The sequence below is a fragment of the Lycorma delicatula genome, chromosome 12, assembly GCF_047948215.1.
Source record: "Lycorma delicatula isolate Av1 chromosome 12, ASM4794821v1, whole genome shotgun sequence".
In the NCBI taxonomy this organism is placed as follows: domain Eukaryota; kingdom Metazoa; phylum Arthropoda; class Insecta; order Hemiptera; family Fulgoridae; genus Lycorma; species Lycorma delicatula.
This window is the reverse complement of record NC_134466.1, coordinates 38,562,584-38,627,401: the sequence shown is the minus strand read 5'-3', so window position 1 is coordinate 38,627,401 and position 64,818 is coordinate 38,562,584. Positions and strand designations below refer to the sequence as shown.

General features: G+C 30.3%; 1 protein-coding gene across 1 annotated transcript; it reads right to left on the bottom strand.

Moving 5' to 3' along the window:
- Positions 1-8,525: 8,525 nt before the first annotated feature.
- On the bottom strand, positions 8,526-58,977 carry LOC142332999 (uncharacterized). Its single transcript, XM_075379764.1, has 7 exons — positions 58,848-58,977; positions 37,270-37,369; positions 34,688-34,789; positions 29,601-29,756; positions 13,453-13,554; positions 10,614-10,769; positions 8,526-8,947 (listed from the first exon to the last, which is right to left on the bottom strand). Exons 1-7 carry the CDS (start codon positions 58,853-58,855, stop codon positions 8,891-8,893), a joined length of 681 nt encoding a protein of 226 aa, XP_075235879.1. The 5' UTR covers positions 58,856-58,977; the 3' UTR covers positions 8,526-8,890.
- Between the last annotated feature and the right edge of the window lie 5,841 nt (positions 58,978-64,818).

The window sequence follows — 64,818 nt, the reverse complement described above, 5'->3', positions numbered from 1 at the left end:
TTTTGATATTGGTGCAGTTAAATTAAGTTAGTTTTAATTTTTTTCATTAAAAGTGTGATTTATGACAAAAGCATTATGACTGAAAAGATCACCTCACCATATCTTTCTATGTACGGAAGGTTTGAAATAATTAATATTTAAATGTATTTTACGCAATTAACAAATGAATCATCGTATGGCTCAATTAAAAACATATTAAAAGCCATTGTTATCAGTTTATCAATCTATATTACTAACACAAATTATCATAGAGAAATCCAATTTTATCACCTTTTAATTAATTTACATAATATTATTATTATTACACATTTATTAATGTATGTCATAATCTGATATGCTCACATCTCATGAGTGCCTTTCATGCGATTAGTGACATGAACCCCAGTCACCTTCTTACCAGTGAGATTCAGTATATTTTTCAAATTACTCAACGAAACACAACTGTGAGGTTGTGCAGGATCTCCAGCCATATTGGAATTTCAGGAGATGAGCGCGCTGATAATGAGGCTAAAGAGGTTTTTTCAAGCCAACTTTCACTAACTTGTTTTCTGATGATGTAGTCTGTTTTTTGAAGAGGGTGGTTCATGACGTGCGGTAAAGTGTTCGGAATGCTACCATCAGCAATCAAATTTGTCCTGTTAAGAACAATGATCACAATGAAGCTCTTCGTGTCGTAATAACCATCCAGATTAGATTATTATGTACCGTTTGCGAATCGACCATACTAAGCTCACTCACGCATGTCTCATGACTCAGACCGATGCACCCGTTTGTGTTCTTTGCGACTGTCAATTAATTATACACAGAATAGTTACGGATTGTGTCTACTACGCGGCAGAAATTTAAACTAGAGGCTAACTTCCGAAATATCTTAGGGAAAAATGAAACTATGTTATCGAATATTCGACGATTTCTTAGGCCCTTCGTTTATATTCAAATATTGGATTTTTAGTACAGTGCGTTTCAGTATTTTTGACATTTGGTGTCATAAAGCACATGGTAATTTTATTGTATTAATTTAGATTATTAATGTAATATTTCAATGCGGTATTATTTCGCTTTTAACATACGACATAGGCGTTTTCTATTTAAAATATACTTTTGTATTATTGGGGTTTACTTTTAACTTAATTTTTAATCGTTAATTCTTAATATTTATTAATTTACTATATAAATATCGTGTCAGCATTTTGATGACCACACTTCGTTGTGCGCCAAGGAAAAACATTTTTCAAGAATGATCAGGACCCGCGACAAGCTTGATAATTAAAGGTTAGTAGTGAACTGGTTTTGCATCGCCTTCTTTATTCAGTTTAATATATTTTTAAATATTATCGTAATAAGCGTTCAGAAATGTAGTTGTTATTCTTAACGTATAATTATTACAATTGTCTGTAAAATAAACGTCATTAATTTCATAAAAATTAGCTTCGATTGGCATCGCTTATTTGCATCTACAGCTTCAAGAAGAACTAATTTTTAGGTCAATACAATTTGTAATTGAACTCATTTGTAGGTTATTAGACAAAAGTAGAAAAGAATAGCAAATATATTACCACTTTATACCTTATACGCAACCTGTTTGTAATCCACTACTCTTTTTTATTTATTTTGGATATTTATAAAAAGTCTTTTTATCACCTTATTCATAAAAATCTTTTGCGTCAATTTCATCTACCGGCACTATTATTTTCACTCGTAACTGTCATTGAACTTCTGACCGTTTTTTACGTAAAGGAAGATGTAAAAGTAGGTAAAAGTAGTAATCGTACTTTTGTACGATGATGTCAACCTGTTCAAGCACAGTAATCATTTTGCCTGAACAATAATCAATATTTAATCAAAAGGGCAAAATTGCATAGAATGTGTTTTCGACCCCAACAACATTACTACTTCTTTTCACTAAAACAGCTAAAAGTAAATGCTACCGACAGATCGATTAGAGCGGTTACAGTGCAGAACTTGAGGGCCTATGTTAACACGCGCACTTGTAACCGCCTGGCAAACGTACTGCAAAACTTACAAAGAGACCTTCAAAGAATTAAATTCTTCAAGATATTATTTTTTTTTTACCATCAATTAAACAAAGATATGATAAATCGAATCTACACCAAAAAAGCTGTTATTGTTTGAAACAGCAATATTTGAACTTTTATAATATTTTCCCAAAACTTACGAGCAATACATTAGCGTCTCGGTCTTCCATCCGGAGGTCCCGGATTTGAATCCCAGCCGGCCAAGTTATATTTTATACGGTAAAAAAAATTCTTTTCCATATTCCCACGTATATGGTTCTGTATAACCTTCTGTTAATTCATCAAGAAAAACATATAAAACAGTCAAATTTAACCCTTAATTTATGTTCCAATGGCTCAATTTAAGCTTCGAGATAAAATAAGGAAAAAATTTCTGAACCCATTTTTTTATTAAATTATTCTATATTTCTATTTTGAAACATGTTTTGATATCATTGGGTTATCATATCTATGGGAAAATTAAAAAAATGCAAAATATGACTTTCCCGGCTATTAATAATAAATATTAAAACTGTTAGATAAAAAAAAAATGGATATATTTTTTAGGGACGGGGAATTTTTAGGAAGTTTTTTTTTAAATATTCAAATATAGGTTAACTTACCAACTTTTCTTAAGTAAAGTTTTCTGTAAATCTAATACAACTTCTTCTATAGAAACTAAAATAAGAAAAAGGAAATCTTGAAAAACCTTTTCTCTATTTTAGATCTGAAGTGCATAAATTAAAAAAAAATTAATTAATAAAATAAATACATTTTTTAATAGCTATATTTATGAAATACAACATATCAAAAAATGTTTTAAAAATATTTAAACCGTAGACAGAAAGAAAATAACATATTTCAATTTTATTAGGTGGGGGTTGATTTTTTGAAACATATTTTGGATTATACATATAGATTAAGAGAGAAAACAAATTTGCTCAAATGCTGGTTTTTTTAGAAATTCTTTAACGAAAATCCAAAATGAATTTTTCGCAATTTACCCCATCCCCTTAAGAAATTTTGGAAATAAAATAAACTCCCCGATTGTAGAAATATTTGAGTCAAATTCGAAGAAAATCCTAACTGAAAAGACCGAAAGCGTAATATAGTTATTCTAGCTTTATTTGCCGAGAAAGTAAAATATATGTTATACAGTACACTAAATCTTTACAGAGTTCAGTAGTAGGTAATTCACGCCAGGAAGCAAAGATACTGATTTGCATACAATGTTCCAAATTCCATTTCAATTATAAAATAAAATTAGTAAATAGATACTAGTAACAACTAAGTACTTACTTTAAAAAATTAAAAATGTTTGTTTTTTTAATAGTAAAAATATTTATGGAAACCAAATTGATTACGTGTAATACATATATATATATAAACATTGTTTCAGAAACAACCTTAAGGATAACTGATCCAAAACAGGATGGTTAATTACGTTTATGAGAGGATTCACTGTTAACATCTTGTCATGATAACGTCTTGTTGCAGTAACAATCTAGATTTGATCCAAGCAGTAAATTACTACCTCTTCATATTATGATTCCGTAAAATGTTTCTATTTTTTTGCTATTAATTACGCCGACAGTTAGGTTAGTTTTAAAAATTACTAAACTGATTTTTGTTAAACGCTTTTGATTTTGAGATTCTGGCTATAGACAATAGAGCTGTAACGGAAAAGTACTTTCATCGGTAAAAAAAAAATTGGTATTTTCATTTGTGCCGTAAAGTGACATTAAAAAAATTTAACAAAAAAAAATTAATTAAAATAATTTAAAAATATTCTGCGAAAAACACTTTATACCCTTGTTCCAAAGTAAAAAAAAAGAATTTTTTTATGAAATGGACATTTTTACTACGTATGTGTATTTAAGTTTGTCAATATTTGGTCTTCTATCTCTGGACCATTAACCGATTTTCTTCAAACTTGGTAGACAGGTACTACCTTTGGGGAGGGATAAAATGTACTAAATTTTTTCAAAAAATTAGAATAATGATCGTGGGAGTTTTTTTCCGAAATAAGATTTCAAATTTTTATTGGGCGCTTTAGAAAAAATGTTTTTAAAAAGTTGAAGTTTAATTTATCGAGATAACAAATATATATATAATACCAAAAATTTGTATGTAGTATTCACACACCCTCCGAAAAAGATTACTTTATATATATTTTTTCTTTTTTTATCTGTATCCTGCTTCACAAAAGGAGTTAATGGAAGGTTTTCATCTATATTTTCTATGTTAATAGGTCGGTATTTAAACCAGTATAATAATTTTTTGGCCATCCGAATCCATAGTTTGTAATTATAAAAATTTTTTTTTTTTAATTTTTAAAACGTTTCTTTAAATTTATTTTATATTTTAACTAATCTGTCAAGTTACTGCATATATTTAAATGCTTCCTACTGAGTGCAGGAGTCTAAAAAATAAAATAGAAACGTCACGCTTTCAAATTTTTAATTTCAAAACGTATTTTGTTAAACAGTAAAGTTTCTGAAATATTTAATACCCTTACCTTGATAAGGAGCATCCAAATTAAAACAAAAAAAAAATTTAATTCGATTTTAATTTATTTACAATCAATTCAATAGAATTGATTATAATTATGTTTGAAAGAGAAGAACACAAAGCAGTAGTCCTATCGTTCAGCATTCATTACCTCGTCTACAAATATAGAAATAATCAGTTTTATTTGTATTTACTTGCAACCATGAATCATAAAATACTCTCCTGATATTATGCTGTTAGAACGAAAGTATGGTAATCAGTCAAATCATGAGATATGGATTTTCTCATTTCTCGACGTTACATAACACAGGTACCCCAAAAAAACATAAATATGGGAGGTTAATATTTGTACGAAAAGTGTACAAAAGTAAGTAAAGTTTTAGGAAGTTGAACACGCAACGCGAGTGAGGGAGGTTGTGACTATATAGGTTACGTTAACTTATTCATAAATTTTGTTATTTACAATTTCTTTTGATCAGTGATCATTACGGTTGTGTTCTAGGGTCTTTTATATGAATATTAATAGGTTTAGTCATGCAGTTAGCCAAACTGGCTATCTAGGCTAACTTAATGGCGGCTTAATTTATTTGCACCGCTTTCAACGGGATGGACTACTATCTCTTTATTAATCTTGTTGTTAGTTAAATTATTCTGTTGCTTAGTCTCAGACACTTATTATTTTTATTTTTTATTATATTCTGTATTTATTTTAGTTCATGTTGCCATCTGCAACCATCTGGTTTATATTAAAAGGCTTCGTGTTGGCTTATTCCTTACTTTGGCCAGTCAGCGGTTGTTGCTAGTGGTTGATACTATTTACTATTTGCAGTATTTGATACTATTTGTTTGTAAACAAACTAATAATTTATTTTTCTTTACGTTAGTTAAGTTTTTCGGTTTCCTTCAAGTAAAAAATAAAGTCAGACACCGAAGGGAAAAGGTTTGACAGGTCCAGGCTGGGTAAAACTCCGAAGGAAGAAATGAAGGACGAGTCATCCTTAAACAAAAGAGGTCAAGCCTGAAAATTCGTAATATAAAAGAGACAAAAAAAGGGATCAGTCGTCATTGCTGATGACAAAGAGACCGTGCGGGTGATCCCAGACTCACACAAGGTCGGTAGTCGCGACATAAAATTCGAACTTAAACGTAAGAGGCGCTCATGGATTATTGTGTATTACTTAGACCGACGATTGTTTGAGATGGATTTAATGGCTCTTATCCGAGAGAAAAACACTAAGATGGCTGAGAATACCTTCAAGTCTAAATGTCGACTATCGGGGAGGTGCGAGGTTGAGCGCAACCACAGAATGTTCGATATCAGTCGGACTCTTTTTCACAGCTTCGTCGACAAGAGCAGATTTTATGTAGAATTTTGTTCGTGTAGATTTTAGATGTCCAGCGGTGCTCCAAGTGCAGAAAGTACGGTTACAGGGCCAAATTCTGTTATCATTCCGCAGTCTGTGCTCATTGTTGTGACGAAGGTCACAAGCGTGATGAGGGTCCGAGATAGTGTCCGATCAGTGAAAAAATGAGTGTCAAAGCGTGAACAGCCAAAGAACTTCATCGGCAAGCTCGTCGCAATTTTTGAGTTGCGCCCAATGCCGTAGCTGATGGAAAATGAATAAACTCATCTTTATAAAGATAAATACGGACTCGTCTAACGCAGTGATACTTATTTCTCACCACATAAATTAACGTAGAAGGATGTTTACACGGCTGTAAGGTATTGAATGGGAAATAATTTTCAATTTGAATTTGTGAAGTTATTTTTAACGAATATTATTAGTTTTTTATTTATCTTTTCATCTATATTCGTCAATAAAGTTTTCAGAAAAATAAAATTATACCTCAATTTACAGTGTGTTTTTTATTAACCTTCATATTTTTCTATATGTTATTTTTAATGCGTAAATATAATCTTATTTAAATAATAGTTAACTTCCTATAACCAAATTAGCCGAAACTATGTACCTGAAAGCATCGAATCCTGGATATTTACCTCTAGGAATGGTAATGGTAATTGACAGAGGAGACTAGTTTTAAATACAATAATATTAAAAAAATTCAAGAATTTTTTATTATAATAGCCAAATTAAATTTAAATAATATAACGAAAAAATATACGTAATTTAAATGAATAATATATATTTTTCTATTTTCTAATTATTTATCCATTGTTTTTTAGATTAAATTATTATTTAACAGTATTTTAATCATTTAGGTAAATTATTTTTTTTAACCTTCTCTAAATTATTAAGACACCTACTTATTTATTTTTATTATTTCGTTAATAAAAGGCAATTTTTTATCATCTAATTATATATACATTGTATTTAACATTAAATAGATCGCTTAGCAGTAAATATATATGAATTTACAGCAGAATTCTTAATTTTATCGCATGCAACTTAAGATGTTTACAGAGCAGGTGAATTACTGATGAGAAGTGAGAAAAATATTTTTCCTTTTCTCAACAGTAAAGCATTTTAAGAGAGAAAACTTTCTGTCTCTAAACCTCTCATGACATTAACGTACCTTTTTCAGAGAGATTTAAAGCTCTAAAGATTTAAAGCTGAAATATTTTTTTTCTTTATTAGTCTAAAAGTTTGACGACGGCGTCGATTGTTATGTGACCTTAAAGTTGTTTCAATATATTCAGCAATTTCCTGTATATTCGGATCAATGTTGTACTCGACATAAAATGTAGCAAATATTTCATTAGCTTTTAGTTCCGTTTCAGAAAGTGTGATGTAATTAGTTAAGACTTTTATTTAAAATTGATTTTTTCTATATTTAATTCCAACTAAAGCATATTTTATTTTTCATACACATGCACACAAATAATATATCTATGTTTTTTTTTTTTAAATTATTTATTGCCTTGTGTATAATTAATACAATCTTTTCAATATAAAATTATTTAATTTTACTTAATGATAAGCTGTTCTGTTGCGTTCCAAATCTCTTACCGTATATATCTACGCTGCTCCATTGACGTACGCATGCGCACATTCACGTAAACATCACCTCCTGATGCAGGAGGACCTCCTAGTGCAACGACCACGAATACCAGGATCATCCTCGAGATATGTATATATTTTATTAACACACGCACTTAAATAAATTTATATATTTAATATACTTTTTTTAATTTAATTTAATAATTGTAATTACTTTTCATGTAAAAAAAGCACTTAATGAATTCTCCCGCCGATCTGTTCAAAATATCGGCGCTAATTCAAAATACACGCATGTAGTTCTTTCATTGACTGCCAGACTCTTTCAAAATTCAAAATGCCAAGTTTCTGACAAATTTTCTAAATCCCATTTATAATTCTTGTACGCATTTCTTTTATGGTATCCACGGGGGTATCATACAAAAATATATTTAAATCATCTCATAAAGTACGGCAACAGGATTAAAACCGGGCCATGGTATTGAGTCTTCTCACTCAACTGGTCAATCTATTTGAATTTGTTTCATTTAGATAATCTCGAAATTTTAATTTGTAATAAGTCGGAACCCCATTCAGAACGACCCACATTTTGTTGATTGTGTTTACTTTTAATCTTTGAGTAAAAGTAGAAGATCAACATTTTTTCAAGGAATATGAAATCTCACCGTTGAGCGTTTCTGGTAAAATAATACAAACAAGTGTTCACTCAGAATACTAGTCCATACGTTGACAAAAAACTAATATTGGTGACGATTATACAAATGGCATAAGGATTTTCAATCGACCAGAGACGCGTGTTGTTGGTGTTTCTAATAATGTCTGATCTTGTAAATTTGGCTTCATCGGTAAAGAAAATATCATCACATTGTCTTGTTAATTACAACATTGTTTTAATGTAAATTATTTTCCAAGACTAATATTATTTCTTATAATAATATTTTCATGATTTCAATAATATTTTATTTTTTTGTAATATTATTATTTCTTTTATAATTTATTACACGATAACATTAATAAAATTATACCAGTTGAGACTGTGTTATTTAATTTTATTCGGGAGAAAATGAAAACTAATTTGTTAATCTAGTCTCTTTAGTCTCTTTCCTCCTTCAAGAATTTTTACGATAAATTTGTTGTTAATGTATGATGTTCTTTGCGGTTGCAAAGATAATTAAAATTAAAATGTTTGCATGCTCGCCATTTTGAAGTGTCTGAGAGATCGAGTTCTTATTGATTAAGTCTAACCCAGACAGTTGGTTTTCTATATATTTGTCGTTTGGTAATGAGGTCGGTAAATATTTTGTACCACAGATATTTACTTCGATTTTGAATCGGTCCTGACTAAAACACATCTTTCATTGTGCTTCTTGATTACATTATTTATTTAATAAATATACAATTCTTTTTTTATTTATTTTCAAATTTGTTTATTAAATTGTAAAATGAATATATACCATTCATTGACTGAAACAACCAAAAAAAAGAAAAAACATTTAATTTAAATAACTGTTTATAACGAATAAATATAGTTATATATCAATGTGTTAAATAAAATCTTTGAACGATCGTTTTGTTTTTCTTTCTTTAAATAGAAAGTAGATTGTGATCTATCACTTTTAAGGGAAAACTTTTAACTATCATATGCTGAAAACTGATATGACAACACTAACCAAAATGGCGGTAGTTTAATTTTTTATATATAACTAATTTCTAAATTGGCTTTTAATACACCAAGAAATATTTGTCTTATACAAAAATTGGTTCATGTCACTGTTAAATCCACCAGGTTTGTCTAGTGGTGAAGTCCTCATCGGAAATCAGCTGATTTCGAAGTCGAGAGTTCTAAGGTTCAAATCCTAGTGAAGGCTTTTTACTTTATACGGATGTATAAAGTAAATACTTGTACTTCATACTTTTATACGGATTTGAATACTAGTTCATGAATACCGTTTCTTTGTTGGTTGCCCTTTAATTAATCGCACATCTCAGGAATAGTCGATCTAAGACTGAATAAGACTACACTTCATTTACACCCACACATATCATCCTCTTTCTTATTCTGAAGTAATACCTGTCGGCGATTCCAGGAGGCTAAAAAGGAAAAACGGAAAAAAAATGTTGATCGAGCGAGAAAATACGTAAAACACACATTTGTGCATTTTTGTTCGCTTAGATCTACTGTGGCTATTAATCCGCGAATTTATTTTTGAATTGATGATAATCAGCGCCTTCAATTTAGAAAAAATGAGAATTCATAAATGTAAATGTAGAAGGAAACTACTCATGACTATAAGAAAATTGATTCCCTTCGTGTTGTAACATATTCAATAACATTTTTCGAGAACGAAACCCTAAATTGATTTATATTCCTGAATGTACAATTTTGCCAACTAAATAGTCACTTTTTAAATTATAATTTTCGATGTTACTAAACCATGTATAAACAGGTTACTTGACCTTTTATAATCGAACCGTTTACAAAAGTTTTTACATCGATTTACTCGTATTTAAATTCAATTATCAATTTTTCTTTATGGAAACAATATTACTATGTCGTAGAAGATTTAAACAATACCGATAGAAATATATATTGCCGATCTCCGGGGCAGAGTGGTAGCGTCTTGGCCTTTTATCCGGAGATCCCGAATTTGATTCCCGGTCAGGCATATCAATTGTAATTCGCTAAAAAAATTCCATTTCCATATCCAACGGACAAAAAAAAGTTCATTTACGCCTTTTAAGTTGTGAGATTGTTTTTTAGTTAAATTTTATATTTTAAATAATTAATTGTTTATTTTCAATGTTTTGAACGCAGCATCGCGTTTTTCATACAAATTTTTCATACGCTACACAGACTCCATTTTTACATCTCAAAGCCAAAAAAAAAAGTACATTGATGTTTTTTTAAATTTTAGGATTAAATTATAGTCATATTTTATATTTTAAATAAATAATTGTTTATCTTGTAATGCTGTGACCATGGTTTTCTACAATGACTTTCATTGATCTATCCATGCAAATAAAGGCTTTTTATCCATGAAATAGTATGTTTACCAATTTCTGATCAGATATATTAGTTTCCTTATGTACACATTTGAATAATAACTTATTTAATAAATAAAAATCTTACCACAGCAAAATTTCTTAAACTTAGAACCGTTAAACCAAAAGGTTTTACTTCAATCGGTTTGTTATTGCGTGTCGTTATAATTAGTAGCACTTTTTTAAACCAATCAGGTTTACTTATCCAATTGCATCCGTACAAATCATTTCTTAAATTCTCCCACTGTAAAAAATATTAAAATAAACTTAAAAAAAGAAGTTGTATCAGTTAAATACAATTGTTGTTATCATATAAATAATTTTTTTTTTCTTTGGAAGAGGTGAAAACTTTCTAAAGGCACCTTGAATGGTAGTATCACCTGATCATGCGAGATTCCTACTTATGAAAATTTTTCATTCCACATTTTCCTCGGCCGGGACCGCTTTCCAGTTATCCAATTATGGGTTCTCACTGTCTATTGCTTTATATAGACCAGAACTGGTTTTTCCGCGACTCGACGTCATATATATATATATATATATATATATATATATATATATATATATATAATACAATCGATTTATCGCTCAAACCAAAATGTATACAATATGTAATATGAAGGTTGTAAAAATGTAACAGCAATTCACAAAACAAAAATAAAGAATTCATATAAAGTGTATATATACGTCAATATACTTTGTAACATGATTTTAAGGAATCAACCTGTATAAGTCAAAACTTGTTCGCTTGTTGAAGCAGCAGCCATGTATAATTTAAAAAAGAGAAATACAAAGATCAAAATAACCCTTTTAAAATTCTAGAATCCTTCAACAATACAAAAATGAAAATAAATAAAGATTCATACGTAAAACACATATAAAGTATATTTAATTTTAAAACAGATCTTGCGCAGTTCTGCGTAAGAAAACCGAGTTTTCGTTTTTCAGGATACATCGCCCTACGTACCTTCGATTAACGAGTACATCCGATATACAAGTATAAAGTTTAAACTCACTCACCACTGTAATTCACTGCATAAACGCTATGAAAAATAAACAAATACGAAATTAATACAACCTTTAATTGAGTTTATCTGTTGTCGAAATTAAATTGAACGTAACTCAAAAACGACTCAACCAATCTTCATCAAATTTTCGCAAGCATAATGTCAAATAGATTACAACAGAACAACTAAATTCAATGAAACTGATCAAGTAGTTTTGGGGACTTTCGAGAGAAAAAATTTTATAAATAGGTTTTATATATTTATATACATAAAAGGAAGCCAGAATTTAAGTGAAAAATATTTTCAACTTCTAATACCTCAAAATGTAAAGAAAATTCCTTTGAATTCCATAATCTCACCAAGGGATCAAAAGTAACACCGTACTTATCTTTGAAAAGTGGGTAAAATCTATTACTAATAAATATCTTTTTACGTCTCTGAATACTTTAGTGCTATACTGATTGTTGATTATACCATCAATATGACTATATCTGTTTATATATATATATGGAGTGTGTTAATATAAATATGATAAACATATTCCTGATCGTTTTATTAAGGATCAGGAATTCCAGAATGTATTTTAAATCGCATTTATATAATCAATACAAATAACTTTCCCTATTGATTACTTGAAGAATATCAGATGCATGCGTATATTCTGCTCGTTTATATTTCTCGGGCATAACAATATCCACCGAGAAATCGCAGTCTGCTTCCAATACCGCCAAGGGCCATATTTTTTAACTACTCGGTTTCGAAAAGAAATAACCATAAACATTTTTTTTAACATAAAATAAAATTTGAAATGTTTTTTTTATACGACTTAACTAATTATCTTTATACTTACGATTATATAAAACGATTATTATAAAACGATTTTTATTTTATCTTACATTTGTTTTTTCTTCAATGTGGTGTTTTCATTTTCATTCGTAGTTGCAGTTTGTTCTCTTTTCATATTTACATCGATTAACAATTTCAGCTATATCTCCATATAATTCAATCACTTACAAAAAAAGTCAGCAAGTACAAAATTCGTTGTAAATTTTTAAAAAAAAATCGTATTTATTCTTATTTATACGGGGCCGTAGGAAAATTTAAGGTAAGCAATGTGTTCCATGATGCAATTTCGGATGGTCAGGCCTGGTTAGAGATTCCAATTCATACAATCTTTCTGGGGATCTAGGGATCCGATATGGGTCTCTCCATCTTCCGTGTCAGGACCCATTCAAAATAAATTGATAAAGTTCCAAACTATCCTTACCCACAAAATTGCCTGGATAATGTTGTCAGCAGGATTTCCCACCGACTCCAAAATATTATTAATATTTTTATTTTTATTATTATTATTATTACTTATTACAAAAGACATATATCTATCATTTTTCCAGACACAGGATATAATTTATTAAATTAATTTAAGAATGTTTCTTTGAATTTGAGTAAGTTACACTCGTAAAGTTTGAATTCTATCATACGTTCAAAAAATAATCCTCCCACGAAAATGAAATTCCAAGGTGGGACAAATCATTCGATTGTCTTTTTTAACATTATTATTTTAATTTTGTTTAAGTGTAGGTAAATTTTTTCATAAAATTTATTTCCTCTTGAGTAGCTAAACTATTTTCTGATGGTGTTTTGTCTTATTCAAATCCCACAAAGAAGGCAACAAATTTTTAAGTTTTTACATTAATTAGATAATTGTATTACATTAGTTTGTCACTTTGTTTATGAATTTGGTCAAGACTTCGTTCAAAAAAAGCCAAATCTCAGTTATTTGTCTATCATCCTTTTATTGGTTAATCGTTTTGGTTGCATTATTCTATTTTTATGAAGGCTTGTAATACGATTTTTCCGGCAAAGTTTGATTTAAACTTAATTTATACATATAAAACTATTAATTTTAATTTTTCATACCTCAGTAATTATCCGTTCACCTCTAACATCATATACGAATAATATATAAAAAGCAAAAGCACAAAAGAAAGCTTCTCCAAATTTTGGTGCCATACCTTTTTTCTGAAAAAAAAAATATATATATATATATAACGTTACATCAAAAGGCTAGTAATTAATTTTTTATCGTATAAAAAAATAATATAATTCGTTAGAATATGAACTCAAATCCTTCAAATAGAAATCAATTGACTTCTTATCACTTCACCATTAAGGCTGATTATTTTTCTAATAATAACAAATTAAAGAAAAAAAGTAAAAATTATTAAAATTAAGTTTTAATAATTTAATATATCTTAACAATATACATTAAAAAAATAATAAATAACTCTGGCTATCTGACTTAAGCTATTCGCATTTTTTCTCTAATTTTCCTTCTAATTTCTTCATTTTAATTATCAACTCGTAAAATTTTCAAAATTAAAAAAAGATATTCCACTTTTACTTATATAAGCTGAGATAACAAAGTTTTTAATTTTTCCTAGCATTGGTTATTTATTTTTATAGTGTGGTAAAATAATGATACGTTAAAATAATATATGGAAAATTTCTGAAGGATATATGTCCTCGTATGTCTTGGCTTTTGAATAATAATAATAATAATAAAAATTCAATTTTTTTCTCAAAAACTAAGATAATAGGAAATAATTTTTTTTATCTAATAATCATAATCAAATTTTGTTTCAACGATAATTCTAAACGCTTATATTTGTAAAATAAATGTATTACAGCTTAGTCAGAGTATTATGTCGCAACAAATTGCGACAAAAAAACTAAATTCCATGATAAAACTCGAAGTTATCCCCCAAATATACAAAATTAAATATCGTATATATACGAGTACATAGAAAAACAGAATTTTTACTTTACTGGCATCACAGCTCTAGCTAGAATTATGCTGCAAGAAGGAAAGCATGGTAGGTAATCAGTGAAAAAATTGGGTATGCGTTTTTTCATTTCTTGACATTTAATGGCCCAGGATCTCTCCTCTCTTAGTAGCACGCGACAGGACTGTCATCCTATGCGGAATCTTCCTCCGACCATCAAATGGTTAGCTGCTCTCCTAGGTAGGGTAAAGTTGCATTTTGCTACTGTCCGAAGGCCTATCTGAGGGAGGTAACCTTAACTTCTGCCTATTCTTCCTGTGGGAGGGCCTCCCTGACTGCTCTCAGCATTTAATCTTTACCGGGTTCCTAATCAAAATTTTTATATGCACTGCAGCTTACCTACCTTACTACAGGAGGTTATTTTTGTTCCCTGGAGGGCCTCCTGAATGTGATAATGTGATCAGATAAGGCCTTAATCTCACCAGCCTCATCTTTTATTCTCAGTTCGAGGCCCTCTCCTCTGACTCGTCTCGCTGAGATGATGGCTTCTGAGATTGTCTTTCCAGCTACGGTTTTGAATTCTCTTAAGACTTGAGCATAATATAATCCTTCTTTGTTATAATTACCTTTCTTATAGCCACTTCAACATGATCTGGTATCCGTGCGACTTTCTCCTCTTTGGCTATACGGAGCGATCTTCTCCTTCCATCTCACCTGGCCAAGTACCTTAATAACCGCGTAACCTTGTTCCCATCACTATGCACTTCAATTGCAATTTTAAAACATTAAAGAGTTATTAAAGATAAATAATTTTTTTTTCAGTTTAGAGCTTGCGCATTTACACATACCCGCGCGCGCGCATTATATAAATATATTTTAACATAAATATTCTCATATAATTTAAAAAATATATATTTATATACTTTTTAAATATTTTTATTTATAATCGCATCATTAATTATAGATATTAGCGATTAATAAATATCTATTTGAATGTACCGGTAAACATGTAATCTTGAACAGACTCAGGCCGACTGTTCCTGTGACATGTGGTTAATTGAACCCCAACTACCAATGAACACCGGAATCCACGATCTAGTATTTAAATCCCACTAAAAGCAACTAATTTTCTTTATTAGAATATAAATCTTAGAACTCTCGACTCCGAAAACAACTGATTAACGACAAGTTTTATCGCTAGGCCAACCAGTGAGTTAAATAAATTTAATTACATAATTTTTACAAACCTCAACAATGTAATACATAGAAAAACATGCAAATACGTAAACTTCACATTTTACTAGTAACGCAATGCCTTGGATTCCTTTGCTGATTAAGTTTATTTTCCTGTAAACATAATTTATTTATTTAATAATTAAAAAATATTATGTAATATATAAAATGATAATTTAATTTGCTATTTTTTGCAATTTCAATCTTAAAACTATTTAGACATTCGTGCTTTGGACTGTGAATTTTATCGTAGGTGGCGTTATAAATGAAAATCCTCTATCCGTACCGAAACGATCAACGTTTAAATTTATAGTTTCAGCATGTGGAAAGAAGCGGTCACAAGTTTCATCGGATATCGGTATTTCCTTACATGCTGACTCGAGAAAAATCTAACCCGCTACACCAAAACCGATATATCTACATCCATCGTTAGGATTGCATCTTAAATTCTCTTGCCGAGGTGGACAGAGCCGACTGTTAATATATTTGGCAATTTTTATTGACACAGAGGCAGCATTTCCATCCTTGAGTTGGTGTTCTGTTTTCTATGAGTTGGACCGACGCTATGTTCCGTAGCCCTTCAGGCCGTGGTACGTGACGATTTATCTAACCATACCGCTCTCTTTAAGGACGCACACCCAGTTGTGGACAAATCAGTCACCAGGGGAAGCCCGCAGGTTTCCATTCTCGGCCTCTTGCTGTGGAACATCGTATTCGACGGATTTCTGGGACTGTCATTCTCAGTAGGGGTCACGACCCAGGCTTTCGGCGATGACCGTCTCCTTTTAGTTCGTGGTAATTCACGACCACAACTAGAAAACCGGGCGCAGGCGGTTTGTCAACCGCAGAGGGCAAGATGCACATACAATTAGATTTTCGTGCCCAAGACTAAGTGTAGTATGCTTCTCAAGGATGCAGACAGATTACCGTACAGCCGTATCCCCCATATTAAGTATAAAGGCTGTGATATCAGCCGAGTTCAAGTTCATAAGTACCTAGGTGTTATATATTTTTTTTTTTTTTGATGAGAAGTAGCTGTTTAACAAACACATTAGGCAAGAAGCGACGGACGCCGTTTCTGCGATGCACAAGCTTAGAAGTATTGCTCGGAAGGATTACGAACTCTCGGGTCTTCATTTGTACATGGTATATCGAAGTGTCTTCAAGTATGACCTCTTATGTTTCTCCCGTTTGGGCGAATAGGTTGGAAAGAAATCGAGCATTTATTCTAAATTTAATGGGTGCCCAGCGCAGAGCCTTAATTGTATGCACTGGTGCGTTTAAAACAAACTCCTACTAGGCTACCACCGTATTGAAAAAGGCTCTCCAAATCATCCCCGTTCTTGGGGGGGGGGGCGGGTCCAGAACTCAGGCCACCCTGGAACTTAGAGGTCAAGGGGAAAATTGGCCACTCATAAGCGGCCAATTTTTCCCTTGCAGCGATTTCCTTAATGCCGTTGCTTTGTTCGACCGTCACGATTAGTTTAAGGGATACAAGATTCCTACCGCTTGCAGTAGGAATCTAGAAATGACTGGCCATGGGTCACACATAGCTCCAAGCGCTATATGGTGGACAGGTACTTGCTGGCTTTCAGCGACCTAGGCGTGACAGCAAATTGCTGTCCTTGACGGAATAAATTTTAATTAATTGACAAGTTATATATTTTGGTATATAGACGGTGTGCGCCTACCCATTTCAGTAATATATGACAAGTGAGCGGTGGGACACGCAAGCGAGTGGTGTAAGGCACCTCGCTTATTCCGCTCACGCAGTTAGCTAAGCTCTAGGAGCTAATTAAAATATTAGTCGCTAAACCGTTTGAGGTACAGTAACCGTTTGTGGCACGGACATTCGGTCTTGTGCTTTAGGGCGACAGAATGTAGAGGGCGACATCGAAAATAGTGAAGGTTCTACATAAGCGATTAAAGTTAAAAATAAGCGATAAAACATCAGAAAATAAAAAATTCACTCGGTACGTGCAATCGAAGTTAACCACGCTGTTAAAATTTTGCTGTAGACATTTTTGATTAAGTGAACGAAGTTATTTCGTTTTTAGAAAAAGTAATCTTCTTTGTCAAAGCCATCCATCATGTTAACCGTCATCGTGTCCAATTTACGGGAGCTAGAACCCTGATTCCGTTCGAAAAACACAACGTCATAGCCCGAAAATGAACTTTTAATGTGGTAGTTTCTAACAATACTTTTAAATAATAGGATCTTGAAAAGATCTTGTTAAATAATCGATCGATACATGTTTCCTATACAACTATACTTAGACAGCAATAGAAATTGATATAACCGGGGAGTAAAATTAAATAATTAGGTGTATTAAAATATATGTATCTTACTTATATATTAATTGATGAGTTGTTACTATATATCTCATGTAAGTTTTCATTAACCTCAATTTATCTTCGGAAAAATAACAATTTTCAATATTTTTATTAAAATCATTCATTTTTGAATCGTATACATTAGAATATCGATTATTTTTTTCAATTAATTTTACGGTATCGTCCATTTCATTTATCGATAATCGAAGTAATTTAATATCGTTAGCGACAGTTTCCATCGATACCATAGATACCGAATATGTTATGTACGAATAACCGCCGGCTAATGTTATATAAATACATTGTACCGTATACCATATAAAAAACATGTATATTTTTTTATTATCTGAAGAAATGTAAACAGGAAAGAATAAATGTAAATCGTCAACATTTATGGTACTTAAATCTTTTGCATTTAATATTATATAAATTGCATTCGATAAAGGGATAATATTACTTACTGCAATATTTATATATACAAAGCAATGCAGTATTTTGTTGTTATAGATTATTACTTTTTTTGTTCTTTCCATCAATTTAATACGATGATTTGTTACTATAAATGGAAATTTATCGCCGTTGTTTTTACCGATAGTTATCAAAATAGTCGTTAAAATTTCATCCCAACAAATAATATATACGAGAAAGAAATAAAAATATGTAATATAAAATGAAATTGTTTTGAATCCGTTAAGTCTTCTATCTATAGATTTCCAATTATACAATACATATAAAAGACAACCAAAAAATAGCTTTAATTGTAATAAATTATAAATTAATATTCTTTTATTAATTTTCGGTCTACTGTGATCTTTTATATTAAAACCTAAAAATGCCATCGAATTTTTTATTTTATTAAAAATATTCATCGTTTATGTATTTATTTATTATTTTTTGGAACTTTTATTTTTTAAGGATCTCCTGAAAAAAAAAAATTAAATTACATTACTATAAATTATTCTTGTATTATATATGATGTGTCACAAAGATTATGGTCTACAAAAGAAAATAAAGACAAAATATGTAGTTACGTGTAATGAATTGCTTAGTTTTCCTGTTATTATATTTAACGAAAATATTTTCATCCTCCTTTTAATCAATGGTTAATAACAAGTTATAATAACTTAATTAAGGAAAAAATTTAAATACTTTTTGATATAATAAAGAAAAATTGAATATATCATATCCACAACTGCATTCACAAGTAATTTTTGAAAAACATGTTATACACATAAAATTTGGATTTCAAAACAGATTTTTTTTTTAGTTTGACGTACAACAAAATTGTTACTTTATTAGTAAACAAATTTTATTTAAAAAAAAAAAAATTATAGAAAATTTAAACCTAAGAAACTTTACTACATAATTAACATCGACTGAATATAGGTCATATTGGTTAAGTATTGAAAAATATACACACAATTTAACCTAACCAGACAAAAAAATGTATAGTTAATACTTAAAAATCAATTTTATAAAAAAAGTAACAAATAAAAATTAAATAAGTCAATAGTTTTAACAGTATTACTCATATTTCAGTTATGCAGTTAATAATATTCATTATCTACTATCTGCCTAGAGGCTGGTCCCTTACGCCACCTCTGTGTCCATCCATTTTTGTTCCAACCCTCACCTGCGTCCAGTCAACACTTCATCTATTTAGTTTATATTTCTTCTTCCTTTCTTCTACTGATCTTTCTAATGTAATCGTAAAATTTCCATGTCTTAACTTGTTTCTTTTTTTGTGCACTTCCCGCATAAGTTCTCTTTCTTCGTTAATCATGTTCTTTACTTCCTCATTCCTTACTTTATCCATTCAAATTACTTCCTATATCCATCTTCTTATTAGCTTTACAAAAGTCTCGATCCCGTTCCTGTTCCTATTCCTCATCGTCCATGCTTCACTTCCATAACACAACATACACCACAAACACAATATATTTTGTAAACAGTGAAAGACTAAATTTGGAGATATGTTATAATTATTTTTAATAATTTTAAATTTACAAAAAAAAAAAATAGTAAGTCCATTAATTTTACATATTTTGATGTCACAACGATATATAGTCATGTCTAGCAAAGAAATTGGAGATTTTTGAAGGAAGGCTCGTCCAATCGATTGAGCCATTTTTATAAACTGAAAGCCAAAATTTCCTCTAAAATCTTCGGTACCACCTAAATATTGGTGTACGATGAGGACAAAATTATCCAAGCACAGTTATCATTTCTTCTAAACACTTTTCAATAATTAACCTGTGTGCAAAATTACCCGGGATTCAGATTTCAACGAAGACGACAAAAGAAAAGAAGTAGTGATTTCTTTTCACAAACACAGTTAAAAGCAAATGACACTAAGACAGTGATCAAATGACAGCGGCTACAGTGCAAGTTGGGCCGTTCTAAACACGCGTTTACTTGTACCGCCTGTGATGATTCGTTCCATAGCGCAGCAAAACTTTCCAAGTGCCATTTGAAAAATTGAATTCTTCACAAACGATATTTGTTTACCGTCAATATAACAACGATATTTTTGTATACTGAATCTACACAATAGCCATTTTGTTTGAACCAGCAATATTCCATCTTTTATAATATATATTTTTTTCGAAACTTACTAGCTATAAAGTTGTGAGAGACCTGTTTTATTATATGTTTCAGTTCAAAATCCGATTTCCGTGGCGGAATGGTAGCATCTTGGCTTTTATCCAGACGTCCTGGGTTTGATTCCCGGTCAGGCATGGCATTTTTTATACGCCACAAAAATTACATTTCCATATTCCCATGAAAAAGTTTTTCTTTAAACTCTGTGTCGATTTAATTTATCAAAGTAAAAAACTACTTTAAACCATAAAATTAACTTAAATTTAAATTAAGTTCCAACGGCTTCATTTTAAGCTTCGAGAAAAAAGAGAGGAAAACTTGTAGACCCATTTTTATAAAAAAAAATCATTATTTCCGTTTTAAAACGTGTTCTGCTGTTATTGGTTTACCATATCTATGGAGAAAACAGAAAAGTAGCTGACAAAATATGACTTTCCCGGTTAATAATAATAAAAATTACGGCAGGGCCAAAAAAAATGGGTATATATTTATATTTCTTTCTATATATATTTATATAGACATTTCTTTATAGGTCTACTTATGATATATAACCTTTCAAAAAATCTTTGAAAAAATTATATTTTAATTTTAAGAGTGACGGATGGTTTTTGAAAAACTTTTTAGATATTTATCTATTCGTTAAGGTAATAAATAAATTTGCTTTAATCAATTTTTCTTTAAAATGACTTTAAAGAAAATTTAATCTGATTTATTCAGAATATTCCGCATTCCCTTAACGAATTTTGAAAAAAAAATACTATTAATTCCTTATATATAGACATATTTGAGCCAAATTCAAAGGAAATACTAAGTTATCAGGGCAAAAGCATAATATAGATATTCTAGCTATATTTACCGAAAAATTAATATACTTAATACTTTTTATACAGTATAACTGATTGTGACAGAGGTCTGTGAAAGGTAATTCCTGGCAGGAAACCGAGATATTGAATTGGCTACAATGTACCAAATACCATTTTAATTATAAAATAAAACTAATAAATACATGTAATAAATAAGTACTTACTAAGAAGATATATTACATTTTTTTAATAATATTGAAAATATATACAGAAACAAAATTATTTACTTGTAATATATAAATATATTGTTTCAGAAACAACTTTAAACATAATTGGTCAAAAACGAGATGGTTAATCACGTTTAGATATTCATACACGTGGTGTGTACGACCTACAAGTGATGTTAACGCAACGAACAGTGTTCTTATGGTGACATCGTGTTTTTATAAGTATTATAATCCTTTTTTCTTCTGTAACACTGGACACTACAAATAGAAGTTTTACAAACAAAGTAGTCATAAAAATTTACTGTTTTTCAAGCGATATGGATTTAACCCGCGACTTAAAAAATTTAAGCGAGCGTTTGTATATTCACTTTAAAACATATGTAACATATTGCATCAGAATATTATTTTCAGTTGAAAATCGATATCTAAAAACGGAGTGAAATAAATTTCTAACGAAGCCTTTTGTTAGCGGATACAACAAACGGCGGTTATATAAAATTCTACTTTCAATACACAACATTTTTCTCTCTCTCTCTCTCTTTTGTTTAACTGTCAGCTTAGATGCTTTGAATTAAACTTACCGTGTACCATTCACTCGCAGCATATTGTCATGATAACATCTTGTTTCTTTAACAGTCTACTTTTAGTCAATGAACGAAGAAATAAATAATACTTTTACTCCTCGTATTTTGATACCGTAAAATGTTCTTCCAATTAACTACACTGACAGTTAGGTTAGTTTTAAACGTTACTGAATTATTTTGTTAAACGCTTTTAATTTTGATATTCTGGCTATAGAAACTAGTGCTGTAACGGAAAAGTACTTTGATCGGTAAAAAAATCTAAAAAAATTTCTATTTTGAATTTTTATGCCTGCTTGTTTTTTTAGAGGTGGAAAAATCCATCTTACAATCGCCGAAGCAGTGACGGAGTCGCTAACAGGTCCCGCTAGCTTTTAAGAAGAGCGTATGTAGACCTTCGCACTACCGACTAAACCTACACCCCTGGCTATCCACCATCCGGGCGTAGCTAATAAGCATTCCTTTAGATAGGGGGAGATCGCCCCACCATATTCATGCATTGTATTCAGCAATAATATCAATGCACTTTTTCTATCACCTTGCGTGCTACTTTATGCTTTGAGAAAAAATGATTTTTGGCTGAGTGAGCCACATATGTACTGCGCTGTTCAATTCCTCATCTCGAAAACTTCTTGTCTATTTTTAAGGAGATAAAATAAAAGGAAGTCTGACAGATAAAGATCAGAACAAATTAGAGTAACAGCTGATAACTAAAACTTCGTTTTCTGGACCACTTCAGCAACATCGATATCGTAGAATTTGGGCACATAATAATATTAAAAAAATTTAACCGTAGTCCTCGGCGTTTAATTAAAATTACAGGCTTTAAATTTCTGATAAGTAGCGTTTATTATCAAGCCCTCTCCTGGTAATTCTCCAGTATTGCTCATCGTGAATCTCATAAAAAAATATAAAACTATATAAATAAATTAATTATAATTTAAATTATTATAATTTTTTTCTTGCCGAGTAGCTGTGATTTAAAATTTTTGATTTTCTGAAATTACTACGTAAATTTCTAATCCATACTTGCCGTTTACGTCTCTATCTCATGACATTGGACAAATTTTTTATATCCAGCCATGTCACTATCCAACATTACTGTAGAAATCCCTACTTTTTTGCAATTTATAAATCCAAACGAAAATAAATAAATAATTTATATCGATCGGTTCATAATTATATGATATTCAGGTCGAGTCAAGAGTAACTAACTATACTATTTCACAGGTACAATTAAACGAACCGTTCAAGAATTTTCCTGGATGGGTCAATGGAAACGCAGAGTAAAATTTTTATTAGAACAGCAACGTTAAATTAATAATGAATTACTAAATATATAAAATAATCCACAGTTGGTTAGGCATTATTGAAAAATATTTGAGAACACAAAATTCATCGACAGTAATATATGGAAATGAAAACGGTTTAATTCTATTTTTAATAAATTTTAGGATTATTTTTAACGGTTCGTTAATTTATTAAATCACAATATAAATTTCTTCTAAGCCAAAGCATTCTATTAAATTACAAGGCTTATGATCATATCGAAAAGAACCACAATAATCAGCAAACGTTTGAATGAAAGGAAATTGTATGCATTTTCAATGAACTCACCATTACTTCCACTGGTTCTATCATTCCGGCGTGAAATAACCCGTAATGTCTTTCACAATTGATTTGTTGGAGTTATGTTTTAAAAGAGTCTTTTTTAAAACAAAAAATGTGATTCATGATCGTGTATTACCGTCTACCGATCATCAGAATTCCACGATTAGTAATTTCTGGCACAAGCCAAACGGGATTTTTTTTATTGCGGTATTATTAATTTTTAATTAATTTTTTATTTGATTTTTAAGCCTTTCGTAGAACATAAACAAGCTCGTAAACTAGTACTGTATTGTTAATGAATCAATCTCGACACCATTAGCGAATAAATCTCTTAGAAGAAAATTACTTGACTTCTACTTTGGTTAACTTTTAAAACTTGTACACGAATTCAACATTGTGCTGCAGTAGAAAAAAATGAAAGTAAAACAAGTACAGTTTGATCGAGCAGATACAATGTTTTTATTAGATCTTTACTTTTATTTATTTCTGTTGGTTAAAATGCAGTTCTATCGAACTTCATCGCCTTTTTTTTATTAATTTTTTTTTAATTTAAATATACTGATCTATTAACAATTACCAACCTCTGATTATAAAAAAATTGTACGATAGATAATAGTTCAATTAGTAACAATAAAAAAGTTTGGACTTATACCTTAGTTAGGAGTATCGTACGCATTAGTGAAATTTGTTCCAGAACCGCCAGACGGTTTTTTGGCTTTGATTTGTTACCGCACTGTCATCATGTACAGTTGTAAACGTAAGTTGCACTTGTCCTAGAAAATATTACGACAATGAAATTTCAGCCATATTTTATTATTGAATTCCGATGTCCGTGACGGAATGGTAGCGCATCAGCCTTTCATCTTTGTGTCGCGGGTTAGAATCCCGGACTGGTACGGTATATTTCATACACTACATAATTTAATTTCCGTACTTAGTACAAGATTTTCTGTAGGCTTGTAGATGAATTAATTCATCAAGCAAAAAAAATATTCAATTAAGTAATTTATTTTTACTTTTCAAAAACAGGGATCAAATTAAAGTTTCAGGATACCATTAGGGTAAAAGTAAAAGCTTTAGCAAATTACAATAAATAAATTCACGTTAAAATTACGTGTAGAAATCTTATAAAGGGTATTTATTTATTTTTTATTCTATTTTTGTAATGGGTTGCAAAACATGTTTGATTTATGCTCCAAGAGTTGAAGCACTGAGAACTTAAATGTAATAATATTTTATTTAAAAAATCTATCCCAGCAATTCCTAAAATTGTATCTGCAGTAAATTTTGAGAAACTTTCTGTAAAATCAGAAACACATCCTTTTTTCAACACTTTTTTTTTTTGATATGACAAAAAATATATTGTTAAATTGGCAGCAAACACAATATTTAATAACACAGGAGAATTTATTTGTAAGAAAATCTACTACGGAAGTAACATCTACTGAACATGAGGAGTACATTTGAATTTTACTCGTATATATTTAAATAAAACTTTCTTTTCTCTGAAGTATACTTGCAATCTGTTAAACTAATGAGCAATAAATAAGTAACCTTGCCGCGGTTCAATGTTAAATGAGCTTTCATATTGTTCAAACTCAGACCGACCGTTCCTGAGGCGTGTGGTTAATTGAACACCGAACTTCAAAGTACACCGCTATTCACTTTCTTGTATTCACTTGTATCAAAGCGCTTTTACTAGGATTCAAACCTCAGAACATTTGATTTCGAAAATCAGCTTTTTTGCAACAACTGATTTGCGTCGACGAGTTAACCGCTATACTAGCACGGTGGACAAATAAAAGTTGGTAGAAAAATACTATTTTAATATTTTTAATTGGTTAAATAAATATAAAAAATTAAACAAACTGATAGTTTAATAAAATAACGACGAAAAGTTTACGTTGACCATCTTATCTCACGTAAATTATGGCTTTCATGAATCTTTCACCGCCAGACTTTTATGGGGGTCACCTTAAAAAGGTACTTTTCAAAAGAATAACTGGCCCACTTCAAACGATGTATTGAAAGATAAAATATCGAAGAGAAAATCGGTGAAGCAATTCTAAGGAAATTTGTAGGAAAAATGAATAAACCTGTTGATTAAACTGGATATCCTGAACATTTACTCTGACATGTAATGTCATGTACTTTAACATGAAATTAACTTAAAAATATGGTCTGTTTAGTTTGCTATTACATAAATTGAATTACTATTACTATTATATTAGGTTTTTTTTTTCACTGGATTGCATGACTTTTATTAACATTCTGTAAATTATAAAAATAATAGATTTAATGTGTAAACGACGCAAAATTACTTAGATTTGGAACCATTAAACCAAATAGTTTTATTTTAATCGGTTTATTATTTCTTGTCATTATAATTAGTAGAGATTTTTTTAAACCAATCCGGTTTACTGATCCAACCGAATTCGTACAAAACATTTCTTAAGTTCTCCCAATGGAAAATAAAATAAAAAACAATAAAAATTTGATATATAACAAACATATATATATATACTACAGATATATATATATTATTATTGATAGCGTCTTTTATCCGAAGGTTCCGGGATCGAAACCCGGTCAGTCATGACATTTATCACTTCATACAAAATTAATTTATCATTCATCTAGTAACTGTAAGAGAAAGTAAGCCGTTGTTACTATTTAATAAAGAAATAAATTATTATTATTATTATTATTATTATTGGTTAAAAAGTTACAAATTGTATTTCACTTTAAAGTTTAAAAAGAGTAAGCGTAGATGAGTTGAATTATGCCAAGTGCTGGAACTGCTAGTAGACCAATGGCGAGGAGGTAGTGTACCGCACCCAGCAAGTTAACTCGGTACTTTAAAGAGTAATACGATCTTATACTGGAGCTTTAATTTAATTTAGAATCGTATGCTTGAAACAATTTTATTATTAATATTATTTCGAGAAAAAAAAATATGTATTAAAAATTTTTTTTAAATTAAATCGTCTTCAATGTGTTTTGCCGTTGGGTAGGCCGTTTGATTTTTTAAAACATCACGACTCTTACGGGTTTTATATGTTTTAGTAGACGTTTATTTTCCTTTGTTTAGGTCGTGATTCTGAATCTCTTTACCACCACGTTATACCACCGTTATTAGCTTTGTATTTGAATCGATCCCTACTAAAAAAAATCTTTCACTGTCCTTCTTGATTAAATTATTTATTTAATAGAAATACATTTTTTTTTATTTATTTTCAAATCTGTTTATTAAATTGTAATATGTGTAAATACAATTCACTGACTGAAAGAAAAAAAGACAAAATTTTAATTTAAGTATCTATTTATAACGAACACATATATTAAATATATTAAACATTGAACTCTTAAATATCAATTCAACCCATTAAAAAAAAAATGGAATTTAATAAATGCTACTAACTAGGAACGATCGTTTTTGTTTCGGTATGAATTCACTAGATCCCAGGTACACTATGAGGGACAAAAGAATTATAAAAAAAATTGAAAGATTGATTGATATATATCACTATTAATTATCAACTGTTGAGATATGACAATCCTAACCAAAATGGCGGTCGTTTAATTCTTTTCATTAATTTCTAAAGTAGCCTTTAATACCATATAGTTACCATAATATTATCCAAAAATTGCAGCACTTCTCTGCCACGCATGTTAGTTAATAGGTACAACAAGCCATTTTTGAAAATTAGCTAAGAACTGTCGTAACTCAAAGTTTTTTCTGGTAAAAACGGAAATATCATAACCTCACCGTTTAAAATTTATTTTGCATATATTTTAATTATCCTCTCTCTTTACGGTTGCTTAAGAGTGTGATGGCCTCATAGGGGGAAAAATTAAATCGTTTCTTCATAGAAGCATTTATTACATTACATTTCTCCAATTTAATTTAAAAAGTGTTTTAAGTGTCACCATATTTTATTAAAATCCTATATAATTTACATCTTACTAAAATGTTAATTAATTTCCAATGAATTGAGAATTAACTATCAAGATGTTGGTTTTCAAAACTTGTACTGTTTAAATCTGTCGATTTAATATTTTTTTTAATGTATTACTCTTTAAAGTTTAAAAAGCTTAGTTGATGCGCAGGATGGAAATTGATTTAAAGAACAGGCTTTGATTTGTACACTTACGAGTATCCATTTTACTTTACTATTAATACTTGCATTCATTAATATATCCATTTCCGCGCATCCATTTCCGTAGGTCTTTTTTATTTGCGAGAGTAATACAATCTACTGTTGTATCGTACTGTGATTGAGAAATTCACTGTACTGTTACATTGAGCGTGTTTCGAAGGCTCAGAAATATTTTATTTGAAAACAATTAAAATATTTCTTTTTGAAACTTCTTCCTTAGTGTGACGAAAATGCTACAAAAATAAAATGTATTGCAAAATAAATAAACTGCAATATTTTACTTTTATTTTAATGAAAACATATCATTATTTTTGTAACTTTAATCAATCCTTATTACAAAGGTTTTCATAATGGTTATTTTTTATTATAATTATAAGCAGATTAGAGTTGATTCGTTTTTAATTTCATATTATACTTGGATCGTCATTACCTTTCAAAATAGAAACTCTCTGGATTGAAGTTTAAAAAGCTATTTTTTTTGTGATGATTAATTCACAACATAAATTCGAAATTAATTGCGTGAGAATATGGAAACGGAGAAATTGTAGCGTATGAAAAATCAATGGCTGACCTGGCTTCGATATCGGGGCCTCCGGAAGAAAAGCCGAGATGCTACCGTGGAGATGGGAGATCAATATTAATACATTTACCTGTAATTTTAAGAGAATAGAATAAAACCTTATGTACGTGATGTTCAATAAACCGTTAAAAAGTAAATTAAATTGCAAAAAAAAAAATATTTTTTTATTTTAATTAAAAGTAGTTTCAATGTTTTTAGAAAATTTAAGTGGTTTAATGGAATAATTTAATAAAAGAACGGGAAAATACGAAAAACACATATTTTCGCAATGTCGTTGGATTAGATTAACTGTGGCTGTTAGTCCGTGAATTTATTTCTGAAATGCTGATTATCAGCGTCTTCAATTTAGAAAAAAAGGGGTGTCCACAAATGTAAATGTAGAAGAAATTATGACTTTAAGAAGATGGATTCCCTTCATTTTGTAACACATTCAATAACAGTTTTCCACCGGTGACTTAATCATCATTTGTACGAGAACGAAACCGTACATAGATCTATATTTCTGACTGCACAATTTTGCCAAAAAATTAGTCACTTTTTTTAAATATACTAATTTCCGACTTTACAAAGCACGTGTAAACAGAATACTTGATATTTTATGAACGATCGATTTAAAAAAGTGTTTCCACCGATTTATTTAAATTCAATTAAACGATTTTTCTTTATGAAAAATATATTACTCTTGTTGTAGGACATTTAAATAATACCAATTGAAAGAAATACTTAATTTTTTGCATCCTATTAAACATGAACTTATTTATATGTTTAATAATTGCCGATCTTCATGGTGGAGTGATAGCGTGTTGGCCTTTCAATCTCAGGTCGCAGGTTCCAATCCCGGTCAGGTATGGCGTTTTTCATACGCTACACAGATTCCATTTTTACACCTCACAGAGAAAAAAAAAAATGTTCATTGACGCTTTTTAAATTGTGGGATTTTATTTTAGTCATACTTTATATTTTAAATAAATAATTGTTTGTCTTGCAATGCTGTAATCGAGGATTTCTACGATGATTTTTCTTGATCTATCCATGCCAGTAAGGGTTTTTTATCCTTAGAATAGTATGTTTCCCCATTCCTAAGTTGATTTATAAAATGTTTCCTTATATACGTATCGGAATAATAAGTTATTTAATAAATTAAAATCTTACCGCAGCGAAATTTCTTAAATTTAGAACCATTAAACCGAAAGGTTTTATTTCAATCGGTTTGTTATTGCGTGTCATTATAATTAGTAGCGTTTTTTTAAACCAATCAGGTTTACTTATCCAACTGCATTCGTACAAAGTATTTCTTAAGTTCTCCCACTGTAAACAAAATTAAATTAAAATTAAAAAAAAAATTTTTTTGGTTTAAATATAATTTGTTATTATAAAAAAAGTTTTTTATTATTATTTTTCTTTTGAAAAGACAGAAAGAATATACAAAGATACCATGAATAGTAGTAACCCCTTGTCATACGGTATTCTTAGTTACGAAAATCCTTTCAGTAACCCATATTTACTCCATCTGGGACCACTTTCGGGTTACTGAATTATGGGCCCGCTGTCTGTCGCCTTATATAGAGCAGTACTGGTCAACCCGTGCCTCGTCTTCATAAATGTAAAAAAATCGATTTATTTCCTTAAGCAAAATTTATACGATAAGTAATATGAAGGATGCAAAAATATAACAACAATTCATAAAACTAAAATAAAGAATTTATAAAGTGCTTATATTTGTGAACATAATTTGCATCATGATTTCTAGGCATGGTGCAGAATAAGTCAAAACTTGTTGGCTGGTTTAAGCAGAAGCCGTGTATAATTAAAAAATAAATACAAACATCAAAACAAACCGTTTAAAACTCTATAATTCATCAAAAATACAAAAATGAAGATAAATATAAATTCATGCGTAAAACAGATATTATGTATATACAATATTTAATTTGAAAACAAATCTTGCGCAGTTCTGCATAAGAAAACCGCACTACGTACCTTCGATTAATGAGTAGATACTGTTTCCAAGAATCAAGTTTAAACTCGCTCACCACTGTGATTCGTTGCATAATCGCTATGCAAAATAAACAAATACAAAGTTAAAATAACCTCAAATTGAGTTTATTTTATCTGTTGTCGACATTACATTGAGTGTAATTCAGCAAGGACTCAAGTAAAGGCCTTGTATATAAAAGAAAACATGAATTTAAGAGAAAGATATTTTCATACTCCTAATACTTAAAACGTAAATAAAATTCCTTTCATTCCCCCAATCAAACCTAGTAATCGAAAGGAACACCGCACTTTTCTTTGAAAAGTGGCTAAAAAGTTATTACTAATCAATATTTTTTACGTCTCTGAATACTTTAGCGCTATACTGATTGTTGATTATATAAAAAATATGACGATATCTGTTTATTACATATATTATTTTATATAAATATGTCGAACAATCTTTTATTAAGAATCAGGTATTTCAGAATGTACTCCAAATGGCTTTTATATAATTAGAAGAAATAACGTTCCCTGTAATTACTTGAAGAATATCTGATGCATACGTACATTCAGTTCGTTAAATTTTTCCAACATAAAAATGTCCGTTGACATCTCGCAGTCGGCATGCAACGCCGCCACGGGTCATTTTTGTAACTACTCAGTTTTGACTGGTTATAAGATCTGTCTTCATTATTTCCCGACTCGTATCGACGGTAATAATCTACAGTAGTATTAGTGATGAGGGGAAGGTAACAGATTCTAATCCTTTTGATAATCAATACGGATATACTTGTTTTAGTGAAATATTACGCACAATAACAAAAATGACCTAAACTAAAAGTTAATCAGATTGAAGCAGGTTTACGATAAAGTAATTTTTATGCTCTTTCCCATAGTTTGTTAGATAAACAGCCAGGAAAATAAATATTCCAGGAGTATTGTATGACCTTCCAAACGTGTAACTCGTACAATATACCTCTCATAGTTAGTCGTATTAGCTTCAAAAGAGCTTAAATTTATATGTGTGACTTTATATTACTTACAATGTAAATTTTTTTCTTTTTTTATTGGTCGGGTCAAAGGTAGTTCATTCCGTTTGCAAAAATTATGTTACCCTTGAAAAATAAAAAAAAATCAATCCAAAGACTTTCCCCTCCAATGCGAGTAACTTTTGTCTAGATAATTTTTTTTTATTGTGCGTAGTTTACGAAAAAATCGCCTGGGGCTATTAAAATGTAAAACCCTATATATTTATTATATTTTTAGTAAACGGAAAATTGGTTGAAGGAAATGAGAAATTGAGTGACCGTAGGAAAACCGGTTATTTCTTCATAAAGCTCAACTCCATATTACTATGTTTAATTTTTAGAGATACACGTACTAATATAATATAGTTCTGTGTTTTTAAGAATTCAATCTTAAAAAAAATTCAGCAATCGTGAAACTAAACAGAGTAACGATTTGGAATTTAATGGAAGTGAGAAAATATAATCTTGCCGGTATATATTTCAATTAAAATAACGATTAGATGTCGTAAAAGTAAGTTATTATGTCGCATTATTAAATTTATAAAAAAAAATTGAAGCCATTTTCCGTCGGGGATTTTGTAAAAGATTGTGTTCAAGGCATTATAAAGAATTTTTCCTGATAAAAATAACTTATTTCAAATCAAAACGTTGTTGCACCAAACAATATCTCTTTACATTAATCGTATTTCAGAAGAAATATTAATAAATTTGCGAAACCATATCAAAGATGTTAAAGCGTACTTTTAGCTTTTGATGAAATGAAAAATATTTTGGATACTTCATCGTCTTCGGAAATTTTTTGAGGTGTTAATGAATCATACATTAATTGTAAATTACGTTAGCTTGAAAAATACTACAAAAGCTGAAGATGTACTCATAGCTACAAAAATAATGACTTATTTATACTTTCCAAATTAAGAACAGAAGGAGCACCGGATATAACGAAGGGCTGTAAATTTGATTATCAAAGAGCAGTTAAATTTGTGAATTTGTTTCTTGATTTTCAACTAAATCAAGAGAACTTTCAGTGAATTGGATTGCCATTATTGCGATCAACACTTCTGTTTGAAACAAAAGTGGCATGAAGAGCCAAGAATTGGTTAATTTGATATTTCAGGGTTGTAAGGTACCGTAGGTGATTGTAGCTGGAAGAAGCCGTACGAAGGTGACAGTAAGTTCGTTAAATACTGTGATGGTAATGTCAGCCGAGGCATTGGCATCGGTGGCATCCTGACAGAGGTCAAACTGATGCCGGTGATATATTATCAGGTTTAGAATGTCTAAAATACGACCTCTGTAAAGCCCATCAGGTCCAGGAATGAATGGGGTGGTATGAAGATCTGGATAGTCAATGGCAGAGGTTTTTCCTACGCGGTTCAGGATGACAACGATCAAAACTTAACAAAATCAGAGATTATTTATATAATAGTTTCCACTTACTAATAATCTTTAATAGTATTTTTCGGGCGCTCTCAGATTATTAATTCATCCTCAGGGACAATGATGTGTTATACATTATAATTACTTACTTCATATATCATTAATTATACTAAATTGAATTTTTATAAAAATTTAAATATAACAATAGCGATATGTGAAGTAAATAATTTTATAATGTACAACACATCGTTGTTCTTGAGGATGGATTAATAATCCAAAAGCTCTCGAATATTACTATTATGGATTGTATGTAAGTAGAAACTATTATATAAGTAATTTATATATTTATACCAACAGGACGTGCTTCATAAAATTAAAAAATCAGATATATACTAGAAGCATTAAACAAATGTATGCGCTCACGTATTATCTTTGAGCCCAATTGTGCAAGTTGAAAAACCATGAACTATATTAATTCGCACGCTCTTCAGTAAGACATACCTTATTTACATCGTTTATTTTGCCTATGTTAGATGGTCGAATCGTGGAAACTGTTAAAGAGGTTTTTTTTTTAGTTACGAGAAGAAATTGAATTTTTTGTGGCCGAGTAGATTGTGCCTGTTACTTAATTAAGAAATGAAAAGTGGTTGAAGTTATGTCTCTAAAAATTAACCAAAAATTTAATCGGGTAATTATGGAGTAGTAGGTTTAAATTAATTTAATTATTGATGCTTGTAATTTGATTAAAGCGTTCCAAACGAATTAAGAGCCAACTTAGAAATAATATTGCACAAAATTTACAAGGGCAAGACAGAAAAGTGAAAAATGAAGAAAAACTCTCCAAGTTGTTAATACGTTAGGAAGTTGCAGTACCAGCTCATGCTGCTATGTTATATTGCCATTAGGTCATGCAATGATTTAAGATCGGGCAAAGAACGAGATTCTTCTTCGATCAATTAATTTAATAATTTATGAACCTCTATATTCACTTTCAAAATGGTACCTACCTAAATTTACCGAGTTTCGGAATTTGGCTCCTTATTTAGAAAATCACTCACTAGAGGTCGTTATCATATAAAATAACAAGTTAAAACACAATCAACAACGCATAAAACCACGTACTCGATGCGTTTGTACGTGGTTTTAGGTGTTACGACTTTGTGTGTATAGGTGTGTGTTCATTTTTCATTTCATCTTGACGTGTTGCGATCTCCTGTGAATGATTGTCGGAAGATGAGCAACAGTTCGGAAACGCGTTAAAAGTAAGGAAACACTATATAAAAATTTTATGTACGGTAATTTATGAAATTAATTTAATTAAGGTTCTCTGAATTTGAGTTAGTTACACTCGTAAGGTTTAAATAGTATCATACATACGTTCAATAAAGAATTATCCCACGAAAATGAAATTCCTCGATGGGACAAACGATTGTCTTTTTAAACATTATTATTTTAATTTTTATTAAAGAGTATGTATTAATTGTTTTTCATAAAATTTAATGCCGGCTGAGTAGCTAAAATAATTTCTGATTGTGTTTTATTTTAAATTCTCCCAAAGAGTGAGGTAACAAATTTTTACTTTTTAAATATTTACTTTTAGGACCTTTCTGGCCTCAACTTTCACTTTTTATATTTACCCAATTTAATTACATCAGTCTATCACTTTGTTTATATATTTAGGCGAGATTTTGATCAAAAAGGTTAAATCTCAGTTTTTTTCTGTCATAGTTTTCTTTGATAATCGTTTTGGCTGTATTAACATATTTTTATGAAAGCTTTTAATATGATTTTACCAGAGAAATCTGATTTAAACTAAACTTATACATATAAAACGATAATTTTAATTTTCCATACCTCAGTAATTACCCGTTCACCTCTAACATCCAATACGTATAATATATAAAAAGCAAAACCACAGAAAACGGCTTCTGCAAATTTTGATGCCATACTGTTTATCTAAAAAAAAAAACAACAAAAACTACTTTTCATGAAAAGGATAATAATTCATTCTTTACCCTGTCAAGAAGCTAGCGTTCTTGGTTAGAATATGAATTCAGATCCTTTGCGTGTTAGAAAACAACGCTATCACTTCACCAGGAAGGGCGAGGTATTGATAATAATATAAAATTATAGCAGAATAGGAAAAATTAATCAAATTTATTTGCAATTATTAAATATATCGTAAATATATATAAAAAAAATTATAATAAATAACTCTAGCTATTTGCCTTTAAGGATTTTCCTTGGAACTTTTTTCTCTAATTTTTGTTCTAATTTCTTCATTTTCAGCTTTGTTGACTCATAAAATTTTTAAAATTAAAAAAAAATTACTCTTTTCACTTTTAGTTAATATAAGCTGACAAAAAAGTTTTTCATTTTTCCTGGCATTATTTATTTAATCTTATTATTGTGGAAAAATAGTGATACGTGAAAAAACACAAGGAAAATTCCTGAAGGGTGTGTGTTTGTATGTTGGCCTGTGTATTGGAAAGTACTTTTGGAGTATCTGAACATTAAAATGATTAAAACATGAAATATTATATTAATATTATAATTAATGTACGTTTTTAATTAATGGCATTAATCCATTAAATTTTTAATTTCCTGGCATCATAGCTCTAGAGTTAAAAATCATTTCACAAAATTTATATTAAAAATTTCTGTTTTCTATTTGGCTTTTGAAAAATAATAATAATAATTCTTATTATTATTATTATTATTCAAAAGTGCAATTTTTTCTCAAAAATTATCAGAAGACAAAAATTATAAGATACAATCTATTTTAACTTATTATCATAATCAAATTTTGTTTCAATGATAATACTTAATGTTTTTTTTCTGTAAAAGAAATACATTACAGCTTCCTCCGAATGTCACACCAAATCGCAACAAAAGAGAAACAAAATCCTCTGATAAAACTTCTAGTCATCCCTCAAATACGCAAAATGAATTAACACATACGTAAGAATACATGAAAAACAGAATTTTTTCTTTGATGACTTCTAAGATTTAGAACTATGCTGGAAGAAGAAAAGTTTGGTAAAACTCAAAATTTGGGTATGCGTTGTTTACTTTCTTGTACAAAGTTAAGGAAGTATTGTGATCGCGCGGATAATTTCGGTTTTCAGATTTAAATGGATATATCCCTTTTGACCATTCCTGAATCCATTTTAACTAGTTTCAGCGTGACGTCTGTACGTACGTACGATTGTATCTCGCATAACTCAAAACCGTTAGCCGGTTAGCTGTTGAATGTTGAAATTTTGGATTTAGAATTTTGGTAACATCTAGTTATGCACCTCCCTGTTTGATTGCAATCGACTGAACCAAAAGTGTCCAAAAAAGCCCAAAATCCAAACAATTTAGATTTTTGTCTTTTTGTTTCTTAACTACAGTAATAAGCCCTTATTGAGAGCTTTACAACGATGTGTAATAAGTGTTACTTATTGTCATTGGTTCCACAGTTATAGCCAAATAAAATTTTAATTAATGAAATATTTGGATCTTACAAAGGGAAGGATTCGAACCATTGTTCGAATCAGACTTCACCTCCTTCTTTTTTTGTAACTGTTTTTTAGTTTAATATATATATTAATTAATTTTTAACCTCTCATTGTAAAACAATTTTTACCATAAATAATAATTGAATAATAATAAAATGTGAAAAAATATCTGAAGTTATTAATGAAATAAAACTTTATTTAGTTTACATTTTAAAAGAAATGTTTGTATGTAATTATATATATATATATGTAAGCTTCATGACATATATCGGTCACAAAAATTATTACACTTTCATTTTAAAACTCGTAAATACGTTTTAGATTCGTAATAGGTTTTAAATGTGTGATAATACGAGGAGATATATATAACGCGACTGGATGTCAAAGTCTATTACTATTCCCACTCTTTTCTTCAACTAAGCCTTTTAAACTTTAAAAAATACAGTTGGAATCGATCATCTTCACCATGCGTATCAATTGTAATTTCTGAAAAGATAAATTTTTCAGTTTAGAGCGTGCGTGCTCACACCACACACACACGCGCGTACTTTATAAACATTTTTATATTATATTTTCATATAATTAAAAAAGTATATATATTTATATATTTTTTAATTGTTTTTATTTATCGTTGCACCATTATTTATAGATATTAGCGACTAATCAATATCTTTGTGAATGTACCGGTAAACATGTAATCTTGAACAGACTCAAGCCGACTGTTCCTGAGGCACGTGGTTAATTGAATCCCAACTACCAAGGAACACCGGCTTTCACGATCTAGTATTAAAATCCCAATAAAAGCAACTAACTGCCTTTATTAGGATTTGAATTTTAGAACTCTTAACTCCGAAATCAGCTGATCTACGATAAGTTTTACCACTAGGCTAACCAGTGTATTAAATATATTTCAATTATATAATTTTTACAAACCTTAATGATGTAATATATAGAAGAACATGCATACAAGCAAATTCCACACTTTAATGCTAACGAAATGCCTTGGATTCCTCTGCTGATTACATTTATTTTCCTGTAAACATAATTTATTATTTTAATAATTAAAAAAATATTATGTATTAATTAAATAAGTTAATTAATATTTATTTTATTTAATTTTACCATTACGAAATGAAAATATTAGCCTAAATTTTCCTTTGTAATAAAATTAAACAAAATAATTTCCTTTTATTATTATTATACCACACTTACACAGCTTTTACTTTTGCCGGTGACATTCCTTAGACTCGGAGCAATTTATATCAACGAGATTCAGCTTGCTATTGTTGACTAATTGCCTTCCGGATAACATGGTAGGTGTCAATTATCACGCTCTTTTGCATTAGCGCGTGGGTCTTCCACAGGATCCTCAGATTTTCAAGACTGTTGTGCAAAGTAGATGGTATTATTCGCTTTGCAGATATAATTATTGGGATTATATAAACTTCTTTTTGATTCACATTTCTTTAATTTCAAAAGCAAGATCTGTATATTTCTGCAGCTTCTCATTGTGTTTAGTGTTGATGGTTTTACTTGATGGGATGGCTAGGTCATATTATTATTATTATTAGTATCATTAATATTATTATTGTTATTTATTTATTTTTAAATATTTTTGTATTATAATATTACTAAATATTCATAAATTTAAAGAAATAATTATTTTTCTAATTGATACCTAATAATTGTAGAGTCATCACAGTTACAGTTGAATGCACAACATAATAATGTTTATTATGATTATCTCACAGATGATAATCACTTTTTAAATAAAAAAACACAAAACAAACGACATGTTTGTCTTTGTTTGGTTGAAGAGTATGATTACATTAACATTCTCAACAAGGAAACAGTCGGTAAAGTAATTTTCTTGAGCTAGATGGAGATGCATAATTCATTTTAAGGAATAAAATATTGTAAAATATTTGCGTACATTGAAGAAATTGATTAAAAAAATAAGTAAATATTAAAAAGAAAATTACCAAAGCTATAATTTTTCTACGTATTTGATTTGCTTTAATTACAATATTGTAAGTATTCCTTACATTCAACATATTTTAACGATATTTTCAATATTTCATATACATCTTTCGATTTTTCTTAGTTTTATACAATAATATTCAATCTTTTTTATTATATTCTTTATTCTATTGTTGCTTTTTACTTTGGAAATATGTGAAATAAAAGGCGCCGTTAAGTACTTCTACCTATCGACGCGATTTGTAAACCCAAGATTTTGACGAATAAAAGACATATTCAAGTCCCGCGGTTCATCAAATGGAAGGAAAAATGTTGTCCAACAAAATTCCATGTATTTTTTAAAGGTATTTTTTTATTGCAAATCAGATTGAACTGAAATATAATGTTTTCATGCATATTTATGAACAAAAAGATAAGGATTTTTTGCAATTTATTAACGATCGGACATGTATTCCACATTGTATACATTGTTCTCGTGATGGTCTACTGTTCAGTCACTCTGTAGTTAACTGTAATGTAGATAAAAGTAAACACAAATTCTAAATAGTTAAATAAAATTAAAAAGAAATAAACTAGGAAATACAAAAATAATACAACTAAAACTTACAATTTTCAATTAATATTAAATAATCAGATGTTTCACCAAATCTATTATATTATATAAAATTATGTAATAATGTCTATTAAATTACATATACACATTTTTAAAAGTACGTAAAATTTTATTTCAATAACTACTGATTTCTTTCATTTTTATTTTATTGTAATTGAATAATTATTTGTAGTAAAAGTTTTTTTTTTACAATCCCGGGTAAATAATTATTAATAAATCAATAAATTTAAATAAAAAAAGAAGGTTAAGAAAAACGGAGATGAAGTCTGATTCGAACCGATGTGCCTGCCCCTTATAGATCCAAATATTTCATTAGCCTATTACTCTGGAACCAATGAAAACAAGTACCAGGTATATAAATCGTTGAAAATCTTTTAAAGAGGATTTTTTTAATTATGAAAAAGTTCAAAATGCAAATTTGTTTGAATTTTGGGCTTTTTTGGACACTTTTGGTTCAGACGATTGCAGTCAATAGGAAAGGCCACAACTAGATGTTACAACAGTCCTAAATCCAAATTTCAACATCCTACCGGTAATAGTTTTCAAGTTATGAGAAATACGTACGTACAGACGTGACCCCGAAACTAGTCAAAATGGATTCAGGGATAGTCAAAATGGATATTTCCTTTGAAATCTGAAAACAGAAAATTTTCACAATACTTCCCTTACCTAGTGCAAGAAAGTTTTGTGATTACTCACCCCTCATTGGCTCAAACGCTTATCAACAGGAAACGACAGATCCGGTAGCGAATTGCACAAATTAAAACAGTTTAACAATCATCTTATAAATTATTTATTTAAAAATATTATAAATAATATGTTACAATTTCCACACCACCCGTGAGGTATGTAACGACGCGCCTTGAGATTTTCTTTTTAAAGAGTGAAAACTCTTCCCAGTATGCCTATTATAAAGCATTCGAACTAATTTTTAACAAAAATAATTTACATCTTCTACAATACCATCGTCTCTCAAACCGTAATAAATTAGCTTATTACTTTCAATTCATCTTCTGTGAATCTATTTGTATATCGTTTTGGTAAATATAGCTTATAGCATCACGATTGTTCCGCATCAGTGTCATATACAATACAATGGCAAAAATGAGAAATTCACCGTACTTTGTAAATACCTTTCTCACATCCAACAATATGTAATCGATATCGACACAAAGATCACTTAAATTTTTACATCGTAGCTTCTAGAGGAAATAATCTCCATCGCTAAAAGCGTTTACAAGTGATATGGTGTCCATCATAGTAGTACAAGTAGTTTTGTTCACACAAGAATGACTCGCAAACCGTTTAGTGTGGATACCTATATCCTTTTCCACACTCTCATCGGAAATTTTAGAAAATAACTGACAAAGTTGGTCTTCACCAATAACTCTACAGGTATATGGAATGTCCCATAACAATTCATATTTCTATTCACACGCTACAGATTTCAGTTTTTTCACGTTTCTAATTATCACTTCGCACGTGCACAAGTATTCGGGTAACCCGTTTCCGCAATAGTCGAATATTCCACAATCAATTGCATGACATTCATCAGAGTGAACAGAATGGGTGACAAGCATCATAAAACAGTATTTTCACACGCGCGGACCGATTCTTCTCAAATCGTTAATCAATTCGGAAAAAGTCTTTTGTTCACCATTACAGATTCGATAATTTTTTTACATACAAAACACCACGTTCTTGTAATCTTTCAACATTCCTTTAGTCTTTACGACGATTTTATCGTTTAGTTTATTCAATGTGTAATTAAAAAAAATATAAATATTACACTCGCTTACCACAATCCAATCGATTATGGCCGATAACTCGTCTTCTACATCTTGTATTTTTATTTCATGCGGTTTACCCAACAGTTTTGTATTAGGAAAAATAGCGGTTACTGAGATTATTGAAGTGAGAATCAACATGTTAAGAATATCCTTCAGGTGAGTAAGATTTCTGACAGGACCGACGAGTAAAAAGTCACCATCCATATGGATATTTCCCAATCACATCACCTGGATAGACCCCCTCCATCTTAAATGAACCCCCCAAAGACTTTAACATCATTACTATGTCTACACAAATCGTATGCAGTATCAATTTTTAAACTATTCTTGCAATAGACTGTGAATTTTATCCTAAGTGGCGTTATAAATGAAAATTTCTCTATCCATACTGAAACGATCAACGTCCACATTTATATTTTTACAATATGGAAAGGCTTCAGTCACAAGTTTCCTCACGTGTCGCAATGTACTTACACGATTACCGGGAAAAATTCAAACCGACTACACCAAAGTGGATACATCTACAAACTTCGTTAAAAAACTACGATTAAAATTAAATATCACGTCACTTTGAAATTGATTGATTACGATTTCCCACCAACCATGCGGTATGTAACAAATCGCAAGAGGACTTGCCGCGATAGCGACACGACTGTCGCTATCGGCAGTCGTGTTGGTTCTACACAAGCGCCTGAAAGTTCAGAAAATAGAAAATTCACTCACTGCAATCGAAGATGACGGAAAACCACGCCGTTAAAATTTGTTTGCAGTCATTTTTGATAAAGTGAATAACAATAATCGGTTTTTAGAAAAACAACTCTTCTTTGACAAAGCTATTTTTCATGTTAAAACTCATAACGTCGAATTTAGAGCAGCTAGAACACTCACTCAGTTCGACAAACAAAGCGTGATAGCCCGAAAATTATTTTTGATGTGCTAGTTTTTAATAACACACATAATTCTTTTGTGATTTTTGAACACAGGGAATCGTGAAAAGTCAATGTTTGCTTAAACTTCGGTCAGTTTGTGTTTACTATACAACTATACTTACACAGAAATAGATATGTATCCGGTAACGTAAGATTAAGTAAATAGGTCTGTTACAATATATGTATCTTGCCTGTATATTAATTGATGAGTTGTTACAATATATCTTATGTATGTTTTCATTAACCTCAGTTTATCTTCGGGAAAACAGTAATTTCTATTATTTTTATTAAAAACATTCATTTTTGAATCGTAGAGATCAGTATAACATCGATTATTTTTTTGAATCGATTTTATTATATCGTCCATTTCTTTAATCGATAATCGAAGTAATTTAATATCATTAACGACAACTTCCATCGATATCATCGATATGGAATATGTAATATAAGAGTAAAAGCCCGCTAATGTAAAGTAAATACATTGTACCGTATACCATATGAAATACATGAATATATTTTTATAATTTGAAGGAAAATACGCCGGGTAGAATAAAGGTAAATTGTCTGCATATATGGTATTTAAATATTTTGCATTTATTATTATATAAATTGCATTTGATAAAGGGATAGTATAACATACAGCAATATCTATGATAATAAGGTAATACAGCATTTTGTTGTTAAAGGTTATTTCTTTTTTTGTACTTTCCATCAGTTGAATACGATCATTTGTTACCATAAATGAAAATCTATCATTATTTTTATCGATAGTTACCGAAATAGTCTTTAAAATATCATCCCAATAAATAATATATACGAAAACGAAATAAAAATATGTAGCATACTATGAAATGGCTTTGAATGCGGCAAGTCTTCTGTCAACATATTCCCAATTATAGAATAAATAAAAAAGAGATCCAAAAAATACAATGAATTGTAATAAATTATAAATTAAAATTCTGTTATTAATTTTCGGTTCATTATGTTCTTTTATATTATAACCTAAAAATGCCATCGAAGTTTTTATTTTATTATAAATATCATCCATCTTTTATATATTTATTATTTTTTGTAACTTTTATTTTTAAACAATTTTTTCCTGAAAAAAAAAGTTTAGATTACTTTACTACAAATTATTTTTTTATTATATTTGGTGTGTCAGAAAGCTTATGTTCTACAAAATAAAATAAAGAAACAACTTACATAGTTACGATTAAATAATCGCTTAATTTTCCAGTTATTATATTTAACGAAAATAATCTAATCCTGTTTTTATCAAAGAATAATTGGTTAACTGACATTTGCTCCCGCCACCACCCCATTCGGTAGCCATAGAGCATAGACCAAATGTCAGTGCCAAGATACGGCTACTGTGCCTCTAAAACAGTTTAGCGACCTCGTCCCTAAAAGCTCCTAGTGAGCTACCTATCAGCGTGAGCGGATTAAGCAGGGTGCTATTCACCACCTGCTTATGTGTCCCAACCGCTCACTTCTCAAACTAATCTAGATCGGGGAGGCGCACCCCTTGTTACTACTTACTAAAAGTCAAATAAAATAAAGTAAAAGTTAATAAATTAAAGACAGCACTTTAAGCTGTCACGCCTTGGTCGCTGTATGCCAGCTAGTGCCTGTCCACCATTTGGAGCTTGTATCTGGCTGGTGGCCAACCATTATCTTAGAAAAAACTTCCCACAGCGACGCTACAGGAATCAGTAATAACCCAGATTAATTAAAAAACTCTAACGATGACGGTTGAACATCGCAACCTCATCGAGGAACTCCTACACGGTCCGACAGTGCGGCTCTCGCCACACTGACTCCCCGTTTATGAGCGGCCAGTTTTCCCCCTGACCTCTAAGTTCCAGGGTGGCCCGGTAGTGGCCCTCGAAGAGCAGGGCAGTCGAACATCATATGCTCGTTCGACTGGACCTCCCCGCAGACACAACTCATCGGCTGCTAGACGAAACCGTAACAGATATTGCTTCAAATCCACATGGTTGGAGAGCACTTCGGCACCCGCCGCCCTTAAAAATGAATTCGAGGCATACCATCCCCCCAAATTCTGTATAAACCTATACAAGGATCTTCTCTTATTCGTGGTGTGCCATTCAAGCTGCCATGCCTCCATGAATAGTTTCTTTTTATCAAAGGATAAAAAGAAACTACAAACACTTAAGGTTAGGGTTAAATTTAAATAGTTTTTTGATCTAACAAAAAAAAAATTGAATAAAACAGGATCGCAACTGTATTTACAACTAATATTTACAAATCTTATAATACACTTAAAATTACAGTTTAAAACATTTTTTTCAGTTAAAATAACATCTTAAATTGTAAGTAATCAAATTTTGCAAAAAAAATTATGGAAAATTTAGTTCTTATAAAATTTACTATATAATCAACAAACTGAATATAGGTTACACACATTGGAGAATATACACAAAACCTAACCTAATCTGTTAATAAATCTACAGTTATTACCTATAAAATCAGTTTTATAAAAAATTAACAAATAAAAATTTAATAAAGCAATAGTTTAATAGGATTACTTAAAGTTTAGAAATGTAACTTAAATATTCATTATTTGATGTTTGCCTAGAGGTAGGTCCCTTACGCCATACCAGCTACAAATATTACAGATGGGGAGGTGTGAGACAGGAGCTTGGATTAGTGTAGCTTCCTCCGGAGAAGACCATGGGCTACATATTGTCCAGAAGGGGGTCCTGAGATGATGTTGAGAAACTTGCTTCAAGAATACTGATGAAAAAACTCTGTGATGCTTGAGAGTTGTAGCGTGAGAAGCTGTGTCTGCATAACGTGTATGGATGTGGAGGGTAAAGATTAGCCTCTCATGGTGTCGCCGTCCATCCGGGCTTGCTAGTATAGTCGGTGGGAAAGAAGTGTGGATACATTGGATCCCCTTGCTACTTTCTGTTGAGTAGTGATTTTTAAGGGTTACTTAGATCTACAACAGTGCGGCAGTCTGTAAATGCTGTTCTTATTGTAGTAGGTAAATCGAATAACATCAGAAGATCCAACCGGCGGCCTGGCCTTACTTACCGTATTTTATGCCGGTAGGTGGGAAGAGCCGTTTAAGTTAAAGGACCCGCCTCTGCGTTGTGCAATACTTTGCTGTTGGTCCCGCCGCAGAGGTGTAGGTAGGTAAAAAAAGTTTCCGTCACACCACCACTGTGACCATTAATTTTTGTTCCAAGCCTTTTCCTTCGCCAAGTCTTCACCTCATCTATTAAGTTTATATTTCTTCTTCTTCACTTCCTTTCTTCTTCTACTATCCTTTCTAAGGCAGTTGTCAAGATTCCATTGCCTCTAATTTAAAGTCTTAACTTGTTTCTTTTTCTTTTGTGTACTTCTCGCATAATTTATCTTTCTTCATAAATCATGTTCTTTACTTCCTCATTTCTCATTTTATCGATCCATCTTACTTTCTATATCCATCTTCTTATCAGCTTCTCAAAAGCCTCGATCCAGTCCCTCTCCCTATTTCTCATCGTCCATGCTTCACTTCCATAAAAAATGACACCACATACATAGCGTTTGACTATAATACCATATGGCAGAAACTAAATTGAAATATTAAGTTGAGCAGAATATATTTTATAAATAATGAAAGACTAAATTTCATGTTATATGTTTTTATTTATTTTTAATAATTTTAAATCCAAGATAAAAAAAAATAGCAAATCCATTAATTTTACTTTTTTTGATGACACAACGATATATAAAAGCAGTTCTATCAAGGAAAGTATGTAGATTTTTGATGGAAGGGTAGATCGTCCTATCTACTGGGAGTTTTTTTATAAATTGATATGTTAAATTTTCCTCTTTAAAACATTGAGTTCCACGTAATTATTGTTGTACGATGAGGACAACCTATCCAAACACAGTTATAATTTCTTTTGAACTCTTTTTAGTAGGTAATCCTTGGGAAGAATGGCCTGGGATTCAGTTTTCGACCAATATGACATCACTACTTCTTTCTACTGCCACAGCTAAAAGCAAATCTCACTGAGACTGTGAATAGATGAGCGGATACAGTGCCAGATCTCTGTGGCGGAATGGTTGTGTCTCGGGTTTTTATCCAGAGTTCCTGGGTTCGACTCCCGATCAGGCATCGCATTTTTTCATACGCTACAAAAATTCAATTTTCATATTTTCACGTAAAAGTTTTTCTTTAAACTTTGTGTCAATTTAATTCATGAAACAAATAACTATTTTAAATCATCAAATTTACTTACATTTAAATTAAAATTTTTTTTAAATGAGCCAAAAAAAATAAGTATATATATTTTAGATGAAGGGAATAAATTTTAAGAAAGGGATTTTCTAAAAATATTCATACATAGTTTAAGCTTAACAAATTTTCTTATGTAAAGTTTTCTCTAACTCTGAAACCTGGTCAATAGATGCAAAAATAAGAAAAATATTTTTTTCAATAAATCTTTCTACATTTTATTTCCGAGCTCTATAATCTTAAAAATTTGTAGACATTTCTTAATAGGTCTACTTATGAAATACAATCTTTTTAAAAATCTTTGAAAAATATTTAAAAGATAAAGAACATAAATAAAAAAATTTATATTTCAATTTTAAGTGACGATTGATTTTTGAAAAATTTTTATTTTTTATGTGTTCATTAAAGTAACAAACAGATATACTTTAATAGCTTTTTCTCTAAAATGTCTTTAAAGAAAATCCAATCTGTTTTTTCGCAATATTCCCTATCCACTTAACGAATTTTAAAAAAATATATAGATTACGTTCAATCCCTCATAAATAGAAATATTTGAGTCAAATTCGAAGAAAATCCTAAGCTATGAGGCCAAACGCATAAAACAGATATTCTAGGTATATTTGCCGACAAAGTAAAATACTTCTAATACAAAGTAAAATAAATCTAATAAATAAATACCAGTAAGAACTAAGTACTTACTCAGATATATTAATTTTCTTGCTAATATTAAAAATATTTACGGAAACCAAATTATTTACTTGTAATATATAAATATATTATTTCAGAAATAATGTTATAGATAATTGGTCATAAACTCGATGATAGATTACGTTTAAATGTTTACATACCGACATATACAAGTTATGTTAACACAATGGACAGTGTTCTTTTATGTTTTTATACTGACTTGTACAAGTTATGTTAACACAATGAACAATATTCTTATAGTGACATCGAGTTTTTATAGACACTGTAATCCTTTTTTCTTCTGTAACAATGGAAATCACAAATAGAATTCTTACTAGAAAAATGTTCTTTAAAATTACTATTTTTCAAGCGATACGGATTTAGCACGCTTCTTTTATCACTTCAAGCTTCATTTGTACATTCACTTCAAAATATATATAACAGATTGCATCAGAATATTATTTTCAGTCGAAAATCGATATCTAAAAACGGAGTGAAATAAATTCCTAACGATTTGTTTTGAAAGTGGATACAACAAACGTCGCTTATATAAAATTCAGTCTCAAATCATAACAGTATTTTCTCTCTTTCTTTTTGTATTTTCAGCTTAGATGTTTTATACTAACTTTACCTTGTACCATTCACCTTCCACGTCTTGTCATGTTAACGTCTTGTTTCATTATCAGTCTGCTTGTAGTCATATGATCAAAGAAATAAATATTACTTAATCCTCGTATTTTGATTCCGTAAAATGATCTTATTTTTCGTATTAATTACGCCGACCGTTAGGTTAATTATATAAATTACTAAACTGATTTTGTTAAACGCTTTTGATTTTTATATTTTGGCTACAGAAACTGAACTGTAAAGGAAAGGTACTTTGATCGGTCAAAAAAATCTAAAACAATTGATCTTTATAAATTTTGTGCCTTCAGGAGTCATTAAGAAAAATTTTTCAACAAAGAAAATAGATTAAAAAAATTGTAAATAATCTGCTAAAAATATTTTATTCCAATGATCTCAAGTAAAAAAAAGTCTATTTCTGTCAGACGGACGTTTATAGTATGTATGTGTGTTAGCCTGTATTTGGTTTTATAACTCAGACGCCGTTGACAGATTTTTTCAAACTTGGTAGACTTTTATCGACTTAGACGGGATAAAATGTATTAAATATTAGAAAAAATGAGAAAAAAAAATGTTTAAAATGAAATAAAATTTTAAATCTTTTTTGGAAGCATTAGAAAAAACAAATTTTTTTTTTATTTGAAGATCTTTTATCGAGATCACAAACAGCAAAAAATTTATGTAGTATTGCACACCCTCCCACAAAGATTACTTTATATATTTATCTTTATTCATCTAAAGAATGGCTTACGAAATCATCCAACATTTTTTTTATTAAAAAATATTTATTTGAATCTTAATACAGAAACGCAAAACGCAACGTCTTTACACGTGTATCACACGGATTCGAATCAGAACTGTTCGGGGTCAAGTTCTGTCCACCCAAAAAACGATTAAATCGGTTTCAAATGACATTTGCGTTAAAAGTTTCATGCGGAAAATATAAAATAACATTACCTATGTACGGTCTGGCTCCATCCTGCATGAACCACTGGTTTTCTAATTGAAACCCTTTTGCAAGAACATGAGGAACACAATTATTACGCAGCATGTTTAGATAACGTTCACTGTCTGTTTAAAACAGAATGGCCCTATTATCCCGTGACTTAATATAGCGGTCAGTACCGTAATTCATGGTGGGTAATGGTCCTCATGAAGCGCGTGTAGATTTTCATAAGCCCCTAAACGCACATTTTGTTTAACAACCCCTCTAGATGAAAATGTGCTTCTGTTCCTCATCTGAAAACCAATACATCGTTAACAATACGTCTCGGTTCACAGCCCGTTCAGCGAATGACATTCTTTGATGTTTATTGTCAACCGTTAATTTAGGTAACAGTGTTACTTTGTACGGATACAGATGCAAATAAGTTTTTAAAATTCGCTGTACACATCACCAAGAAATCCCAAGTTGTTCTACTGCTTTTCTTGTTGATTTGTCTGGTCTCCTTAGCAACACCGCTCTGACAGCTATGACATTCTGTGGAGAACGAACATCGGCAGGCCGATCTCGCTTACTCTCAAACAGTGAACCGTGTCGATTAATTTTTTTGTAAAGTGTACTTAATGTTTTAAATGAGGGCGACAACCGACTTTGAAAATGTGCACGAAACCGTTTTGTGTAAGCACCACACTTTTCTTTTCATTAAAAAACAACGCAGTTTTTACGCGCTGTTCAACAGACAGTCTTCCATTGTCAGCCGTCTTGAAGCGATACAAAAGCATCGCACTTGGAAAGAGAAGAAACTAAACTTTATGAACTGCTGTCACTTTTGCCAACATAAAACACCTTAATAAATTATTAGTCTAAATAATTATTGCTAAACAAATGTTGGATCCTTTCGTGTGCCTTTCTGTGTATCTTGGTTCAGAAAAGGAGTTAATGAAAGTTTTTACATCTATATTTTCTACAAACCATTATAAAAATTTTTGTCCATCTCATTCCAATTATCGGTGATAAATAATTTTTTTTTAACCTTTAAAAAAATTTTCTTTAAATTTAAATCAATATCTGAAGTTGGTATTTAAAATACAAAAAACGTTTTTTTTATCATGTACTCTTTAGTATTTCACGAGAAAAGAGTTTAACGAAATATTTTCACCCTTTCGTAGAAAATTACAACTTTGTTTATTTAAAATTACTCTTATTACTTAAATGTTTTAAACAATCTAAAAAAAAATTATTTTTTTAAGTTTATTATCACACTTAGGGATTACTTTCTTAAAAATTAATTTTTAGCCGAATGCTTCCCCTTGAGTTAGGAAGCCTCAAAAATGAAAAAAGTGACACACTTTCAAAATTTTAACCTCAAAACATATTTTTTAAACAAAATAAAATGTCTAAAATACTTAATATTATTCCCCTGATTGAGAGCTTCGAAATTAAAAAAAAAAAAAATCAAATAAATTATTTTAAACTTCGACATTAATTTATTTAAAATCAAATGTATTGAATATATTACTCATTAAAAATAATCAACTGATGTATGAACCTTGAAGTTTTCAAAACGTCGAAAATATATTTTTCGATAGTGTAATACTAATTTGGTAGGGTCATTGTAAAATGTTGCAGCAATTTAAAAAAAAACGTATCTGAAAAACTACAATAGATAATAAAACAAGTATTTAATTTAAAAATTAATCTACTAAATTTTTTTTTACATAAAATAGAATGTGTCAATATGAGTTCTGTTGGTCACTCCGCTAACCATCCAGCCCATAATCGACTTGCGTCCAGATCCTCTGGATCATCTTAGGTATGACTATGGCAATAGCAGCGGTGATCTGTGGTCTTAATGTTGTACAAACCTGATTTTACTGTAGACAATTTTTTTAACGTAATCCCGCAGAAAAAAGTGGTTTAAACCTGGGCTTTTCGGGAGCCAAAGCAAAGGACAGGTCCTTCTAAACTAACGATTAGGGAATCTTCATTGAGAGCGCGTTGAAAGCCTAGGCTAAAGTGTGGGAACACACCATCTTGTTGAAACATTACAGCAACATTAGTTTACGGTTCAGTTTGGTCAATTTGCGGGAAAACGTACAGTTGTATCATATCTAAATAAAAATACGCTGTGATAGCAGTACATGAAAAATGAATGGCCAATCGCACAACCAGCCATCAAACTGCACCACACGTTTATTTTTTGGGTATCTCTGACACACTCAATTTTATTAGGTAGCCGAGAACCCAATATCCTACAATTTTGCCCATCAACATAACCACTAACGTGAAAAGTCGTTTCATCCGTAAACATAACATGTTTTAAAATATTTTTGGCAACTTCAATGTAATTAGCAATTTACTTGGGAATTTAACACGTATAGGTTGTTCTCTACATTTAATTAGATATTTAAGCTGAATTTTGTAATCGTGAATATGTAAACGTTTGTACAACATATATTTAATAGTTGTCTATTACATTCCTAACTGTAAACGTCGCCTAAAAAATTGATTTTTAGGGCTTCTTAAACAACTTTGGCGTATACGATCAATTGTTTCATCACGTGTTTTGGGCCGCCCGGGCGAATATTACACTTCTACGTTGCCATATTCCTTAAACTGCTCGTACCATCATCTAATACTGTTTGTATGAGGGGAATCATTGCGGTAAACATTATGGAAAGCGGCATTGAATAGTTATAACTGATTTTTACTCCGCTACCCATAAAACGCACTTTGATTTCTGCTGAAACTATCGTTTGCCACTGACAGTAGCGCAGAGGCGTTGGGCGTTGTGTCATTATGCGCATCGGCTCAAGATCACAGCCGGCTACGTCTAAATAACTGATGATATCCTGATTATTTCCCTGTTCCAATTAATAATTTATCTCAAGTACATAATATGTTATATTTTTTTACTGTTGAAAACTTTTTCGATGACCCGTATTATAAACAGTTTCTTGAAGAATTATTCAAGTAGGTGTCAAGGATAAGAAGCGATTGGCATCGCAAAGCAGCTGATTTCGAAGTCGAGAGTTCTAAGGTTCAAACCGTAAAGGCATTTTTTTATACGATTTGAGTGTTCGTGGATACCGGCGATCTTTGGTAGTTGGGTTTCAATTAACCATACATTTCAGGAATGATTGACCTGAGACTGTACAAGACAACACTTCATTTACATTCGTACATACCATCCTCACTCATCCTCTGAATTAATACCTGAACAGTAATTCCCGGAAATAGGAAAAAAGAGAGTAGTAGCGCGTGCGCATTCCATTCCCTTTCTTTTTTCCTGTTTAACCTCCGGGAATTCCCGTTCAGATATTACTTCAGAAGATGAATGAGGATGATATGTATGAGTGTAAATGAAGTGTAGTCATGTACAGTCTCAGTTCGACCACGTTAATTGAAACCCAACCACCAAAGAACACCGGTATCCACGATGTAGTATTGAAATCCATATAAAAGCCTTTATTACGATTTGAAAGCTGAAACTCTAGACTACCAAATCAGCTGATTTGGAAAGACATGTTCACTACTAGACCAACCCGGTGGGTTCCGCGTATCATTCCCTAACTGGCTTTTTCTCAAAGATTATCATTTATCTCATTCTCTGAAATAGTACCTAACGGTGGTCCCGGAAGTAAAAACTGGGGTTCGTGCTGTCAACGTCAGTGGTTGTACAGCCAGCACAAGAAGTAAGACGCGAATTACCGTGTAATTCTGTTTATATTAGGTATATATATTGCGTTAATATTGGGTATTTTATAGTAAACGTATTCTATTTATATCAAATTGTAAATATGCCTTCTAATGCTCATGCGACTGGAGAAGATGTTATCAATAATTGTGACTATGAAATTGTGATTATCGTCTCTGTAGCCGACTGAGATTTTGTTCTTGGGGAAAACGCATGCGTACTCTTCGTGTTGGATACGGTAATTTTACAATTTACACAGCTCTGTCCAGTTTCCAATAATAAACGGTCGAACTATACTATAATAATAAAACTAAATCTCTAATTTTTAAATATTAATCGTTTAATTTTTAAATAATTATTCTTGTAAAAATAATAAACCCTTTTACTTTCCCGACGAATATAGCAACAAAAGCTATATTAGACAGGAAATTACGGTGATCAGATCAAAAATGGGATATCGGGTTTTTTTTTGCCTACGTATGTATGTTGCAATGCTTTTGGTTTTATATCTCAGGACTGACCGAACTTCGAATTTTATTCAAATTCGGCTCAAATATTTCAAAACATGGGCCGTCGATCATATTTATTTCTAAAAATTTGTTAAGTGGTGGGGAATAGCGCGAAAAATTCGATTTCGATTTTATTCACATACATTTTAATGAAAACTTTATTAAAACGAATTTATTATCTATAATGCAAATATATCAATAATTACAATTTTTTTCAAAAAACAATCCCTACCTCTAAAAATTGAAATTACGTTTTTTTCTTTCACTGTTTCCCTTCTGTATATATATTTTCGAAAAATCTTTTGAAAGTTCATATATAGAGCTATCAAGAAATAGCTAGAAATTTGCTAATTATTGATCCCGGATCTAATATGCAGAAATATTTTTTGAAAATTATCTTATTTTAGACTTTATTGAAAGGGTTTCAGATTTAGAAACAACTTTAATTAAGGGAAATTATTAAAAATTAGCCTATATATCAATATTTTTTTTAAAAAATGTTTCTAAAAATTTATTCCCCCACTCAAAAAATATAATCTGTTTTTTTTTCCTTTTTTTGTTTAACTCTTTTAATTTTTATTATAATTTTTTTTTGTATTTTTTTTTAATCATTTAAAAGGGATAATAAAACTAAAGTACCTTTGGTATCTACATTATATTACGGACCCAGAATTAATATTTTCATTACTTTCTTAAGTTCCACTTTACTTTGTCAAAAATTTTAAACATTCTATTTTCAATTATTTTTTCGTTAGATATCATTTCTTTATAAATAAATTTATTAAAAATTTTTCTCACTACAAACGAACGGAACCCTCAAAAATGTTTTTATTGGAATTTTATTCTTATATCTTCTTTTGATAACCATCATAAACAATAAAAAAAAATCTTCCTTGAAATTTGAATTCCCAATCTAAAAACAACTTGGAAAAACTTTTTTTGACCTCAATTTTATAAATAAACAATTTTTTGGAATACTAGGGTTACCGTAAGAGTTTTTTAACACAGAGAAATGCTGCAAGAACATATGATTTTTCAGGGGTATTTTATTTTATAATTTTATACCATTTTTAAAGATTTTATTTTCTATAACTATATTTTATTGTTTTATAAAGTTGTAGAATTTTTTATATTTTTTTAATGATTTTACTGAACTATTTACGACGGCCATAGTTGAGAATATCACGCAATACTTCCCAATATTTTTTTAAACTGTCTTTTCAAAAATTAAATCCTGAAGTTTTTGTAATGGAACTTACAGTATGAAGATATATTTTTTAAATATGAACCTGATAACTTGCATCGCTTTACATACCGTTTATTTTAATAGAATAATAGAAAATAATAATAATAAAGCTTTACCGTATGAAGATGTATTTTTAAAATATGAACTTGATAATTTGCGACGCTTTACATAGAAAATAATATTTTTTTGTTTCGTAAGTTCACCCCCTCTACCTAATTATAACTATAATAAATAGGTTAATAGTCTTAAAACATAATTTTTCGATTCGTATACATTAAACGTCAAGAAACGAAAAATGGTGAAAAATCTTGTTTGTTCATAAGCGTCTATGTATGTTTGCTTCGAATTTAATAATTAAGGATCGGTTAGAAATTAGACAAAAAAAAAAGCGTTTAAATGTAGCTCAATGACTTCTATGTACAGAGTTTTTAAAGAACATACAAACTCTTTAATAAATTTTCAACAGTAAAACATAATCATATTTATTAAATACTCCCACTTCAAACTGTTTTCAGAGAGATCAAAAATATCACCTGGGAGGAGAACAAGTCAAATGTTAAACGACTACTGATTCTAGAGTTATCGTAGCGCGAAATTTTTACGTCAAAATTGTTGGTTTTTAATGTTGTTTAAAACGAAATATCCCAATCCTAACTTTGCCATGTAAAATGTTCGAGATACTCCGTCGGGTGGGTAAAAATCGATCGATTCGAGGTAGGAAAACTTTCTAAATTTTATATTTGTGTAATTTTATATAAGTGTTTCATTATTGAGTACCTATTTAATAATTATATTAATAGACTGATCAATTGGAAAGGGAATTTTTAATTATATGCCGACAATACCTCTCTATCTCTCTATTTTTTCCTGTTTAGCCTCCGAAACCACCGTAAGCTATGACTTCAGAGTATGAATGTAATTGAAGTCTAGTCTTGAACAGTCCCAGATCGACCGTTCCCTGAGTCGTGTGGTTAATTGAAGGAACACCGGTATCCACGATCTAGTATTAAAATCCGTATAAAAGTAATTGCCTCTACTAAGATTTGCATACTCAATACTTGAAATACTTAAAGATTTTAATAAACTTTAGATTTAATATTTAAATTTTAATACAAATATCAAATCCGTAAAAGAATTTTTTAAACCATTATTTCCTGAAAAACAATCCTGTTACGCCGTACCTTAATTTTTCCTGATTTTTACATCAAAAAAAAAAAAATCTTTTAATTAAAAATTTATACGAAGATTATTTTAATAAATTTAAGATTTTTAATTTAAAAATAATTGGGGATAAGAGTAATAACTGAAATCCACTTGCATTGAAATATTCATGAAATTAAGGATAAAACATTTTTACGTCAATAGTTTACTATTAAATCACAATAAAAGCAGTTATTGAAATATTTAGCAAACGATGTGATTTTCTTAAAAGCTTTTTGTAAATATTTCTTATATCAATGGGGCAATAAATAAAAAGAAGAAAGTTTTCGTTCGATATTTTTTCGAGATACGTCACATCAATATTTTATATCATTCCATACCCTCAACGGAACCTTTTAAAGAAATTTAATAGAATCAATATCTCTTCTTTTATATCTATATAAAGAGGAAGACGTATTTTGTTTGTTCTTGATAAACAAAAAACTACAAGATTAATCGCAATCAAATTTTTACCTACGTTTCTTGACATAGCTGGGAAGGTTTCTAGGTATACTTCATCACGAAACTAAATAAATATATATATATAGTAATGCAGATTTGGCGATTGAAGCACAAATTTTAATGAATTGAAGAAATGAACTGTCTCTATACTGTCCGACCTGGGTTTGAACTGAATGATTAAAATCAATCTAATGAATAATTTTACAAAATTAATCGAATTAAATTTATGTTAAATAAAATAATATTAAATAGTTTCTGTTCAAAAATAATGTGGTCTTCCCAAGTGAACTGCTTGTGAAGCTAGAGTGGTGACTTAGGAGGCTAAACCAATCGTCACCATCAACCGGTAACAAACCAAGTCCTCCTGGGAGTGCTGTTTTGAGAGTTACAATGGGTTGTTCTTATAAGATATGTGCAAACATTCGTCCGACTTTTACAATTCAAACGGTGTTAGTAGGTTGAAGGTTAACTTTTGCACCCATCGGGTACACTCTCGATCCAGCCGATCACGGTTATTCGGAAATGCATATATATATAAATAAAGTTTGTCTGTTATCGCATCATGCGAGAACCGACTGACCGATTACTTTCAAATTTGCAGGATACATCGGGTTATCCGAGGGAAGGTTTTAAGCCATCAACCGAGACCCTAGCTTCCTTCAAGGATAACATATTAAAAATATTGATTATTTCTTCGCCCCATAGAAGGATGATGTTGTAAATTAAAGATATTCATTGAGGAAAAAATTAATTAATCCTTTTACTTCATTAATATATTTCTACCACCGTGGCAAAGAAATAAGTTCTGAAGTTTCCGTTGTCAAAGTTGTGTGTGTACTTAAATTAGTATTTATCTATCTTTTGTGACTTAGCTTCTTTTTAAGGTTTTCTATAATCAGTATTATTCTCACAACCGTGAGGATTACGTAAGGTGCGAGGATCGGGGGGTGGAGCCCTCTGAGTAGATGGGAATGGCGAGTTGGCTCCGGCATTTGCCTGAGCTGACCTGAGTCCCGAGGGTCCAGATTCTGGCTAGACGGGTCAGCTAGTATATAAATATATATATATATAGATGACAGAGGTCATCTAACTAAATTTAAATGTTTAACGATAACGCAATTCGTAGATATAACATTTTACAGAATTTGTACTTATGTATTAACGCCACCGCAGCTACAGCTGCTGTTTAGGTTATGTTGACTTCGTGTACTGACAAATCGTACGTATATCAAAATCACCTAACTAAATATAACCTACGCTCGCTTCGGTCGCTAACCTCTCAAGTATTAACGCCACCGCAGCTACAGCTTTATTTAAAAACTAAGTAGTCAATCGGATTTCGGTGGATTAAGCACCGATTTCGGTGCTATAACATTAAGGTTATATTATTAATAAGTTGTATATATTATGCATATTTAATGTTAATTATAAGAATTTAGCGAGCGAAGCGAGCGTAGGTTATATTTAGTTAGGTTATTTTGACATACGTACGATTTGTCAGTACACGAAGTCAACATAACCTAAACAGCAGCTGTAGCTGCGGTGGCGTTAATACGTGAGAGGTTAGCGAGCGAAGCGAGCGTAGGTTATATTTAGTTAGGTTATTTTGATATACTTACGATTTGTCAGTACACAAAGTCAACATATATGTACGAAGTCAACATAACCTAAACAGCAGCTGTAGCTTCGGTGGCGTTAATACGTAAGTACCAATTCTGTAAAATGTTATATCTACGAATTTGCTTTAACGTCAAATATATAAATTTAGTTAGATAAACCACAGTAGAAGTACCACAGAATTTTGTTACATTACCCAATCATTTTAAAAAATTCAACAAAATGTAACTTTATTTTTAATTTCTGCAACATATTTATTCACGTTGATTATTAAAACACAAAAAAAAACTAAAGGTATGATTTTTTGAAGAAAAAAATATTCTTGATATAAAAACCTATCAAAAAGACCATAAAATTTATCCTCAGGACATTGTTATCATGGTATGACACATATTTTTCCTCATCACCCCAACAAACAACAAATTTTATTTTTTTTAAATTTAATTAAACAGTTCGTTATTTAGAAGAAGTTCAATGAATTTTCAGATTTAAATGTCAAACAACAATCTTACACATTAATCAAAATATAAGAAAAAAAACACACGCATTTTTTTGCGATTTTTTGGTGGATCTCTACGTTTAATGATCAAAAACATGTGTAGGCTGCATCGACGAATCATTTCCTCTATTTTAGTAGTCGGAAAAGAAAAATCCTTATGTTAAAATGGAATGAATAGCTCTAATTTGGTGAACACTGTATTTTGTTCATGTATTAATGTGTGTGTGTGTGTGTGTGTGTGTGTGTGTGGGGGGGGGGTGTATGTGTGTGTGTGTGTGTATGTGTGTGTGTGTGCGATCGCGCGTGCTTTCGTGCGCGCGCGCGTGTAAACCCTTACAATGTCTATATTGTTTTAAACAATACTGACTTCGGAAAAAATAAAGGGTCAAAAATAACATACAAGATGGGTTCAGACCCCGAAGTAAACAATTCTTTACTATTGGAACAAAAAAGGGCACACTGAAAGATTCAGGATAAGTGCCTAAATGAATTCATTGAAAGACAGCGTTTGTTTCATTGTCGTAGAAAATAAATTTTATACAGTCTTTATTCTCAAATAATTGATTGAACCTTTTAAAATCTCCTAAATAAAATTAAGAAAATATCAAACAAAATGCTAATAACTTTAAAAAAATTTAAAAAGTTGTGGTTTAAAAAAAAATAGGTACTTGTCGATTATCCGAACACCACGTTGTTTATCGTGAGCTGTGGTTTTATCCGATAAGTAATTATTTTCTTAATTCCTAAAATAATTCGTTCAGATTAATTAACTTTAAATAAATAAGCAAGTATTTAAACGTTTAAGGTTAATTAAACGAGTTTAGCCAGTTAGGTAGCCCACCGGGCTGGTCTAGCCGTTAACTCGTCACCGTAAATCACACGATTTTGAAGTCAAGACTTCTAAGGTTTGAATCTTGGTAAAGGCAGATACTTTTTACGGATTTGACTACTAAATCGTGAATACCGGTGTTCTTTGGCGGTTGGATTTCAATTAACCACACATCTCAGGAACTGGCCGTTCCTGAGGCTGTACAAGACTACACTTCATTTACATTCATACATTTCATCCTCTGAACTAATACCTTACGGTGATTCCGGAGATTAAACAGAAAAAGGACAGCCAGTTAGGTTAAGTAATGTTGATATCGTACGAAATTTAGTAGATGAAATCGTTAGTTACCTAAACGTTAACTTAAATTTAGATTATCTTCCATATCGTTTTCTTATTTTGTTTAAGTTTACAAGTAAATCTTATAAACAAATATACGACAACAGCGTGACATCCATGTAACCGATAAGAACAAAAAACTTAAAATCATAATACCGAAACTCAAAATAACATTTATGAAATTTATTTGTAAATTATTTTCTTTTTAAATTTTAGCAATTACCTGGAAAATACATTAAATGTAATATTATTAAATTTTACTAAACAATAAAACAATTAAAAATAATATATTTACCTTAACATTGTAAATTAATTATAATTTTAAAGGAACACGCACGAACACTTCTTTATTCCAACACTCACAATCACCTTCTGAATGTTTCTCACGGGTAATTGTGACTACAATCGATTTTCGATAATTATTATCGAGTCAAATTAAATTAATCAGAAGAAATTAAGATGTTAGTTTAATTAATTTAATTTTTTTAATGATTAAACATTATTATGTAATCTTCTTAATAATGTAAGTATATACTCGTAATATAAATATAATAGATTTACTATATATGTTAACATTAATAACGACATATCGATATCGAACCGGTTAGCTAGCTACTTTTAATTAATGTAGTCTACGCAGCTCTCCTACAGAATGCAGCACAGTTGGCCGGTCCGTACCTGCCTTTGACTGTTACGGCACAAAACAATATATAGATACGTTCATTCCTGCTTATTTTGACGCGGACAGACATTCATACCATTGCCATGTATTATTGAATGGCTATAATACTCTGTAATTTCCCGTGTGTGTTTGTGTGTGTGTGTGTGTGTGTGTGTGTGTGTGTGTGTGTGTGTGTGTGTGTGTGTGTGTGGGTGTGTGTGTGTGTGTGTGTGCGTGTGCGTGTGTGTGTGTGTGTGTGTGTGTGTGTGTGTGTGTGTGTGTGTGTGTGTGTGTGTGTGTGTTAACTTAAATGTAATTTATTTGTGTTTATTTTTCTCTTGATTGGATAGAATTAAATATAATAAGACATACTTTCCTTAAAAATATTATCTTTATTAATCTCTTGGGTTAACCAATCAACTATACAAACTTATAAATTAAATTCACTACGTTTCACTTAGCATTCTCTAAGCTTCCTCAAGTGACAATACACATTCATACACACATCACACAAAATTCTTGCAATTAATATATATATATCAATTTATTCTCTACCTATAAATTACCTTATATATAAAATAAATATTACTTTCCCGGCGAATATAGCTATATTAAAGAGGAATATTTAGTGAACATCTCAGAAATATGATATCCGGTTTTTAAATATTTTATGTTTTTGAATCCAAAAAGTTGAAAACCATATGTATGTATACATGTACGTACATACGTATGCATGTGTTGCACTAATTTTGGCTTTATATATCAGGATTGAACCAACCAATTTTTTTTCAAATTTAGTTCAAATATTTCTATACATAGGAAATCCATTACATTCATTTTGTTTTTCAAAATTCGTTAAGAAGTTGGAGGGCTATCGCAAAAAAAACGTTTTCTATTTTCTTAAGAGGAATTTTAGTGAGCGCATACATAAACATCAACAAAATTGATTACAAAAAATCAACTACCACCTCAAAAAATTTAAATGTATATTTTTGTTCTTTTGCTTTAATTCCCTTCGATTTAAATGTTTAAAAAACTCTTTTTTTAATGCTATGCTGCATTTGTAGAGCTATCAAGAAATGTATACTATTATTTAAATTAAAGACTGCTGACGTAAAATGGAGAAACGTTTTTTTACACGACTGCCCAAAAAAGGTGTGTAATGTATTTAGGGTATATGTATGTATGTTTATTTCACCGTAGCAGCAATACATATATATACGCAAGTATATATATACGCAAGTATATATATTTGAATAAATTGAAGTTTTGAAAAAAAAAATTATACTGTATTCAAAATTGTCACTCGCACGCTCTTAATTTATCCTGTATTAGTAATTATCCTATATTAAACAGCAGCGTTTGTCAGCAATGATTTTTTTTTGACAGTCCTCTGTTGAAGAGAATGTTAGATTTACAGAAAACTTTTCTGAAACAAAACTGTTAAACGTAACCTATATATAAATATTTTTAAAAAAACTTTTTTTTAAATTTATTTCCCACCTCTAAAAAATATATATTCTATTTTTGGTTCTCTTAATTTTTATTAAAAAAAAAGTTAAAGCTGTTAAAATTAATGTAGCTTTGGCATCTGATATACAGAATGTTTCTAAAATTGTGAACTGGCTATAAAATGGCAATTTTTCCTTCGTTCTCTCGCAGTCCACCATTTTGTTATTTTTATATAAAAATTTAAATCGCAAGTTCGGACAGAGGAATCACATTAATATTTGGTAAGCGTCTTGGTAATAAAATTTTTAAATGATCAAAAAATCAGGACTTACATATCTTTGCAAATTACAAAATGGCGGCCATGTTTATTTTTCAATCCTTTATATCTCTATAGATATAAAAATGTTTTATCAAAATGTATGTTATTGCTAAAATATTAATCCTTTTATTTTGAACAAAATGAAACTTCATTTTTTTAAAGCTGTTTACAAATAGCCGAGTTATGGTAAAAAATTGACGTTGTAGTTTTGTGTTGGTTTTCATGTCCTCCAATATACGTTCAATTCGATTAAATATTATTTGTTTTTACTGTTAATTCTAGTATTGTAAATTAGTATCAAATTAAGTAATAATTTTCTCACAATAATAGACTTAATAATAAAAAGATAAAACAACTACCGTTGATAATCTTACGTTTATTGTTGTAGAACGTTAGGTGTACTTTTTTCGAATAAATAGTTAACAATAGTTTAAATTTGTAAGAGTTGCCAATTGTCCACCATTAAAAATTACACTAATCTCCAGTTTTTTCTGAGAGATTGTCTTAATCGTTCAAAAATTCGGGAGAGGATTCCTAATTTCTTGAAATCCATTTTGGGTCCTTTGTTGAAGATCCTCGGTGTTGAGTATTGGAGTTGAATAAATAATATGTTTCAAATGGCCCCACAAGTAGAAGTCAAGAGCATTTAAGTCAGGTGATCGGGCAGGCCATGCCACTGGCCCTCCGCGACGTATCTATTTTTCATGGAAAGTTTCATGCAGTATCTGATACCGACTGACTGAAATGTGCTGGAGCCCCATCGTAATAAAACCACATATTTTCTCTTAATTGTAGAGATAGGTCTTCCAACAAATGTGGAAAAGTTTCGGTCAAATGAGCAAGACAATTTTCTCCATTTAAACGATTTGGTAGAATGACAGGACCCAAAAGATAGTCATTAAAAATACCTGCCCTTTTTTTTAGGGAATATCTTTGTTGATGGTTACTCTGGAAGTTACCGTAAGGATTCTCGTCGCTCCAGATATGCTGGTTGTGGTAATGTTGAATACCATTCCTGTTGAAAGAATCTTCATCTGTGAACAGAATCTTTGCCGAAAATAAAGGGTCTTCCATTAATGTTCTTTGAAACCGTTTACAGAAAGTCAATCTACGTTGAAATTCATCGGCAGTTAGCCCTGTACGCGCTGCAAGTGATAAGGAAAAAAATAGTTATCGTTTAAAATCCGTATGACACATTCACGTGGCCCACATTGCAATTTTTTGCAATTTTTTGCAATTTCTTATATTGCCAGAGAGCGTGTACTTTTATCAGCGGGATGCTTCCCCACGATTTAGAACATTTTCTTATAATTCAACAGTTCTAGTACTCCTAGTTGTGATGTCTCTAAAGATCAATCATTTTTGAGTTATGCGAGATACATATGCGCAAACGTACGAACGTACAGACGTCACATCAAAACTAGTCAAAATGGATCCAGGGATGTTGAAACGGTTATTTCCGTTGAAATCTGAGAACCCAGAATTGTGCGAAGGCAATACATCCTGTAATTTTTACCAGGAAGTAAAGATACGTCTAACTAAAATGTAACGTTTCTTTGACACTAATCTTTTGGGGTTTTTTTTCATAGTAATTTTTAATTTTCTAAAAAATAATTATAGATTCACAGTCCCAGGTTGTAATTTATGCAATTATGCAGGTCAAAAACCATAAGAAAAAACATGAATTTATCTATTAATATAAGATACATTAGCTTTATTTTATCCGTATTTTAAAAGGAACTATTTCCAGATATGTTACATGAATTTTTTTCCTAATTCTCCATTTTAGAACATGTTTGAAATTCTTTCCGTTCTTTAGTGAGTGATACTCTGTATATGATCTATTAAAAGGCCAAAAATTTTGTAAATAAAATTCCCCTTTGTAGAGTTTCACTGGACCGATCTAATATTTTTGTTGTTGTTCGAAACCATTTCTTCAGTGTAATTTTTTTGTCGGTATACAGGAAAAAATCAGCCTTACTGAAATTATAAATTTTTGACTTTCTGTTAATTAATTTCCCGGCCCAAAAACACAAAGGAAGTGTGTGTAAACATAAAATCATTCCAAACTTCTGTTAAATAATATTTAATGTAAAGAAATATTTAATTTTTAAAACTCGCGCTTCTATAAATTGTCCTTCGTAAAATTTACTTTTAATTATTCCTACATCAATCTAACCTTACAGCGCTTAAATTGCTGTCGATTAAGACGTAAGTTAAAGGTTACATTTTATAGTTCATTTAAATTCTGTTACACTTGTACAGCAATAAAGGTGAGATAAACTGTTGGATAGTGATATGACTGGTCATAAAAAATTTGTCCAATGTCATGAGATAGAGACGTAAACGGCAAGTATGGATTAGAAATTTACGTAGTAATTTCAGAAAATCAAAAATTTTAAATCACAGCTACTCGGCAAGAAAAAAATTATAATAATTTAAATTATAATTAATTTATTTATATAGTTTTATATTTTTTATGAGATTCACGATGAGCAATACTGGAGAATTACCAGGAGAGGGCTTGATAATAAACGCTACTTATTAGAAATTTAAAGCCAGTAATTTTAATTAAACGCCGAGGACTGCGATTAAATTTTTTTTTATGTTTTTATGTGTCCAAATTCTACAATATCGATGTTGCTGATGTGGTCCAAAAAACGAACTTTAAGTTATCAGCTGTTACTCTAATTTGTTCTGATCTTTTGTTTTATCTACTTAAAAATAGACAAGTAGTTGTCGAGATAAGGAATTATACAGAGTACTATGTATGAATGTGTATATGGGCGATCTCCCGCTATCTGAAGGAATGCTTATTAGCTACGCCTGGATGGTGGATAGTCAGGGGTGGAGGTTTAGTCGGTAGTGCGGAGGTATACATACGCTCTTCTTAAAACCTAGCGGGACCTGTTAGCGACCCCGACACTGTTTCGGCGACTGTAAGATTGATTCCCACTCTAAAAGAAAAAAAACAGGCATAAAATTTCAAAATTAGAAATATTTTTAGATTTTTTTTTCTGATCAAAGTACATTTCCGTTATAGATCTAGTTTCTATAGCCAGAATATCAAAATAAAAAGCGTTTAACAAAATCATTCAGTAACGTTTAAAACTAATGTAACTTTCGGCTTAATTAATAGGAAAAAAATTGAAACATTTTACGGTATCAAAATACGAGGAGTAAAAGTAATATTTATTTCTTTGATCATATGATTAAAAGTAGATTGTTAATGAAACAAGATGTTATCATGACAAGATCTTGGGAGTGAGTGGTACACGGTAAATTTAATTCAAAGCATCTAAACTTAGAATAAAAAAGAGAGAAAGAGAAAAATAGTATGTATTGAAAGTAGAATTTTATTTAAGCGACGTCTGTTGTATCCGCTTACAAAAGGAATCGTTAGAAATTTATTTCACTCCGTTTTTAGATATCGATTTTTTCTACTAAAAATAATATCCTGATGCAACCTGTAAAGATATGTTTTCAATTGAATATATAAACACTCGCTTAAATTTTTTAAGTCGTGTGTTAAATTCGTATCGCTTGAAAAATAGTAATATTTTTAAGATTATTTTATTTTTAAAAATTCTATTTGTAGTGACCAGTGTTACAGAAGAAAAAAGGATTATGATATTTATAAAAACTCGATGTCACCGCAAGAAAATGTTCACTGTGTTAACATCACTTGTATAAGTCAGTGTTTAACATCTAAACGTGATTAACCATCGAGTTTTTGACCAATTATTTTTAAAGTAGTTTTTTGAAACAATATATTTATATATTACAAGTAAATAATTTTGTATCTGTATATATTTTTAATATTATTAAAAAAAT

What these genes read in the sequence shown, in the direction of transcription:
- LOC142332999 (XM_075379764.1), bottom strand. An exon ending in GTGAACGGGTAATTACTGAG is followed by an intron (nt 29,757 to 34,687) that starts GTATGGAAAATT and finishes TTTTGTTTACAG; the next exon opens with TGGGAGAACTTAAGAAATAC. An exon ending in GTGAACGGATAATTACTGAG is followed by an intron (nt 10,770 to 13,452) that starts GTATGAAAAATT and finishes TATTTTTTACAG; the next exon opens with TGGGAGAATTTAAGAAATGA.